The sequence below is a fragment of the Notechis scutatus genome, chromosome 2 (assembly GCF_049901735.1).
Source record: "Notechis scutatus isolate UNSWTSFEM ecotype Mainland chromosome 2, rNotScu1.2, whole genome shotgun sequence".
In the NCBI taxonomy this organism is placed as follows: domain Eukaryota; kingdom Metazoa; phylum Chordata; class Lepidosauria; order Squamata; family Elapidae; genus Notechis; species Notechis scutatus.
This window is the reverse complement of record NC_142010.1, coordinates 25,245,872-25,317,118: the sequence shown is the minus strand read 5'-3', so window position 1 is coordinate 25,317,118 and position 71,247 is coordinate 25,245,872. Positions and strand designations below refer to the sequence as shown.

The 71,247-nt window shown below is 42.0% G+C and overlaps 3 protein-coding genes across 4 annotated transcripts; 1 reads left to right on the top strand and 2 right to left on the bottom strand.

The window, feature by feature from the left end:
* Nucleotides 1-9,861: 9,861 nt before the first annotated feature.
* Nucleotides 9,862-10,449, top strand: LOC148131934 (olfactory receptor 2Z1-like). The gene has a single exon (XM_087954158.1). It carries the CDS (start codon nt 9,862-9,864, stop codon nt 10,447-10,449), a length of 588 nt encoding a protein of 195 aa, XP_087810284.1.
* A 12,115-nt stretch (nt 10,450-22,564) lies between these two features.
* LOC148131933 (L-amino-acid oxidase-like) lies at nt 22,565-33,792 on the bottom strand. 2 transcript variants are annotated; one of them, XM_087954073.1, is made up of 7 exons: nt 33,699-33,792; nt 30,830-31,056; nt 28,811-28,917; nt 26,239-26,440; nt 25,459-25,512; nt 24,063-24,199; nt 22,565-23,498 (listed from the first exon to the last, which is right to left on the bottom strand). In XM_087954073.1, exons 1-7 carry the CDS (start codon nt 33,766-33,768, stop codon nt 22,694-22,696), a joined length of 1,602 nt encoding a protein of 533 aa, XP_087810199.1. In that variant the 5' UTR covers nt 33,769-33,792; the 3' UTR covers nt 22,565-22,693. The 2 variants fall into 2 exon arrangements, with proteins under 2 accessions (XP_087810199.1, XP_087810198.1); XM_087954072.1 differs by having other exon boundaries at nt 23,303-23,498; nt 24,130-24,199.
* An 11,038-nt stretch (nt 33,793-44,830) lies between these two features.
* Nucleotides 44,831-45,403, bottom strand: LOC148131932 (olfactory receptor 2T5-like). Its single transcript, XM_087954157.1, has one exon. It carries the CDS (start codon nt 45,401-45,403, stop codon nt 44,831-44,833), a length of 573 nt encoding a protein of 190 aa, XP_087810283.1.
* Nucleotides 45,404-71,247: the final 25,844 nt, after the last annotated feature.

The following is a 71,247-nucleotide window of genomic DNA, read 5'->3' as shown; positions in this document are numbered from 1 at the left end:
CAAGTCGCTTCTCTCTTTAGTTAGTTCCCAACCAGAGGTGGTATTCAGCAGGTTCTGACCATTTCTGGAAAATCAGTGGCGGAAATTTTGAGTAGTTCAGAGAACCAGCAAATACCACCTCTGACTGGCCCGCCCATCTATTATCTGCCTCCCGAGTCCCAGCTGATCGGCTGACTCTTCTATTGTTGCCCTGCACAGGAGAAAGCAGCTGGAAAGCAGGTTAGTGGGGTGGGGAGAGAATGGAGATTTTGCAGTATCCTTCCCCAGGAGTGGGGAGGGAATGGAGATTTTACAGTATCCTTCCCCTGCCACACCACCAAGCCACACCATGCCCACTAAGCCACACCCACAGAACCGTAGTAAAAAAATTGAATCCCACCAGACTGTTCCCAACCATTGTTTCTTGTTCTGGCCTCTGGTGCTTTGTAGAAAACATCTTTGAAGACATTTCACTTCTCAACCAAGAAGCTTCTTGCCATGCCCCTGTTGGAGTCTGACTCCAAGGGAGAGGAAGAAACAGCCAACAGGAAGTGGAAGTGTGGCTCGAGGTTGTGGAGAGGAAATTGAGGAAGGGCACAGGCCGCTGGGCATTCAGAGGAAGACCCAGGCCCATCCCCTCTTCATCCTAGGGCATGCAGGAGGAGTGGATAAGGGAGAAATGTGAATGGCGTGGTCTACGGGAGAGGAAAGGGGCCTGATCCCCTTCATGGGCTGTAACTGTGAGGACTGTTTAAAGGACAAACTGTGCATGGCCCAGTGGTGGAAGCAAAGCGTGAAATAATTCTAGACTTTCATTTCTTATCTGAGTTCTGGCGTCCTTCCCAGTGTGTATGTTTCTGATATCTGTGGACATCTTCAAGCCCTTATCCTGCCTTGTCTCAGTAATTGCTTCAATGTGGTTTGTGTTGTTTTTTCTATTTATAATTTATATGTATTTTGAGTTTGAGTGGTATTTCTTTCTTTTCACAACTGTTTGTGGGGGAGTTTTTCTCCAGTCAGTGATAATTGGAACTTTGAAGCCAAATTGAAGGAATTAAAGGGACTTCACCTGTTTTTGTGACTTTGTTGATTTTGTATCCCACCCTGGTCATCACACTTCTTCAGCTCTGACTGAAGTGGGAGCTGTGGGGAGCTGAAGTCAGAGCTGAAGAAGCTTCTTGGATGAGAAGTGAAACATAACTGAAACTTTGTAACTAAACAGTAGAACCCTAGGAAGAGAAAGTGAAAAAAAAAAGAGCAAAAAGAAACAGCTTGTATGTATTTAGATTACTTGGCGATCTTTGGATTCTTGGTTATTGCATTTGAATGACTAAAATTAATCGGGTGGTTGTTTAAAAATTTATACAATGGCACTACTTCTGGATGAATTGAAAATGGAACTTAAAAAGTACAAAGAAGATGCACAAGAAGAGAGGGGTTCTTTTGGCTTCGTTTTTCAATTCTTAGAAATGGAGATTTGGAACTATGAGAAACAACAAGAAATGTCTGCAAAACAAGACGACTGGGACAAAGAAGAAGCCATCTTTAATGAACAAGTAATTCTATGTGGGGAAGAAAAAGGAAAGGGGGAAAGAGAATGGAGAATTTAAGACTTAAAAAACAACCAAAGAAAAGAAAAATAATTTGAAAAATAAGTACAATACTGGAAAGCAACAGAAGAGCGGAATACAGAAGAGAGAAATACAGGTAGAGAGACAAGGGGGTAAAAAGGGGAGAGAGATGAAGAGAAGGAAGAAGGAAAGGAAAAGAAGTTACAAAGGATCAAAACAAGATAGCTTTTTCTCTGGTAATATCACACTACTAACCAGAGCATACAAAACATTTGCTAGACCAATACTCGAATACAGTTCATCAGTCTGGAATCCACACTACGTATCTGATATTAGCACAATTGAGAAAGTCCAGAAATATTTCACAAGAAGAGTTCTCCACTCCTCTACTCGCTGTAGAATACCTTATGCCACCAGACTTGAAATTCTAGAACTAGAAAACCTTGAATTACGCCGTCTTCGGTCTGACTTAAGCATGGTATACAAAATCATACATTGCAATGTCCTACCTGTCAATGAATACTTCAGCTTCAACCATAACAACACAAGAGCACACAATAGATACAAACTCAAAGTAAACCGCACCAAACTTGATTGCAGGAAATACGACTTCAGCAATAGAGTGGTCAATGTCTGGAATACTCTACCCGACTCTGTAGTTTCTTCCCCAAACCCCAAAAACTTTAACCTTAGACTGTCTACTATTGACCTCACCCCTTTCCTAAGAGGTCTGTAGGGGCGTGCATAAGCGCACCAACGTGCCTACCGTCCCTGTCCTATTGTTTCTCCTATTCTTTTATTTTTCTTATATGTAACCATTTCATGTATTCACAACTATGTATACATTTATACTTATTATCTTGTAAACAATTGGCAAATCAAATAAATAAATAAATAAATAAATAAATAAATAAATAAATAAATAAGATATAGAGAAACAAGGCCTATTTAGAGATAATGGGTGAAAATTTAACTGAAAAAGGGATTCTGTAAAGGTACATAAGATTGTATTGTTATATTAGTAATAGAAATAACTTTAGAAAATTGGAAACAATGTACGATTAAAATGAGGGATAAAATAGGTAGTGTAATTTAGTGAAATGTTTGTTAATAAAATAAGTGTAATAAAATAAATGAGAAAATTGAATTAGGAAGGGACGGGAACATTTTAATTAGTTAATGTTTTATAAAATATAAATGAAGGAGGGGGGAATAAATTATGGAAAGCTTATAACTGTTCCCATAGAAGTATGATATTTAATTGAAAAGTAATGTTAAAGAAGTTAAGATTTTAATGAATATTAACATTAATGATAGAATTGAATTGGAATGGAATGTGTTGTTTTAATTACATATATTTATAATTTTTCTTTTTTTAAGAATATAGTGTGTATTTTAAGAATGTACCAAACAGAATCCGAATGGAAGTTATGTGTTGTATTGAATGTTATAACTTTAAGGTATATATTGAAGCCTAAATAAGAGTTAAATGGATAAACTTAAAAGATACAAAGGTGTCATACTCCAATCAGCAACTACAGGAGAAACTTTGTTTAATGAGAAAAGATAATAGATAATTGAAACAGGACAGACAAAAAGTATAAATATAATGATTTGAATTGAGATGAGATAGTTAAAATAAAATTGAGAAAATTAAAAGAGGGGAGAAGCTATGTAGAAAATGTAAAACAGTAATAAGATATGGAATAGAACATAAAAATGAGCATGAAATTGAATTTGTGTCTGTATGAAGAAATGTAACCCGGGATTATGCTGCTTTCAAAAAAGATGTTTTATTTGTATTTTTTGTGTGAAAACTCAGATAAAATTTACAAAAAAGAAAAGTAACAGTGGAAACATTAGCCCAGAAGCTTAGAATGAAACCTATGTTTGGGTCTGAGGAACTCCTTAAATATCCAGCTTTGCAGGAGGATCAACAATCCCTTTAAATTTTCCAACTTGGAGGATGTCTTCAAATATTGCATGGGATTCTTTATGATGAATCATGAATTGTTTTTAATGTGAGTTGGGTTTTTCCATCCAACATGTTGAAAGCTAAGGTCTTCATGAGTTTAGAGGTCATGCATTTCATCTTGGAAGAAAAGCTACTCTTTAGTGTTTCAGGCAGCCAGAGTTCTTTATTAGTTTGCCTCCAGTGCACTCCCAGTCAATCCCAAAGGTGCTAACTGCATGGTGGGGAGCTGAAGTCAGAGCTGAAGAAGCTTCTTGGGTGAGAAGCAAAATATCTTCAAAGAAAAACAAGAAAGTCCATTTGCTTCTTGAAAAAACACCTTTGGGACAACCATGACCTGAATGACTGAGAATCTCCATAGACACTCCCAGTCAATCCCAAAGGTGCTTTTTAAAGAGGCAGCTGAACTTCCTTGTTTATAAAATAGAATAGGATAGGATAATAGAATAGAATAGAATCTGGAAGGGACCTTGGAGGTCTTCTAGTCCAGCCCCCTGCTCAAGCAGGAGAACCTATACTATTTCAGACAAGTGACTGTCCAATCCCTTATTAAAAGCGTCCAGTGATGGAGTGCCTACGATTTCTGAAGGCAAATTGTTCTCACGGTTAGGAAGTTTCTCCTTAATTCCAAGTCGCTTCTCTCTTTAGTTAGTTCCCAACCAGAGGTGGTATTCAGCAGGTTCTGACCAGTTCTGGAAAATCAGTGGCGGAAATTTTGAGTAGTTCAGAGAACCAGCAAATACCACCTCTGACTGGCCCGCCCCCATCTATTATCTGCCTCCCGAGTCCCAGCTGATCGGCTGACTCTTCTTTTGTTGCCCTGCACAGGAGAATGGAGCTGGAAAGCAGGTTAGTGTGGTGGGGAGGGAATGGAGATTTTACAGTATCCTTCCCCAGGAGTGGGGAGGGAATGGAGATTTTACAGTATCCTTCCCCTGCCACACCCACCAAGCCACACCATGCCCACTAAGCCACACCCACAGAACCGGTAGTAAAAAAAATTGAATCCCACCACTGTTCCCAACCATTGTTTCTTGTTCTGGCCTCTGGTGCTTTGTAGAAAACATCTTTGAAGACATTTCACTTCTCAACCAAGAAGCTTCTTGCCATGCCCCTGTTGGAGTCTGACTCCAAGGGAGAGAAGAAACAGCCAACAGGAAGTGGAAATGTGGCTCCGGAGGTTGTGGAGGAAATTGAGGAAGGGCATAGGCCAGTTGGGCATTCAGAGGAAGACCCAGGCCCATCCCCTCTTCATCCTAGGGCATGCAGGGAGGAGTGGATAAGGGAGAAATGTGAATGGCGTGGTCTACGGGAGAGGAAAGGGGCCTGATCCCCTTCATGGGCTGTAGCTGTGAGGACTGTTTAAAAGGACAAACTGTGCATGGCCCAGTGCTGGAAGCAAAGCGTGAAATAATTCTAGACTTTCATTTCTTATCTGAGTTCTGGCGTCCTTCCCAGTGTGTATGTTTCGATATCTGTGGACATCTTCAAGCCCTTATCCTGCCTTGTCTCAGTAATTGCTTCAATGTGGTTTGTGTTGTTTTTTCTATTTATAATTTATATGTATTTTGAGTTTGAGTGGTATTTCTTTCTTTTCACAACTGTTTGTGGGGGAGTTTTTTCTCCAGTCAATGATAATTGGAACTTTGAAGCCAAATTGAAGGAATTAAAGGGACTTCACCTGTTTTTGTGACTTTGTTGATTTTGTATCCCACCCTGGGTCATCACACTTCTTCAGCTCTGACTGACATGGGAGCTGTGGGGAGCTGAAGTCAGAGCTGAAGAAGCTTCTTAGATGAGAAGTGAAACATCTTCAAAGAAAAACCAGAAAGTTCATTTGCTTCTTGAAAAAGCACCTTTGGGACAACCATGACCTGGTTCATAGACACTCCCAGTCAATCCCTATATCCAGGCCAAAACAAGCATTCATGTTACTCTCACCAGCTTTGCTACAAAAAAAGAAAAAGCTTGGTGAGATTTATTTATTAAATAACGGGAAACCTCAAAGTATTAAATGGCCAAAAAGATGTAAAAAGCAGCAAGGCAGCGGGAGAGAGAGGAACAGAGCGACATGGACACTGGGCAAGAATGTGCAGTATTTACACATCTCTGTATATCAAAAGGCACAAAATTTTCTAATGCGTCTAGGAATGATACGGAAGGTAATTATAATGAGCCGTTTTTTATAGTTTGGGAAAGGGTTGTTACTCCTGCAAAGCTGTATATTTAGCTCACCAGACAAAACACAGGTTTCATTCCGCTGAATTAATAGTTCTGCTCTTACGTTTTAATGAAACTTGCCCAAAGTTGGCTCAAATCAGGCAACCTCTAAATCCAATAAACAAATTTCTGAAAATTTACTCCCATTCTCATTCCTCGACAGATGGGGATGCAAACAACTTGGTGATTGGGACCAATCCTCACCCTTTAAGATAGGATGTCTAAGGAAAGTGTGAGATAAGACACCCAGCTAAAGCATATCATACATTATATGGTAAAAATAAAAAACCCTGCAAAATAAAACAATGTAATCTTATGCTCTGAACTTCTCACTTTTGAAATTGTATCTTAATTAAAATCTTGGACTGAGAACCAAATTCCCTGAAGTAGAAGTTGCTCAGAACTTCTCTCTGCATATAAGATTGGCTACAGGGAGAATGATAAGAACATCATCTCTAACTTGATTTTTTTTTCATAATAAATAGACAGTTTTTTTCTCCATGCCTCAGTTATTAAGTAAACATTTAATTACATTGGTTATAGATAATATATTAGATACTCTATTTCTTATTTTCTTTGTCTCTCTCTCTCTCTCTCTCAGTGTGTGTGACTCTACTATTAGAGTTTATATTTTAAAAATTAGATCTTTATCTGATCAGAACAAAATGACATCAATGCCTGTGCCCATCTGTATGTCTCTAGCACATTTTTTTCTTCAGGATCTGATTTAAATTTTTTTTAGTCTGTCTCACTCATTTTCAGAATGGAAGTTGCTTGTTTCCTGAAGGGTGTAAGACAATAAATTTTGCATTGTAAAAATACTTACAATATATTTGAATAGAATCACATTGCATGATTTGAGGAAACCATGCAAGAAGCAATGAATTTTTTTTTTTAGCTGAGCGAAGAATCAGAAACTCAAATGGAGCTTTCCGACTTTGAAAGACGCTGTTTGTGAACACCTGCAGGTATGTAATTCTTGATTTCTGAAGAGACAATTGCTCCTGGGAAGCAGATACTTTATAAAAATTCACACTGCAACCATTCAGCTTACAAAACTCTATTTGAAAATAATTTTCAGGCAGACAATTATAATTGCAACATGACAACAATTATAATTGTATTGATATATATACTGATAGTTAATAGATAGATAGATAGATAGATAGATATATCAGTAAAAATAAAATAACAATAATATTATTGTATATAAATAATATTATATATTATAATAATGTAATAGTAACAATAGTATTCTTTCTACTGTATATCCAGGAATTCATAACACAGTAAATGACACTTGGGTTTGCTCTTGTATTCTCTCTCTCTCTCTCTCTCTCTCTCTCTCTCTGTGTGTGTGTGTGTGTAAACTTGAAATCTCATTTTAACAGCATGTCTGACAGTGCAGATCACTATTTGCTTGTGTAGGAACAAACCAAACTGTTTCCTCATCTTGATAAACAAATCCTTATTTTTTCATTGTTCAACAATATTGTCTTCCTTCTTCAGAGATGCAAAATTAAAGCTTCTCATTAATGTTTAATTATTTTGATAGGAGTTGGATAAAAAGAATATTTGTCTCCTGCTTAGAGAAAGGACACCTTTTGTGTGTATATTCTGAGCATTGTAGATTTTTTTATTTGGGACCTATGACTGCTCATACAGGCTCTCTCTTGTACAGCATATTGTAGTAGCATTCCAGAATCTTTTTTGTTGTGCTTACTATTAAGGAAAATATTTTTCTGGCTTTTAAAAACTCAGAACTGGGCAGGGAGATAGATCAGAATGAAAGAATATAGGCAACAAATGCTTTCAAGGTAAGGCCAGAAGATAGAAGAGCAAAGGAAACTGAAGACCCAGATTAGGTTCCTGTTCCCTCCAGGACTTTGAGTGGGTCAATGGCCCTCACTCCACCCACTCACAATATTTTTTGTTGTGGGGAAAATTAACCTTCCTAAACCTAAATTCTAGTCCCATTTTAGGCATAAAGCTAGCTGAATGAACCTTGAGCCGGTCACTTTTTCTCAGTCCTGAGAAGAAGAAAGCAAGGGCAAACCACTGAAATTTACCAAGAAATTATGCCTGGACAAATCCCAAGTGCCTTCAGGCATTTAGGCAGTTGCACGGGGTCAACACCAATTTTTAAAACATATGTTCCAAAGAAATAAACTGTGATAATTAGTTCATTTATTAGATTTTTTCCTGCCTTTATTATTTATAAATAGCCCAAGGCAGCAAACATACGTAATACTCCTCTTATTTTTCACACAAAAACAACCCTGTGAGGTGGGCGGGCCTGAAAGAGAATGACTTTGCCTGGTGTAAGAGCAAATGTACTCTCTCAGCCACTCGTGCGGTGAACCTTCTCACCCAGTGTCAGACCTGACAGAGACAGACAAATATGGAAGCAACATGGAGAAGTTTCTTGATTTTGTTTTTTAGCAGTGCCTGAGGAAAATGAAAGGGAATAAAGCTGGGTGGAAAGAGAAGTGGTCAGACAGACTGGACAGACTGAGAGTATATTCCAGGTTGGACCAATATGTGGAGATGTAAAGAAAGATCCAGATGGCTACGGGGAAGTAAAGTGCCATGTGAGAAAGATCAAACCAGGAATAAATTAGGAAGACATTTGAAGACAATTGAATTCAAAACTTCAATATTTTGGACATTCCTCAAATATACAGATTAACAGATATCTGTATATTTGAGGGGTATCCAAAATATTTTTGTTCATATTTAACTCTATGAATCTATGAATGGATGGGTGGATGGTTGGATGGATGAATGGATGCAGATAGATAGATGATATAGAGCAAGGGTCTTCAAACTTGGCAAGTTTAAGACTTGTGGGCTTCAACTCCCAGAATTCTTGAGCTAACATGGCTGGAGGAGGAATTCTGGGAGTTGAAGTCCACAAGTCTTAAACTTGCCAAGTTTGAAGACTCCTGATATAGAGAGTTTAGTTTAGTTTATTGTCATTATACCTCATACAATGAAATTAAATTTAAATCTAACTTAAATTAAATTAGAGAGATAGATAGACAGACAGATATAGATAGAGTTAGTTGTACATTGCACTTATTTATTTATTTATTAAATGTATTTATAACATATATCAAAATGATATTTTTCAATGCTGCCTTACAAAATTTATAAAAAATTGTAATTTGTTAACAAAGTAAAATTGTGCAACACATGGCGCCAACACACCCCTTGGAACATAGTTCCAAAAATAATGCCGGAATTCAACTTTTCAAAGCAACTGTGTTTGCTGGTGGTGGTAGAAATTAAAGATGCTTGGAAGAATTGCAAACAAGTACTGCTTTCCAACTTTTTCCACATTCAAAAGTACCTTTTTAGAACCAAATCTGAAACAAAGAATAGATAATTGCCAATAGAATGAAAATAAATCATGCAATTAAATGTGACTGCCTTCCACAGTCTGACAATTTCCATACTGGGATGCTTCAGAATTCTGGAAACCTGATCTCAACCTAAGTGGAGGGTAGTGAGTTGCACGAGGCTGACATAGTCTAATGAAGACTTGTGCACATTCTTGTGCATTTTCTCATATAGTCTCGTTCTCCTGGACATTAGTAATAATCATATCAGAGGCAGTCCATGATATGCTGTTTTTTCAATTTAAAGGAAAATGGGGAGTGTAAAAAAGAAAAATATCTATCAATAAATATAGATTTCAACAGATTTATGACAAAAGCTCTCCCAAATTATTTTTGTATCTTTAGATAAAAGCTTGGCAATGAAGGAGGAATGAGAGAGGAAAACATAACTTCATGGAGAGAATTTCTTCTGGTTGGTCTTCTGCATCAATGGTCACCCACCTTGTTCCTTTGGGGGCTTCTCTTCATGTTTCTGATTGCTCTGATGGGAAACAGCCTCCTTATTTTCTTGATTAAAACAGACTCTGGACTTCAGACTCCCATGTACTTCTTTCTTAGTCAGTTGGCTTTCATGGACCTCTGCCAAGTTCTCTCCATTGTCCCACAAGTATTGGTCAGTTTTATAACCAACAGGTATACCATTTCACTCTATGGGTGTGTTGTTCAGATTTCTGTAATTTTGGTTTTGGCAGGAGCAGAATGCCTCATCCTGGCAACCATGTCTTATGATAGATACGTAGCCATCTGCAAACCTTTGCAATACCCCATCATCATGAGGAGAAATGTCTGTTATATGATGTCAATGGCGGCCTGGTTTTGGTCCACTGTCCAAGCTCTCACTTGCTCACTTTATGTATTGCCCCTTCCCTACTGCAAGTCCAATGTGATTAACCATTACATGTGTGATTATCCAGCTCTTATCCAGTTGTCTTGCTCAGATAATTCTGATTTTGAAAGAACAACATATTTTGGAAATTTCATGGTACTACTCATCCCCCTCTCACTTATCCTCACTTCCTACATTGCCATCCTTCTCCAAGTTGTGAGGGTGCAATCTTCTCAAAGGAGCCACAAAGCCTTAGGAACATGCATGTCTCACTTGTGTGTAGTTGGGATCTATTATGTAACTGCTATTGTAACATACATGAAACCTGCATCCTCTTATTCGCCACAGGAAGCCATGATTAATACACTGTTCTTTACTGCTCTGCCTGCCATGACAAATCCCTTTATATATAGCCTGAGGAATCAGGATGTCTTGGAAGCTCTGAGAAAAATCTTCCGAAAACACAGCTCGCATGACTGACTAGCTAATAAAAACCTACTGCTAACATTGAATATTTTCTGTTTGAAATCTGGGCATCTGCTCCAGTTGAAATACAGTTATTGGTATTCGATAGCATTTGATATCTCTTTTTAATTGCTGTTATTTTACTGATGGAAAAGTGAACTACAATCCTAAGTCTGCATAATGGAGTTTGAGTCTAAAATATTAAATCCTCTAATCTACTTAAATTATTAGCATACCTAGGGAAAGTGACATTTACTTTAAGCATCTGTGCATGGTGATGTACAGATATTGTACAGAATTATTATTTAAGGGTTGTTGTTTTTTATGAAAAACGTTCCTTTCATGGTGCAGAATGGAGAATGAATTTCTTAGAGTTTAAATTTTAATATCTACTTTGATGCCATTATGTATATACATTAAAAGTGTCCCGCATGGAATAACTAAAGGCCATTGTGTTTAGGATTACCCTTGTAATCACCTTCCTTATCATTTCCAGAACCTCTGGAAAGTTCCAAGCAAGAACAAGAGTCCTAAAATTAACTGGGCTTTGTGGAAAGAGTTCAACACCATATTGGTTCTCTTTGTTGCAAACCTTTCCTCATTTGAAGCCAGGAGCATCTCAACATTTAGACCTTCTGGCTCATTTCTGAAACAAATAAGTCTCCATCTTCGCTTTAATGCCTCTTTGCACTACAAAAAAAGAACAACTGTAAACTATGGGTCACCCAAGCCAGAAAGTCCTGTTTTGGGAAATTGGAAGGATTTGTTTCTTGAAAAGGAGGGGGACTAGCCCAAAAGGACTTGTTCATAATATGTGCCTTTTGATAAATAGAAATGTAAATACTGTACTTTCTTGCCCAGTGTCCATGTCTGTCTGTCCCTCTCTCTCACTCTCCCTCCCGATACTTTGCCTGCTTTTACTCTTTTTTGGCCACTTAATAATTTCGAGGTTTCGTCATGTTTAATAAATGAAAGACAAAAGAAATTGACCAGCCCAAGGTTCTCAAAAGTAGCTTTGGGCCTAAATTGGGACTAGAATTCAGGGTGACCCATTTTCTAGCCTCTTGCCTTAATCAATATCCCCAACTAGCTCTCTAGCATATATAAATATATACATACACATGTGTTATGTTTGGAGAATAATGGAGACCAGACATCTGACCAGTGACTTCAACTCTTTAATAACAGTATATAGAACAGAACAGAGCAAGGCTATGGGCAGCAGTAGCCCTTTTATAGGGTTGGCTGTTACCCTATTAACCAATACTAAGTGCATCAAGTTCAAACTAATAACCAATAAGAAGTGTTCTAAGCTTGGCCAATCAGAGGCTTGTTATGAACCAATCCTTGTTCATTGTTTAAGGACCAATCAAATGTGCAGGCTTCCAAAACCTGGTTTGCATTTAGGTTTATTACTTTTTATTCATTCACAACAATATGTATACATATGTCTAGGATTATTGTTTTTAAAACCAAACAATCCAATCCGTTGCCTTATCTGCAAATTGGTGCAAGATTTATTGTCCTACAACTTTCATGAAACAAGTAATTTCCTTTATGAAAATTAGTGAGGCAAGCTGAAAGTTTTAAAAATCAAATCAGGGAGAAAAATCTATAGTACCGATTTACAGATCAGTAACAATATCAATCAGAGTTTGGTCTGATCAGGTACAAATCTGATTTGTAAAAATCTAACGTTTAATTCCAGACTCATTTACACAGAGACACAGAAAGGGAAGCGGGGAAAGGTGGGAAAGAATAAGAAATCTATTTTTCCAATGCTAATTATCTGTAACCAACAAAATTAAACGTTTACTTAATAATGGAGGAAGAGAGAAAAAAACGATGTATTCATTTTGAAAAACTCGTTATGGCCAATCTCCTTTTCATTCTCTCTGCAGCCAAGGAAATCTTTCATATATCCAGGGAGAGGTTATGAGAGACTTCTACTTTAGAGAATTTGATTTTCAGTTCAAGATTTTAATCAAGATGTACTTTTAAAAGTGAAAAGTTTCTAGTATCAGATTGTACCATTTTATTACTGCAGGGTTTTTTTTCTTCCATTTTCTGGTTTCCTTAAGAGAACTTCCTAGGCATTTAGTGGATTACAAAGTGACATTGTGCTAAGCATGTTATTCCAAAGACAAACAGTTCTACAATAACCATAGTAAGGATAGATTTGCATCCTATAATTTAATTGGGTTTACTTAACCACTCCCTAGTCAGAATTACAGAATAACAGAGTTGGAAGGGACCTTGGAGGTCTTCTAGTCCAACCCTCTGCTCTGGCAGGAAACCCTATACCATTTCAGACAAATGGTTGTCCAATATCTCCTTTAAAACTTCCAGTGTAGGAGCATTCACAGCTCATTCATCTGGGTTTAGTCCTTATCCATCTGGGACTCTGACTTGCTTATCACTGCTTATTTGTCCAGCAAATGTCCCACTACGTTCTGATACTATGACTTGTTGTTTGAGCCTAAGATTAGATTAAAATTTCAAGCCTCTCTCTTTAGATATGTCAGAACTGATGGTGTTTTTTCCCCCAAGCCTTCCCAGCAAGGTTCTCGTTGCGAAGAAAACCAACCTCTGCCAGAATAACGTATATCTCATTTCCTAAGGCCAATACCTCCTTCAGTTCAAGGAGTCCACTCATGGTCTCTGCATGAGTGCCTTCCATAGATTTTTTTTAGCAATAAGACGGATGTTGTTGCTTTGCCTTCTTCTCCAGCAGGAGCATCCAACCAACTGGAGCGATTCCAGAAGCTAAGCAGATCAAGATACATCCACCTGAATGCCATCCTCAAACAGCTCATCAAACAAACCAGCCCAAGTTCTCACCTGAGGGCCAAATAACCAGGTTTAAATTATCCTATTTAGACACCTTATGCCAGTGGTGTATTAACCATTAAGCAGACTAAGCACGTGCTTAGGGCACCAGGCCCAAAGGAGGCACCACAAAACTTTTATGTAGCTTGGCTTCGTTTGTCCAATATGTACAAAGGAGGGAGGGGGGCACCAAGATTTGTCAGTGCTTAGGGCACCAGTGAGCCTTAATCTGCCACTGCCTTATGCAAACACCTGGTTCTAATGCCAAGAAAGGTAAAAGGAAAGAGAAGAAAAGGATGGCTGGCAGCAAAATGGATGGACTCAGTTACAATGGTTGCGCACCATTGGAAGATCTGATATATCAGTCAGGGACAGATTGTCATGAAGAATATCTATCAACATATATATGATCACCCAGACATAGCCCTGGCTTGATGACACATAATCAGTCAAAATTAGAATAGAATTTTAACAATTTGAACTATTACAATTACTAGTTACATTTGGTGAGTTGTATTGTGTTGCACATGAACTTTATTACTCATTCTGATCTTAAATCCAATAGTAATTCTTAGCCCCTCAATGTGATATATATCATATATCTAATCATTCATAGCCCATTAATGATATTTCAGAAAACTATAACTGTTATGAACTAATAAAAACTATTTAATAAAAACTTGTCAACCTTATGAGAAAAGCAGGCTCGTAATCCTGCACCTTTGATTGGCCCATGGATAGCGAGCAGGGATTGGTCCTTACGGAGCAGCCTGATTGGCTATTAGTTGAACATCTCTCATTGGGTACAATTTAAACGTTGGAACGCAAATCATTGGTTAACGGGTCAGCAGCCAGCTCTATAAAAGAGCTGCTGCTGCCCAGGGTTTTTGCTGTGTTCTTATTCGTTAAATAAAGAGTTGAAGTTCACTAGCTCTCTGCCTCGTCTCCGTTCCTTGCGCCCATGCTCAGAATATAACACTGGCGACGAAGGTGGGATGCGGAGACAACAGAGCTGACTGAACACTACAGAGCGCCAAACAGAGCACGTGGCTGAAGGCGCACCAACAACGGCAATATGGCCAGCGGTGCTATACCACCCGCTCCATTTGACCCGGCAAACGAAGACTGGGACTCGTATATGGATCAGTTCCAGATGTTTCTGGAGACCAATAACTTAAAGGACGCTACGACCGGCAAGAAGCGAGCAATATTCCTGACCCATTGCGGGCCTGCCGTATTTAAGATGGCGAAATCACTTGCAAAACCGGCTGAGATGAAATCGATGGATTGGGACACCCTCGCGCCCCTTCTACGGGCCCACTATGCACCCGCAGTGCCAACACTTGTCCGTAGGCATGAGTTTTACCAGAGGGACCAACGGAAAGCGAAAGTCTTGCAGACTTCATCGCTGACCTCCGGAACTTGGGTGGCCTCTGTGGGTTTTCCAACCTCGAAGAAGCCTTGCAAGACCGCATAGTTCTGGGATTAGATGACCAGACGGTGCAAAGCAAGATCATGGCCAAAGGGGACATCGATCTTGCCGATGCCATTGCAGACGCTACCGCAGCAGAAGCAACCAGGAAGTCGGCCGCTCGAATGCGCCGCACCAACGCACCACTCTGTCAACTCGCGAATGATACCTCGCCTCGCCCGAGAGGCACTCAACAACGGCGCACCATGAGGACCTAGAATCCCCATCAGAAAGTGATGAGGAAGAGGTCAACCGACTCGGTCCGAACGAGACCAACAAAACCAATGATTCCCGCGACAATGCGCGGGTTGTGGGGCAAACCACTCACGATCCGATTACAAATTCCTCGACGCGCTCTGCCGCTTCCTGTGGGAAAAGAGGCCACATCGCAAAGGTCTGTAGAAGCAAGCAAGGATCCAGCCCAAAGCGCAGGGAGAATAACTGCAGCCAGTCTTCAGGATATCCTCCTGCGAATCGAAATCGCCAGAACCACCAATGGAACAACCACTCCTACAGAAACAAAGAACCTGCCACTTCAACGAGACGAGAAGAGGCACACCAAACCATTACCATCGGCCACGCTACATCCTTAGATGCAAGAAAGATCCAAGTGAAGGTCGCCATCGAGAACCAACCTTGCGTGATGGAAGTCGACTCGGGTCGCTCTCTCGATGGTTTCCTGGAAGACCCTCAAACAACTAATCCCGCCATCCGTCATCAGGACCTCAGCCCCAAAGAATCATACTCAAGGATTACCAGGGCAACAGAATCCCGGTCGTCGGTTCCAGCCAAGTCCAAGTCTCCTTCAAAAATCGTATCGCATCACTACCGCTGACCGTCAGCCGACCGTGACCGGCCTAGCTTATTAGGCCTACAATGGTTCGCCCGCTTGGAATCGAGGTAGCCGGTGTCCACCGAGCCGAGAGCAACGACTGGGAGGAGTCTCTGTCCAAGAATTCCAGGACGTTTTTTCAGAAGAGCTAGGCAAGTACAAGGGGATCCCAATATCGTTAACCTTAATCCTGAAGTAGCTCCCATCCGCCTTAAGCCTCGTGGGTGCCTTTTGCACTAAAACCAAAGATTGACGAGCAGCTCGATAAATTAATAGCCCAGGGTGTTTTAGAACCAACCGACCACGCCCGTTGGGAAACCCCAATTGTAACACCCATTAAACCAGATGGATCGTTAAGAATTTGTGGGGATTATCGGGCCACCTTGAACCACGCACTTCAATAGAGTGCTTACCCGGTGCCGGTGGTTCAACACCTTCTCCACTCCCTGGGTGGTGGGAAGATATTCGCTAAATTAGACTTAGCACAAGCGTACCAACAGTTGCCCGTAGATGCGGAAACTGCGGAAGCACAAACTATCGCTTACGCATAGAGGCGCTTTTAAGTGCAATAGACTCCAATCGGAGTGAGTGTAGCTCCGGAATTTTTCAAAGTTTGATGGAGAGACTTTTACAAGGCATAAAAGGGGTTGATGATGTTTTAATCGCCGCCCTAATAGAGACATCTTAGAAAAGCATCTCAGAATGGTTCTACGAAAATTTAAAGACGCCGGCCTGAAGGTTAAAAAAAATAAATGTCAACTGTGTACTGAGAGGGTGGAGTTCCTTGGATACCTTCTCGATAGTCAAGGAATTCATCCCACTGATAACAAGCTAAAAGCAATTAAAAACGCCCAACGCCTAAAAATAGAACAGACCTCCAAGCCTTCCTGGGGCTCATTAACTTCTACAACATTTTCTTGCCCCAGAAGGCGACCGTAGCGGAGCCCCTACACAGACTTCTCGATAAAAGAGCAACCTGGGTCTGGGAACATCGAGAGGAACGCGCCTTCCAACAAGTGAAAGACTTACTAACCTCCGACGCTGTATTGATGCAGTACAATGAGACTTTACCCTTAACTATTACATGCAACGCTTCACCGTTTGGAGTGGTAGCAATCTTAAGCCATGTACTACCAAACAGAAATGAAGTACCTATTATGCTTTTCTCACGAACATTATCAAGGGCTGAAAGGAACTATAGCCAACTCGATAAAGAGGCCCTTGCTGTTGTATCTGCTGTGAAGCGCTTTTCACGAATACGTGTATGGACGAGCGCCTTTACGATAATCACGGATCACAAACCATTGCTTGGTATTATAGCGGAGACAAGCCAACCCCTATATACTATCGCCAAGAATGACTCGTTGGTCTGAGTTCCTAGCTGCCTACAATTATCTGTTGCAACATCGCCCGGGAAAGCCATTCCCCACGCTGACGCTTTAAGCCGCTCCCCACTTCCGAAACCGTCAATGACCCAGCTCCAACCCTCACGACGCTCCAAATCGAAACGCTGCACTTGCCGCCACTAACAGCGAGAGACATCGCCATCGAGACAAAACGGGATCCTGTCCTGGCACGAGTTCTCAGCTGGGTCAAACGAGGATGGCCAGCCGACCAACTCCACGACGATTTCGCGCCATTCAAGAATCGGCAGACAGAACTTTTCTCCCAGAGAGGCTGCGTTCTCTGGGGGTAGAGTCGTCGTCCCAGAGAGGCTACAACAGACTGTTCTAAAAAGTATTACACGATGGACATCCGGCATCGTGGCGCATGAAGGCGCTCGCACGAAGCTACGCGTGGTGGCCGGGCATCGATAAGCAGATCGCAGCCTGGGTAACCACTTGCCGGAAGTGCCAAGACGTTAGCAATGCCCCACCTAAAGCGACGCCAACCGAGTGGGAAACCCTCGGTCTGTGGTCCCGCATCCACGTTGATTTTGCGGGACCCACCAAAGGACACACGTTTTATTAACAGTTGACGCCTATTCAAACTGGCTAGAAATCCAGAAGATGAACACAACCACAACGGAGTCAGTCATTAACAAACTGAATAAATTATTCGCAACGCATGGGTTACCAGACATTTTAGTTTCTGATAATGGGCCCCAGTTCACTGCCCTGGCATTTGAACAGTACCTAGCGGACCGGGCATCCACCATGCGCTAACCTCGCCAGCGCACTCTGCGGCCAACGGAAGGGCGGAGCGAATGGTACAATTCACAAAAAAACCCTACATAAAATGGACTATGGGGACATCGACGACAAGCTCAACCGAATACTCCTGCTTCAACACATCACCACACACAGCATCACTAATAAGACGCCTGCCGAACTGCTAATGGGGCGGAGACTTCGCTCCCACCTTGACCGTCTACATCCTTCTTATTCACCAGAAAAACCTTTCGGATCTAGCGGAAAGTGCCGTGAATTCAAGGTAGGCAACTTGGTGTTTGCTAAAAACTTTTCTGGCACCCATTATGGGTCCCTGCAACCATTACCCAACCCACCGGCCCCAGATCCTACCGCCTACAGACTAATGACGGAGAGCATGGAAACGCCATATAGATCAGCTTCGATCCAGACTGCTACCCACCTCCCGTGACTCCCCTAATTCGCAAACTAAAGGGGAGGGGATATCGAGGAGGCCAAAAATGAAATAGATGACGACGTAATCAAGGGGACCCAGCAACCCAACCAAAGAAACGCGCAACCTGAAGAAGAATCAGGAAGCGGGGTGGCATCACCGCAGGGAAATAGCACAAGGGAGGCAAGCCCACGGGACCCGGAAGTAAGCCTAGGAGACTGGGATAACAACAACGATAGCCGCGCCGAGCCCTCCTGCACAGAAACTGAACTAGCCATATCAGAAAACCTTGAAAGCGCTCCACCGAACCGGACTGCAGACAAAAACCGGTGGAGCAGCGAAAATCAAACAGGGAGGTAAAACGACCTGCATATCTACGAGTATGTTACCGCACTCCTCAAACAGAACCTGGGGGAGGGGTGTTATGAACTAATAAAAACTATTTAATAAAAACTTGTCAACCTTACGAGAAAAGCAGGCTCGTAATCCTGCACCTTGATTGGCCCATGGATAGCGAGCAGGGATTGGTCCTTACGGAGCAGCCTGATTGGCTATTAGTTGAACATCTCTCATTGGGTACAATTTAAACGTTGGAACACAAATCATTGGTTAACGGGTCAGCAGCCAGCTCTATAAAAGAGCTGCTGCTGCCCAGGGTTTTTGCTCTGTTCTTATTCGTTAAATAAAGAGTTGAAGTTCACTAGCTCTCTGTCTCGTCTCTGTTCCTTGCGCCCATGCTCAGAATATAACAATAACCTTCAGGAAGAACAAGTTAAAGAAACGATGATTGCTTGGGGGAAGAATTTTGGATATGGGATTGATTTGGAGAAATGGCAAAAACTGTGGTCTCAAAATTATAAAATGACAATGTCAACAGCATATAAAGAAAATTTGTATAAGATGTTTTACAGGTGGCATTTCCCCCCGACAAGAATAGCAAGAATGTTCAAGAATAAATCCAAAAAGTGCTGGAAATGTCATCAGATACCTGGCTCATATTACCATATGTGGTGGATTTGTGAGGATGCTAGAAAATATTGGACTAGAATTCGCATATGGTTGGAAAAAATGACAAAGAAACATATAGATTTGAAACCAGAGATTTTTTTTATTGGGAATCTTACCTGATACATATAATAAAAATTTGAAGTATTTGATTGTAAATGTATTAACAGCGGCTAGGATTGTATTTGCTAAAAATTGGAAGAGCGAGAAAATACTATCAGAGGAAGAAATTATTAAGAAAATATTGGAATGTGCTGAAATGAGTAGATTGACATTTGAAATTAGAGAACAAGAAGATAAACAATTCTATGAAATTTGGGACCTTTTTTTATCAATGGCTAGACAATAAAATATAATAATAGAATATTTAGAAACTTAGGAAATAATGAATATATATTTCTTTTTTTTTTTCTTTGATACTATCTTTATAAAATTTTATTAAGAATAGACTTGGTATGACTTTATGACTTGTTATAAAATAAATTAAGTAAATTATCTCGTTAAAGTATTATCTCGTTAAAGTATGAATTAACAAAATTATAGTCAAATGATTGTTTAATAATGATATTAGGCTATATAATTGTTGATTGATAATATGAGCTATTAGGTAATATAACTACAATGGAGACTATGAAATGGATGCACAAAAGAAAAGTGGTAAACCAACCGATACACTGTTTGTAAATTCATGAAGGAGGAGGATGTTTTTATGTTTAATGTTTTATGTTCTATGTGTTTTTGTTTGTTGTTAAAATCAATAAAACTTTTTTTCAAAAAAAAGAAAAGAAAAGAAAACTATAACCTTCAAGACATTTTTAAATCCCCATTTTATTTATATGTTTTATATTTTTGTAAAGCTTCTTTTCCCCCCCTATTATGCTACTCAACTGCCACAACTTCTAAGAGGGAAAAACAGGAACCAATTATTATTTTTAAGAAGACAGTGATATAATCCTCAGATTACAACCATTCAGTAATTGTTCAAAGTTATAATGGCCCTGAACAAATTGTATTTATGATGGGTCTTCATAGTCCCAGCTGTCACAGCATCCTATGATCATATGTCTGAAATCCAGATCCTTGGTGCCCAGCCTGCAATGACAATGCTGCCTTTCATGTGACCATGATTTTTCAACATTTTCTGCCAGCTTCCCACAAGCACAGTCAATGGGGAAGTCAGAAGTTGAAAATTGTGGTAATGTGAGGTCCTCACTTAACAATCCACATAGTCCCTTTTTAACAAAGGCAACTGGGACTGCCAGAATTGCCATTACTATGAGGTACAGTCAAGTGATGTCACACTTTATGACTGTGTTATTTAGCAATGACAATTCTGGTACCTATTGCCATTATGAGCCAAGGACTACCTGTAGTATTTTATCAATTTTGAGAAATCTCCTCACTCCATATTGCTCACAAATACGTATGTATTCTACACTTCAGCATCTAGTCCAGGGGTGTCAAACTGGATTTCTTCGAGGGCCGAATCAGCATTGTATTTCTCCTCCGCCGGCCAGTGGTGGGGAGGCGAGAGGAGCAGGCGGCGGGATGGATGCCCCCTGCAGCACCTTGCAGGCCAAAATGGGATGCAGCGGTCTGCTCTCAGCCCCCCTGTGCCTCATTTTTGCCCTCCATGGCCTCCTGCAGCACAAAATGGGCCTCACGGCCCATTTTCCAGCCCATTTTTTACCTGGATTTTGGCCCATATTTGGCTGGCAGAGTACTGTAGGAGGCCACGGAGGGTGAAAATGAGGACACACGGCCTATTTTAACTGCCAGAGGCACCATGGGCTAGTTCTTTGATTTTTCCAGACTGGCCCCATGGGCCAGATTTAATCACCTCGTGGGCCAGATTTGGCCTGCGGTCCTTGAGTTTGACACCCCTGTTCTAGTCTCTTCTAGGAGGGATGTTGAAGACATGCAAGAGACTTAAGTACTCACATGAGGGCACTGGAAAACTAGAGCAAATTTTCTGTGATTGTCTTTTATTTTGATATTCTTTGTTGAACCAAGCCAAACCTTTTGCTGGAATTGGTTCTGATGCTGTGTCTTTGTCTGCATTTGTCATTTAGTAAGAACTTTTAGCATACAAGCTTGGACTGAATGTGCACATTTGGATTATCTTGTGTGCTTCCAGCCAAGAACAATTTTTTTTTTGACTAAGGTATGTAAAGTTCAGTAGGTCAGAACAGGTACTTCATTATATACTCTCTATACAATAGTGTGGAACTCTCTAGTCTATTTTGGTTGATTATTGCATTCTGTTCTGAGCACTGAATTTTTGGAACGATATCAACAAACTGGAGTGCACCCAGAAGAGAACAATCAAAATCTCCAAGATGTTCAGCAGAACAAAAACCTATAAGCAAATATTGTAAGCAATGAATATACAGTATTTAGTCTGGAAGAGAGAAGACTGGGAGACATGATAGCTATCTTCATATAGTGTCGTTAGGAAGATAGGGCAGAAATGCTTATAGTTCTTGCAAAAGTCATAACAAGAAACTCCAAGATCTCCAAGATGCCTTCCAGCTTTTTACATTCTGTGAATTTGTATGTGAAGAATCATGGCTTTCTCTCCAGAGACTTGTTTGGTGTTATGTACTTGCATTCTCATAGTGCATTCAGTCTTCCCAGCCTTATTCTCATTTTACAGCTGCAGCTAAAAAGGTTTATTTCTGGGGTTAAAAAATCATGTGTTCAAAAGGAAAAAATATGCACAAATAATAAATAAATGAAAAATACACCTATGGAACATGGTTTTGATTTTCTCCAAATTCGTAGTGAATATTTGCAGAGTTGTCTATTTTTAAGTACATATTTTGATCAAAGCTTAACTAGTCTTCACCAACTTTACTTTGTGGTGATAATCAGGAGGAGGCCATTGCATATACTAAAATGTATAGTTTTTCTACAAAATATTCTGAAAATGAATGAAATATTCAGCACAACCTTACACAGTGGAAGATTCTGTATTTCTTATACTTCTGAGTTTAGTAGATAAATGAAGGCTTTTATATAATCCATGCCCATAAGTTTACAGATCTAGTCCAAGCTTAGAAAAAGGGCAGTGTTTTTCAATCTTAGCCATTTTAAGATGTGTGGACTTCAATTCCCAGAATACCCCGGTCAGCGATGGGAGTTGAAGTCCATATATCTTAAAATAGGTTGAGTAACAATGGAATAAGGCACTAAGGAAATTGTCAAATGATATTCAGGTGCCCATCATATGATATAGCTTCACACAGATCTAGCACTTTTTACATCATTATTCCAATGGTCTATTCTTCATTCTGCATTAAGTAAACATGAAAAGTTTTTAAAGTAAGCATTTGCATTTATTTATGTTCATGTTTGATAATACTATGAATTATCAGCATTATTATTCTAGCAATCAGGATCATGAAATAATCTTCTCTTTCCTCTTTAAAAATCTATCGCCTTATCTCTTAAGAATCGGCTATTAATGATCACAAACGGATCACCACTCAACAGCAAGAAGCATAAAGTAAACTTTCCCTCATCTGAAAGAAGCTGAATCACGAGGCTGATTCCTTCAGCTCCTGAGATATAGGTTTATGAGCATTAAGATGAATGTTACTTGCCGCTCTTATAGCAGATTTCATTGCACTGTCAATCCAAGCAAAAGGGTAAGTTGTATGCTCTCCTGCAAAGTACACCCTACCTTCATTCTGAAACAAAGCCTTGACAAAAAAGCTATACTGGTATGGGGTAGGAAAAGAAAAGGCCCCCATGGAGAACTTGTCCAGGGCCCATTTCTGAATGACGTGCCTGTTGCACACACTTTCAAGATAATTCTTGGAGATGTTGTGGATTTTTGAAAGGTCATCCATAACTACATCAAGACATTCATCATCACTAAGAGGAACAAAGAAGTCAGCATCATCATACAGGGTGTATGAGACCAGGAGCACCCCAAGGCCACCAGGGAAGTCATGACTGGGATAGGAGACTAACCGTGTTGGATGATCAGTCATGGATATCCCACCTCGGATTCCTTCCCTCTCCCAAAATTTGTCTGTGCAAACCAAGGCAATTTTAGTAGCACTTGCATAATGCAATGAGTGCAGAGCATAAGCCTTTAAATGGGAAAGAGGGGGCTGGAATTTGATGAGTCGTGTGGCTTTTGCGGTTGCTGTGACAAGAACATAGTCAACAATCAACAATGATGAGTCATCTTCATCCTCCTTGTGGAAAAACACCCTCACTTTCTTGCCGGAGTGAATTATCTTTTCCACTCTGCTGTTTAAATGGATTATCCTGGACATTTCATGGTAGAAGTTGTTTGGCAGCTGGTCAAATCCACCTGTGATTTCCTCAAAACTAAAGAGGTTGAGGAAGAAGGAATAGGAATAAAGAAAGAAGTAAAAGAATAATCAGAATAGTCAAGCAAAGTCAATGGGAAAACCAGATTCTCTGAACCACTATGTTACAAAGTTAACAACTGCTGTGAATCACTTTATAATTGTGGCAAAAAAGGTTGTAAAATGGGGTACTTAACAACTGCCTTGCTTTGCAATTGAAATTTTGGGTTCAGTTGTGGTCATAAGTTGAGGACTACCTATATTTAGGAAGCTATCTGAAAGCCATTAATTCTTGAAACAATTCTCAACAATACTGTTCCATCTTCTACCTAACACCTGTTCAGATATTTGAAGAAAGCTATCATGTCTCTTCACAGTTCTTTCTTCTCAAGGCCAAACATGTGCAACACCCCCCAGCCATTCCTCATAAGGTTCCTGTCAAGGAATCATATTTGTTCCTCCGGACAGTCTGCTGTTTGTCAATGTACTTTCAAAATTGCAATGGTTTGGTTGAGAACTGATCATAAATCAATCTATGCGTGAACACTGTTTCATAACGATCAAAATAATGCCAAAATCCTACCCATTCTCATCTGAGTAGGTTATGTAATTCAAGACAGAAGTAAAAAATGACACATAGTATCCGGCACCTTGATTCAAAAGATCTCCAATCATCGCTACTGCCCCACTGCTTAGATTTCCTTCCTTAATTAAATATTCCTGTTAAAGAAAAAATGGAATTGGTGAGGGGAAAAAATACAAATACTTCCCTTTTGAATTACAACTAATTTTGTAGGAGAAGGGCAGGCAGAGCTGAGGGATGGAGTTAAGTATGTCATTGGTTTAGAGTCATTGTGTTGCTACAACCAATTTAGTGTTGAACATCAGTTGACCAGATTAATGTCAGGTGCAAAGAATCAGGTGCATTCATAAGGATGCAGCATAGAAGATTTATTCAAGCCTATGCACAAGAATCTGGTCAATTAAAATTTAACACTAATTTGGCACCAGATAAGTCAGCAGAATTCAGGAGGAGTTGGACTTGGCGAGTTTGTGGGAACACAACTCTTCTAAGCTGATAACACCTTAACTCTACCTTCCAGCTCTGCCTGCTCTTCTCTTACAAATTTATTTTTAATTTCACTTTCATCCAACTCAAAGCAAATACAAGGCTTGATCCAGAATCTTCCTTCAACATATAAGATTTGCCATCTCCACTTCTCTAAAGAGACTATCATTAAACTCCCAAAGGTGCTTTTTCAAGAGGCAACTGGATTTTTTTCTTCTTCTTTGAAGACATTTCACTTGTTATCCAAGAAGCTTCTTCAATTTGAACTGAACTGAAGGAGCTTCTTGGATGAGAAGCAAAATGTCTTCAAGGAAAAGGTCCAGTTGCCTCTTGAAAAAAACACCTTTGGGACAACCATGACCTGGATGATTGAGAATCTCCATAGACATCATTAAACTCAGTTGATAATTTCTGATTTATCTTCAACTTCCGTTTTGTGGGAATATGTAAGGAGCCATTAAAACATTCAGAAGCCATTACAAAAGTAGACAATATAGAAGCATACCTTGAGGACTGGGAAAGGAGAAAATATTAAGAAAAAACTTGGGCTGGCTTTTCTCTGACTCCCTGGGGGAAATGAGGATGGGAAGGGAAAAGATTTGCTTAACTTAACCTAGCCCAGAGGTGGTATTCAGCTGGAGAACTGGTAGTGGAAATTTTGAATAGTTTGGAGAACCGGCAAATCCCACCTCAGACTGGAGATTTTACAGTATCCTTCCCCTGCCACGCCCACCAAGCCACGCCCACAGAACCAGTGGTAATAAAAATTGAATCCCATCACTGACCTAACCCAATAAACCCATTACCCTAATCTTTTTCTAGTTGCCTTAGTTATCTCTCATTTGGATTACTGCAATGCATTCTAAACCAGGTTGCCCTTAAGACCACTCTTACCATGTAATTCTCTTACCTTGCTGGAATATGAGTCATATTTCATTTTCAGCCTCGTGCAATTTTTTGTTGTCTGACAAGAGTCATAAACAAAGGAAGCAGATAAACAAAAAATATATAAAATTATCCCAGCCACGTTTTGCATGCTCTCTACTCTAAGTACTCTAGATGTTTTCCAGTCATACAATACATACAATGGATGTTTTACAATCATACAGTCATACAAGGGTTCTCAACTTACAACAGTTGATTTAGTGTCTGCTCAAAGTTACTGAAAAGGCACTGAAAAAAGTGACTTATGACCATTTTTCACACTTTATGATCATTGCAGTATCCTCATGGTCATGTGATCAACATTTGGATGCTTGGCTACTGGTTCATATTCATGACTGTTGCAGTGTCCTTGGGTCATGCAATCCCCTTTTGTGACAAGCGAAGTAAATGGGGAAGCCAGGTTTACTTAACAACCATGTTACTAACCTAACAACTGCAATGATTCACTTAACAACTGTGGCAAGAAAGAGTCTAAATTGGGGCAAAGTTCACTTAATAACTGTCTCACTTAGGAACAGAAATGCTGGGCTCAATTGTGATCGTAAATCAAGGATTACCTGTATTATAGCAAATAATGCAACTGAGATGTTAAAACTTATAAATTTAAGGCATACTTTGTGTCTCTATCTATGTATAGACAATCATAACAGAATATGATTATTATCTCACCATTTGGAGAAAGAGGAGTCAGTATCTGAACTGAGAGCAGAGTAGCATCTTGTCAATGCTATAAAGTCATACCTACCCTGTCCAATGTACTCTTGTAGAGCTCTTCAGCAGATTTTCCCAACTCAGTGCTACGCATTGGATATCCAAACACATTTGGATTTTCATTCACAGCTGACACCCTTTCTCTTCTATTTCTGAACAAGTACCAGGCATTTTTATTGGACATAACAAAGGGGTTTAATGACAGATTGAACTTCTTAATATATTCACGACAAATTCTGGTGAAAAAAAATGCAAAAAAAAAATGTGAGTCACTGCAGGTTAATTACTGCACCATTGAAAAGAGTAGGAAAAAAGGTGGGAATATATTTCTCTGCATCTGGCTTTGTATCTCTCTTAGGTGCTCCTTGCAGATGTTCTTCAAAAGAAAGCACAAACTTTTCAGTTTTTGATTTGAGTGGAGATAATGGAGGATCACTTCTAGGAAAATATGAAAAAGTATTTAAAAGAGAGGAACAAAGTATTGTTAAGCAAGGCAGTAACTTGAAGCGAAGGAGTCACTAAGTGAAACCACCAGTGTGCTTATGATCTTACTCAAAGGTGGGATTCAATATTTTTAACAACCGGTTCTGTGGGCGTGGCTTAGTTGGTGGACATGGCTTGGTGGTCATGTGACTGGCTTGGCGCGGTCAACTCAACATCACTCACATCGAGGTACGCATCTCCTCGCCTGGCCTCTCATGACTGTGGGGATCCTGCAACAGTCGTAAGTGTGAAAAACAGTCATAAGTCACTTTTTTCAGTGCCATTGTAACTTTGAATGGTTACTCCACACAAGCAAAGAATGTTTCCTTCCTGCCTTCCTTACAGGATTAGGGCAGTAATTTCTTCTAACAACCGGTTCTCTGAACTGCTTAGAATGTTAACAGCCGGTTCTAGCGAATAGGTGCGAACTGGTAGAATCCCACCCCTGATCTTACTTCAGCTTTCCTTCGCTTTACAGACCTGCAAAGGATGTAAAAGCAAGGGTTGGTCATAAACTTACTTTTTCATCAATGTCATAATTGTGAATGGTCATTAAACAAGATAGTCACTAAATGAGGATTAACTGTACTATATATCGTACTTTACTAGCAATTGGATTAAATGTTGATTGAAGTAGCACAAGCTTAATGTGCTGCCTGAAGTTCAATCAGATTTTGCCAGTCACTAGTTGGAGTCTTCCCCTCTAGCTGGATTTGAGCTTGTGGGGAGACTTAAAATCTCTGTTCTGTGAGATAACGTCCAATGAGTTACAATTCAATGTTTAGTTGAAATCTTACAGTAGTTCTAAACCAGGGGTTTAGAAAGCCAGGGGGCCAGATCCAGGCCTCGGGGTGCTTAGATCTGGTCCACAGGGTTGCCTTGGAAACAGTGAAGGGCTGGCCCGTGGTGCCTCTGCCAATAAAAATGGAGCTCGGGAGCTCTGGAAGCCTGAGCTCTGTTTTCATTGGCAGAGGGCTGCAGGAGGCCGTCACAGCCAAAAACAGAGCTCATGAAGGCCACGGGAGGCACTCCCAGCTCCATTTTCTTTAGCAGAACACTTGGGCCCTCACAGTCGTCCTCGACACGAGTGACATCGAGCTGGCCATGCCCATCCTGGCCCCCCAAGGTCAAACAACCCTGATACCCATGTTCTAAACAGAGAAATAGCGATGAGGACAGAATGGCAGGAGTCGGCTTTGTGCTCATCCTTGTGTATAGAGTACAGGAATTGAAAACTCAATGTGTTGTGTTCACAGACTGACAAGTTCTCTCTCTGGTCCGCCGCCTGCGCGGGAGCACCGACCGCTCCCATTGGCTGATGCCGTTTCACAGCTGGCTATAAAAGGAGCTGTCAAACGGCATCAGCCGTCGCCGCCAGCTGACTGCCAGTTAGCCTCGGCAGCCGCGGCGACCCTTTATTTGCTAGAATAAAGCCTGTTAACTTTCGAGCCTGCGTCCATCTCTATCTTTACCGCCGCTCTACAACACAATGTTTCCAGATAGTTTACAATAATGCCACCCTGTGATCAAAGCCCAATATCCTTTTTACTTGCATCACACATATGCTGCATTTTAAAAAGAGATGCGCTTTCCATTACATAGTTACCAGTGCCATGGTTTTTTGAGAACCCTTGTGGATGCCCCTACAATGTGAAGATTGGAAAAAATCTAAAACTGTGAGAACCTCTTAGGGAGAGAGCTGGTATTCAGCAGGTTCTGACCATCTCTGGAGAACCAGTAGTGGAAATTTTGAGTAGTTCGGAGAACCAGCAAATACCACCTCTGACTAGAGATTTTACAGTATCCTTCCCCTGCCACGCCCACCAAGCCACGCCCACAGATCCAGTAGTAAAAATTTTTGAATCCCACCATTGTTAAAGGCCCTAAGAGCTGGACCACCAAGAGTCAGAAAGCTGCTTGGGCCAGTTGGACAACTGAATATCAACAAGCCTGAGAAGAGGACCTGGGTAAAATTGCTGAAAAGATCCAAAAAGATCAGGGGGAAAGGAAGAGACTTTTAGGAAGAGAGGAACAAGTGATAAGAGAAACTCTGAAAGCCATTACTGAAGCCAGAATACTAGAAGTGGGGGGGGGGGTTATTGGTTTCATAGCTTCTTTGTTACCTGTGGGCCTTAGGTAGGCGCATCGCTCCCAATTCCACATACCAATCTTTCTCTCGATGAGTCTTTATCCGGCCACCAATACGGTTGCTAGCCTCTAAGATATGAACCTAGGAACAAATACAGTATATTAATACAGCTTTTCTTGCTTCCTCCTACCTCTTTCTCTTTGGCAAATTGCTATTTCCCCAAACATAACAAACTTCAGATTTTTCTGGACAAGCAATGCTATTAATTGATAAAAGAATTCATATTCAAACGTCTGTGGGAAGCATACAAGCAGCACTTTTAACAGTTAGTTTAATCTAACAGAATGTTTCCAATTGAATAAGAAACAAGGGGACATCCACAAATAAATCTCTTAATCTGTTGAGATCTACAGTCCTATCAAATACCAAATAACATAGAATGTAGTTTAATTTTTGTAATTTTCAAATACCACAAATACAAAATTTGATGCTAGTTATCAAAAATTTGATTTTTTTTTGATAGAGAGAATGCATTAGGAAGGGTCAGTATAATAATACTCAAGCTCATGTGTTTGTCAAAGTGTGTGAAACGTTGGTAGTTTTGATTTAGTTCTTTGCTTTGCCATCTCCTTCTATATAAAGCAGTGGTTCCTAAACTTGGGGGTAATTTAGGCATAACCTAGAGGGTAATAAAGGACATGGTGGCCCAGTGATTAAGATACCAAGTTTTAGACCATTAAAAGTCTGTAGATCAGCAGTTCGAGACCTGAGTACTGTGAGACAAAGTGAGCTCCCATCACTTGTCCCAGCTCCTGCCAGCTTAGCAGTGTGAAAGCAAGTAAATGCAAATAGATGGATAGGTACTGCATCCGAGCATGTGGGAAGGTAACTGTATCGTGTTTTGCCATACAGTCTATGCTGCAGTGTGATGTCATGCTGGCCACATGACCACAGCAATGTCTCCAAACAGCAGTGGCTCTTTGGCTTAAGAAATGAAGATGAACGTTGTCTCCTAAAGTCAGTCCCAACTAACAAATGCCTTAACAAATTGACAGAGTTGGGAGGGATCTTGTAGGTCATTTACTCCAACTCCCTGCCCAAGCAGGAGACCCTATACCATTTCTGACTGATGGCAGTCTAGTCTCTTCTTGAAAGCTTCTAGTGATGAAGCTCCCACAACTTCTGAAGGCAAGCTATTCCATTGGTTGATTGCTCTGTCAAAAAATTTCTCCTTATTTCCAGGTTGAATCTCTCCTTGATCAGTTTCCATCCATTATTCATTGTCTGGCCTTCAGGTGCCTTGAAAAATAGCTTCACCCCTTCCTCTCTGTGGCAGCCCCTCAAATATTGGAAGACTGCTATCCTGTCTCCCCTGGTCCTTCTCTTCACTAGACTAGCCATGCCCAGTTCCTGTAACTGTTCTTCATATGTTTTAGTCTCCAGTCCCCTAATCATCCTGGTTGCTCTTCTCTACACTCTTTCTAGAGTCTCAACATCTTTTTTATAGTGTGGAGACCAAAACTGGATGCAGTATTCCAGGTGTGGTCTTACTAAGGCTTTATAGAGTGGTATTAGTACCACATTTGGTCTTGATTGTATCCCATTGTTAATGCGACTTAGGATTGCATTGGCTTTTTTGGCTGCTGTACACTGTTGACTAGCAAAGTAAAGCTCCCTACTACAACATTCTGGAGGATAATGGAGGAATTTGTAATTGCTTGTTTGTGAGTCGAAAGTCCAATTTGGGATCACTGCTGCAAGGTGCTTCTTGTAAAATAGCACAGTCTGGTTTCGGTTTGTTTGTTTTGTTTTTGTGAGGATAATGGCTTTAGTGGAAACTGGGACAAGTGATAATTGGGTCAAACAAACAGCTTAAGAACCACTGATGTAAAGTTTGAATTATACTGACCTATCTTTTAATGATGGGGTCATGTTGAGATATTACAATGGAGCACAACATTTTTAATACCTCCCCCACCACTGACCACAGGTATCTCTCCATATTATTGAGGGTTGAGATTGAAGATTGGCCTTTTCCCATCAACACCATTACCTGATGTCCAGCATCTTTCAGTAATTTGGCAGCAGTGAGTCCACTTATTCCTGCCCCAACAATCACAATTTTTTTTGGCTTTGAAGTCTTCTCCAGCCCATTTCTGGCAATATTTAACAGCTCCTCGTAGTTAGGGTCCTCAAAACATTTCATCCAATCTTCCTGTTCATTGGCATGGTTTTCAGAGACCCAGATGGTCATAAGAATTGGTACGAGTGACAAAATTGCTAGAAAAAAAAAGCCAAGCTTTGATTGAAAAATGAAGGAAGGGAGACATCAAATGAAAATATATTTTGACCAGCTTTCCTGAGTCAGGCATTTATTTTATTTATTTATTTATTTATTTATTTGATTTGCCAATTGTTTACAAGATAATAAGTATAAGTGTATACATAGTTGTGAATACATGAAATGGGTACATATAAGAAAAATAAAAGAAGAATAAGAGAAACAATAGGACAGGGACGGTAGGCACGTTGGTGCGCTTATGCACGCCCCCTACAGACCTCTTAGGAAAGGGGTGAGGTCAATAGTAGACAGTCTAATTTAATTCTAATTTAATTTTGAAGCCATGGATCTTTTCTGGAGAAATCTTCATTCAAATAAGTATTTGGTGTTAGCTCACCGGTTGGGACAGCTGGTCAGTTGGGTGGGCATACAGCATGAGAAATCTCATTTCAAGTAGCTGAAACAACCAGTTAGTAAAATGGCTAAGGAAGAACATCAAAATCCTTTTTACACTCATAATTACTAATAGCTGAATGAACAATGATCTAACTTGTGACAATTTTAACCAATCTATAAATTTATGCAAAAATATATGTGGTAATCATCTGGGAACATTCTTTTTTTTTTTCTTATCTGTACAACCATTCTATCATCCTACTGTTTCATGAAGATGAAAGGGATCTTGATTAGTAGGGATGTAGAAAAATCAACTTACAAAGATCAGAATCATGTAAGCCATGATATTTCCTATGACTTTCTATGGAAGTTAAAACTGGACTTTAAAGAAGCAGGATAGGAAGAGATTATTGGTGCCTTTGAACTTTGGTGTTGGACAAGACTCCTGAGAGTACCATGGACAGCCAGAAAAACAACCAATGGATCATCAAACAAATCAACACAGAATCCAATTATACTGCTTTGGACACATGATGAAAATACATAGCTATCTGAAGAAGGCTTGGATGCTGGGAAAGATGGAAGAAAAGAGAAGAAAAGGACAACCAGGCACAAGATGGACACAGTTACAGTGGGAGTGACTGCACCATTGGGAGTCTTGAAAGACTAAGTTAGGCATGGTTAGGTTAGATATTAACGGAGAATATGCTACAAAATGACTTGATAGCAGTCACAATCAAACAATCAAAGGACTGCTTAATTAACTATAATCTTGCCCTCGAATGCAATATTTCATTTTGTTTTTTCCTAAAATGCACCATAGTGGGATATTAGTTTGGACCATGAACCTGGAATGAGGAGTAAGATGGCTTTAATCTTTTACTCCTTACTATAGAAAGGATAAAGATGTAGTTTGGTGTAGTGGTTAAGACATTAGGCTAGAAACTGCAAGTCTGAGCTTTAGTCCTGCTTTGGGCACAAAGACGGCTGAGCCAATCACTTTCTCTCAGCCCTAGAAAAGAGGCAATGGCAAACTACTTCTGAAAAAACCTGCCATGAAAACTGCATATTCTTGTGTAGGAAGTCTTCAAGAATTGTACATGGCTGAAACATAAGGGAGGGGGAAGCAAAAAGGCAGCGACATCTGGGCAGCTACAATGTAGAGGACCAATAGAAGGCAGCAAATGGGTATACATCTTTATTTCCATCTAATGATCCTCTGGTTATTTGCAGTTCTAATATGCTAACCTAGGCTACAGAGAGAGGAACAAGCTGTGGTTTTCAAGAGCAGCAAACTTTGGTAATTAAGATGTTACGTTAGGACTTTTGCCCTAGGTCAATCATTCTCTGCCAACCTCACAGAATGGCACAGATATAATGAAAGGAGGTTTTGATGGAAGTTCCTTTGAGCTCTTGCACGAAAGGTGGACTAGCAGTCTAAAACTAAACAAACGATTTAAAATGCTTCACTTAATTCAGTGTGATTTTTTTTTCCTCATGCAAGTTGCTGAATTAGAAAAATCAAATCATATTTGGAGGGGGATGTTGGGGAAGAAGTGGACGTAGTTACACGCTATCTTTCCCCAGTTCTGTCTGTGAAGAAAAAAATGTCAAGAAGAAGAAGAAGAATGTAGAAATAAATTTTATGAATTATGGAGAACCCACTAAATCGAGTCTTTTTGTCAAGTCATGGGCATTAAGTGCAGCCCATTTTTGATCAAACCTAACAGGCTTTTCAGTATGTTTTGGGCAAATTATTTTTTTCACTAGGAAATTAACAAGTAGAAATGACTTGTAGTAACCTTTAACTTTGGATTCCCAAAAAGAAGATGCTTGACATGATTTGGAGCACGTCAAGATATGCTCATAGCTCTGTCAGCAATTCTTTAACCCAAACAATTTAAGGCATTTAATATTAAGATATTCTCCAGGTTTTCAAGAAGAGACTGGACAGCCACTTGTCCAGAATGATATGGTGTCTCCTGCTTGAGCCAAGGGTTGAACTAGAAGCTCTCCAAGATCCCTTCCAGCCCTATTATTCTAAGTTCTATTACTATTATTGCAGAAAGTAACCGCATGATCCAGAAGATAAACCTACCTAAGTAGCTGCTAACAGAAGCACTGCAAAGTAACTTCTTCCTTTTGATTCCAAAGGAAATTCATCACATGCAAAGCTAAAATTCATCATACCCCAAAGTACATAAGGCTTCTAAAATAATGTCAATGCAAAAAATGAAATACTTACAGGACTTGACCATGTTCAATGAGCAGGGTAAGGATGCGAATCTGTGCTCTTGTTTGTACTCGGGAGGCATCTGGCTGAGGGGAATGGATCCAACTCATTGCAGCCAGGTGGGCGTGTCTCAGTGGGCGTGGCCACCTGAGTGTCATCAGGTGGGCATGCCCAGGTCAAAGGATTAGGTGCAGCCAGCTCAACACGGATGACTGGGTGAGCGCGGTCAGGTGGATGCAACCACTTGGGTGTGGCCGGATGGTGGGCACCAGGTGGGCGTAGCCAGGTGGGTGCAGAACAAGTTGCCCCAGGCAACTGAACATGGAGCCAACTCAGTACCGTGCCAGAACAAAAATCACCTGGAGACATGCTGGCAAACAGGAAGCAGGTAAGCTGGCAAAATTTGAAAGGCAAAGGGTGGATTCCCACCCCCAACCCCAATTTGGACAAATGCTCCTTTTTTCCTTCTGCTTCCCAGGAAAGATTTATCTGGTATGTTTCACAAGGAAGGGAGGAGCTGGGTGGATTCCCTCCCCTATTTGAATAAACGCTCCTTTTTTCTTTCTGTTTGCCAGGTAGCTTTCTCTGCTAAGTTTGACAGGGAAGGGAGGGGCTGGGTGGATTCTGCCAAACTTAGCAGAGAAAGCTACCCTGGCAAGCAGAAAGAAAAAAAGAAGCATTTCTCCAACTGGGGGAATCCATCCAGTGGTGGGATTCGAATAATTTAACAACCAGTTCTCTGCCTTAATGACCGGCTGGGTAGGCATGGCTGGGTAGGCATGTGACTGGGTGGGCCTGAGCAACTCAATGTCACTCACGTCAAGGGCCAGCTTGCCATGCCCAGGCCCCCCTCGCCCCCCCCCCCCTCACAGTCACTCCTTGTCACGCCCAGCCACCAGAGCGAGTAGTTTTCAAATAAATAACAAACATCTTGACTTCAGGTTGACTTTGCAAAGTACTGCTGCTCATTCTAGTCTCCATTCCTACTAATAGGTTCATCTCAGATTGTAATTTGCTACAACCTCTCTCAGTCTTTTGCATCATTCTATGGGAGATTAGTTTGAAATGTTATCTGTGATGTTTCCAGATTTACGAGTTTGTTTCCTCCAACCCAGTTTTCACATGCAATTCTTACAAGTTATTTTGACATTCCTTCCTCCTTTTTAAACAAAATAGTGGTTAAAGTGCTGGCCTAGAAAACAAGAAACTCTGAGTTCTAGTCCCATTTTAGGCTTGAATTTTTAACATCTCCCTGCCAGTGTTCCATCATGTCTGAAAGCAGCCACTATCATTCCAGTCCCGAAGAAAACAACAATAAACAGCCTGAATGACTATAGACCCATTGCACCAACATCTGTAGTGATGAAGTGCTTCGAGAGGCTGGTTCTTCCACACCTTAGGTCATGCCTTCCATCAAACTTCGACCAATATCAGTTCACCTACAGAGGAAACAGGTCGACAGGCAATGCCAGTGCTACTGCCCTACATTCTGTAGTGAGTCATCTGTCAGGATTCCAGCAATCACCCTAATTAAATAAATGTTTTATCAGTCGACATCATCTAGAGCAGGGGTCGCCAACCTTTTGGACCTCGGGACCACCAAACTCATAATTTTAAATCCCAGAGACCACTAACTGGTTCTGTGGGTGTGGCCTAATTTGTGGGTGTGGCTTGGTGGTAATGTGACTGGCTGGGCATGGCTTGTGTATAAATATTATAAATATTTATATAAATATTGATTTTTTTATAAAAAAAGAGCAACTTTTACCCAAAATCAGGCAAAACAGGCAGGCAGATTGAGTTGCTCACAGAATTACAAATTCATTCAAGCAGTGAGTTGGATTAAGAAGACCTCTAAGGTCCCTTCCAAGTCTATTATTCTATGTTCTCTATGTTCTAAAAGAGTTCAGCAAAGCACTGCTTGCATTTAAGCATAAAAGTCAACCAAGATATCTGATGCAACTGAACTCCTGCCTTGTAATTTCATTATTATTATTATTATTATTATTATTATTATTATTATTATTATTATTATTATTATTATTATTATTATTATTGTTGTTGTTGTTATACATTTTATTGAATATAAACATTAAAAATAGTGAACGTGGTGTCTCTTCTTTGACGTACATTTCTGCCCAATCACTCTACAGTTAGAAAAAACAACAAAAACAAAAACAAAAGAACATTTATACATTTGTATACATATATAACTTTTTATGCAACATATTTACCATTTTTCTTTTGTTCATTTTTGTCACCTTCTCTACTTAAGTTCTATGAACTTCCTTTCATATCCCTCCAATTGTAAAATTTGTTCCATACTTTGTAATATTCTAGTTCATCTTGCCCTTTCAATTCTACTGTTAGCCTATCCATTTAATTTAATTTAAGCATGAAGCATCTTGTTCTCAAAGGCTGTTTTGAAACTGTTATATATTTGCATACTTACCTATGATGGGTTGGTCCGTGGCGGCGGGAGATTTGAAGAGCCGTCATTGGCCACGAGCCGCGAGCAGCCGGCTATAAAAAAGGCTGCTGCGGTTTCTCCGCGTTCAGATCCTAGAAGAAAATAAAAAGAGAAAAAAGTCAACTGGGTCTTGAGTTTCTTTTCCCACAATGCAACACTGGCGACGAGGATGGGATACTGAGACAAAGGAGCCCAGTTGAGCACGTGGCAACGAGGACCGAGCGAGACGAAATGGCCGGGAACCACTCGCCACCCGCACCATTCAACCCAACAACTGAAGACTGGGAATCCTACATCGACCAATTCCTCATGTTCCTAGAAGGGAGCGACCTCCAAGGAGTATCTGAAAATAGAAAGAGAGAAGTTTTCCTCACCCATTGCGGTCCCGCAGTATTCAAAATGGCAAAGGCATTAGCGGCACCCACCGATGTAAAGACGATGGCGTGGACAGACCTAGAGAAATTACTGCGAGCCCACTACGCACCAACCGTTTCATGCCTCATAAAAAGACACAAATTTTATCGGTGTGATCAAAAGGAAGACGAGAGCATCAGAGATTTTGTTGCAGCACTAAGAGACATCGGTGGAGCATGCGAATTTCTAAACATGGATGAAGCCATGAGGGACCGCATGGTCCTCAGATTAAAGAACCGTACACTACAGGGTCAACTACTAACAAGACCTAAGATAACACTGAAGGAGGCAATAGAAGAAGCCACCGCAGCGGAAGCCACACAGAAATCAGCAGCCACCATGTGACAAATGAATAAATTACCAAAGGAAACCCAAAAAGACACTAGTCAAACACACAATAAGACACCAGAGGAAACAAAAAAAACCACCACCACAATATACCACGAGGACATCGAATCCCTATCAGAAGACGAAGAGGAAGAAGAAGAGGTAAATCAACTCCGGTCGGAAAAAGGTAGATGGGAGCGAAATGAAAGAAGGTCAGAATTCCGTTGTGCCAGGTGTGGAGGAAACCATCCACATTCCAAATGCCATTTCTTCGATGCTATTTGCAGATATTGTGAACGGCGGGGACACATAGCTAGGGCATGCCGAACAAGAAATAACTATGGCCCTAGACAAAGATGGAACACCACCCCCAGGGAGAGGGAAAAGCAAATAGGGAGCCATTGGAGTCAAGAGAACAGAAACAAGTGATGGAAAGAGGCAAACAGAAAAGAGGAAACACATCAAACAATAACCATTGGGCACTCAAACTCAACCAATGCAAAAAAGGTACATGTACAAGTCACCATAGAAGGCCAGCCATGCGAGATGGAGGTGGACTCAGGCTCGTATTTATCAATGGTATCGTGGAATACCCTGAAAGGACTAATACCTGATATAAACAAGGGAAAGCTCGAAATACAAAAGCTCACACTAAAGGACTACCAGGGAAACAGAATTCCTGTAGTAGGTACTGGACACTTCAAAGTTAAATTCAAAAAACACACTAAAGTCCTCCCATTAACAATAGTCAACCGGGATCGACCCAGCCTATTGGGACTTGAATGACTTGAACCATTAGGAATCGAAGTAACTGGAATAAACAGCATTACTGAGACACACTGGGAAGAGGACCTGATGAAAGAATTCCAGGACGTCTTCAACGGAGAACTGGGCAAGTACCGGGGGGCCCCTATCTCATTTAATTTAAATCCAAATATAGCTCCTATAAGACTAAAGGTGAGGTGAGTCCCTTTCACGTTAAAGCCAAAAATTGATGAACAATTAGAACAATTAGAAAAATTGATGAACAATTATCACACAGGGGGTATTAGAACCAATAGACCACGCAAGGTGGGAAACCCCAATTGTTACCCCATTAAACCAGATGGGTCAGTATGTATCTGCGGGGACTACAAAACAACTCTTAACCATGTGCTACAGCAAAGCGCATACCCAGTTCCGGTGGTATAGCACCTATTACATTCTTTAGGGGGAAGTAAAATCTTTGCGAAATTGGACCTTGCACAAGTGTACCAACAATTACCAGTTGACCCAGAAACAGCGGAAGCACAAACAATTGTGACACACAGGGGGGCATTCAAATGCAACAGACTGTAATTCGGAGTTAGCGTGGCACCAGGGGTATTCCGGAGTTTAATGGAATGCCTATTGCAAAGAATAAAGAGGGTGGTACCATACTTTGACGATGTATTAGTATCAGCCAAGGACAAAGAACAACTGAAAGACCACCTAAGGGAGGTCTTTAAAAAGTTTAAAGAGGCGGGACTTAAAGGAAAAAAGAGAAGTGCCAATTAGCCACCAACAAAGTCGAATTCCTGGGATACCTTATAGACAAAGAAGGGATCCACCCTATGAAAACAAAATCAGAGCAATAAAGGAAGCTCCCAGACCCAAAAATAAAACAGACTTGCAAGCCTTCTTGGGACTTATTAATTTTTACAATGTATTCTTGCCACAGAAAGCAACGATAGCAGAACCACTGCACAGGTTCCTTGATAAGAAAGCTACCTGGACCTGGGGGCGATGAGAAGAAACAGCATTCCAGGAAATAAAAAACTTACTTACATCAGACTGTGTGCTAATACAATACAGCGAGACCTTTCCAATAACACTAACATGCGATGCATCACCATTCGGCATTGGTGCCATACTCAGCCACGTATTACCCAATGGAAGAGAAGCACCTATCGCATTCTATTCAAAAACTCTATCTAAACCGGAGCGGAATTACAGCCAACTAGACAGAGAGGCATTGGCCGCAATAACAGGAATAAAGCGTTTCCACGAGTATATCTATGGCAGACCTTTTTCACTTGTCACACACCATAAACCTCTTCTAGGAATCCTCACAGGAAACAAAGCTACACCTAACATACTGTCACCACGGATGACGAGGTGGTCTGAATTCCTAGCTGCCGATAACTACAACTTGATCTACCAACCAGGAAAGAACATAACACATGCTGACGCCCTAAGCCGTTCCCCCCTACCCAACTTAGACGATGATCCTGCACCAATCACATCAACCCTTCAAATCGACAAACCTACCCATAACAGCTACAGACATTGCTATGGAAACCGCGAGGGACAAAAACCTGCCATGGATTTTAAATTGGGTAGGTAAAGGGTGGCTAGAGACTGCAAGCGACGAGACTGTTAAACCATTTCGGAATAGACAAACGGAACTATCAATCTTAAAGGGATGTATACTACGGGGGGATAGGGTGGTCAGACCGAACATATTAAGGAAAGGAATACTTGAATTATTGCATGAGGGTCACCTGGGTATTGTCAGAATGAAGTCCCTGGCTAGGAGTTATGTATGGTGGCCAGGGATGGATAAAGAGAATGGGTAGCAACGTGCAAACGATGCCAAGAATCTAGACCTACAACCCCTTCTGCACCTATACACAAATGGGAAACACCTAGGGGACCATGGTCTAGAATACACATTGATTTTGCAGGACCAACTAAAGGACACACATTCTTAATAGTCGTAGATGCTTACTCAAATTGGCTGGAGGTAAGCATCATGCACTCAACCACAACAGAAGCTGTTATTAGACAACTAAGGAAACTTTTTACTACACATGGATTGCCGGATTTAGTTGTATCCAACAATGGACCACAATTCACGGCAATAACATTCGAGGGGTTCCTGGCAGAACAAGGGATAAGGCATGCACTAACAGCGCCGGGACGTCTGGCTACGAATGTACAGGCGGAACGCATAGTCCATTACACAAAGGAAGCACTACACAAATTGGGACCTGGAGATATACAAGAAAAAATAGACAAACTACTAAGTATACAACACATTACACCCAACACCACAAAAAATAAAAGCCCAGCAGAATTATTAATGGGAAGGAAACTAAGATCAAACCTAGACAGACTACACCCCACATATAGCCCAGAAAAGACAGCAGACTCCTCCAGTAAGTGCCACACATTCAAAACAGGGGACCTAGTATATGCAAAGAACCTCACGGGGGAACCATTGTGGATACCGGCAAAAATAACCCAAATAACAAGGCCCCGGTCATACAGGGTAGACACAGAGGACGGGAGGAGCTGGAGGAGACACATAGACCAAATCAGATCGAGGACCACACTGAGAAACACTAACAATCAGGAAGAAGAAGAGGGAGACCCTCCGCCAACCTCTAACAAAAACAACCCAACCAGAGAGGGGGGAGAACCTCCGCAAATAAAAGAATTGCCGCAAACATTAAGCAAAAATAACAAAACCAGAGAGGGGGGAGACCCCTCAAACACAAACAAAAGGGGAGGGGGAGACCCTCCACAAGTAAAAGAATTGACAAAACAAACCCTAACAATGACACAATAACCAATACTAACATTAGCCCCGATCGGAAATCTCAAACACATACCTGAAACCATAGAAGAAGAAAACCATTTGGGAACACTGGAGCAGGCTTCAAAGAACCATCAGGAAGCCTCTCCTGGCAGGAGCGGCCGAGCCAACTCAACCAGCCAGGAAAGGCCTGGTGGGAGCGACATGGCTGACTCTACCTTCCAGGAGGCCCCACGGAAAAGGACGGGAGAAACAGCAACCCCGTCCGAACAGGTCAGAGGCGAACTCACAACTGTGTTGCGCAGGTCCAGTCAGAACCATAAGAGCCCTGCCTACCTATGTGACTACGTAGTATAGGCGGGGCCCGGATTGGTTAGACTGGACCACATGGGGAGGGGTATTATATATTTGCATAGTTACCTATGATGGGTTGGTCCATGGCGGTGGGAGATTTGAAGAGCCGTCATTGGCCACGAGCCGCGAGCAGCCGGCTATAAAAAAAGGCTGCCGCGGTTTCTCTGCGTTCAGATCCTAGAAAAAAATAAAAAGAGAAAAAAGTCAACTGGGTCTCGAGTCTCTTTTCCCACAATGCAACAGAAACTGAAATAGTTTAAAATAGAAACAGACCATTAAAAAAACTTGGCAGAAACTATTGATTTTTTTCTTTGAAAACAGTTTTTCTCTCTATAGACTACAAGGCAGCAAATATCAGAAGGTCTTTAAATGTGTGAAAATCTGTGTGGAGTTTCCCAAAGATTTTGTTCTACAAAAGTCCCTTCTATTTCAGTACATACCTCTCATGATTCTGTGTAGATAATAGCTACTATTCTGAAATCAGAATTCAAAATGATTTTGATAGGTTAGAGATATAATCTAAAAAATACTGAATCCACCTAACAGTGGCTTATACAAACCAAATGCAGCATGGGGGAAAGCATACTGAATTTTAATAATATGATGTGATTGTTAAGAAAATAAAAGTAGGTTTAGGCTGAAACCATACAAGTTTGCAAAAACATGTCAAAACTAAGTTGACTATTATGGACTTCTGATCAAAGCTGGGTCTCCACATAAAGGTAAAGGTTTCCCATGTCCAGTCGTGTTTGACTCTAGGGGGCAGTGCTCATCTCCATTTCTTTGCTGAGGAAGCCAACCTTGTCCAAAAACATTTCTGTGGTCATGTGACCCATGTTTCTGCGGTCACATGAGCCATTTCTGTGGTCATGTGACCCAGGTGCATGTGGAACACTGTTAATTTTCCCATGAAAGTGGTACCTATTTATCTATTCACATTTCCATGCTTTTGAACTGCTAGGTGGGCAGGAGCTAGGTAAGTAACAGGAGTTCACTCAGTCAAGCAGTGGTCAGGGCCCAAACATGGGCTGAAAAATACCAATTAGTCCAACAATCCAACTTTTCTTACTTTTTCTTTTATTCTAGTTCAACTTTCACTTTCTGGGGTACTTGTTTTGTTGTTTCAATATTTCCTTTTCATTGTATCATCAGATTCATAGAGAAACAGGAACCTTTTCTTTTTATTTTTCAGTTTACATTTTTGTCCACAAGATGGCACTCTCTGTTACACAACGTCCTCGCCTTTCTCCCCTCCCAAACCCCCGTTTTATTGTTCAGGGCTTTCCGAGCCTCAATATTCCAAAGCAATCAAGTCTCCAATTTGTATATTTCCCCCCTCTTTTTAATACTCTTAAGTCCAGCTTTAATTTATGCCTGTTTGTTGCCAATGTATTTTAATTCAATTTATTTAAGTTTCTTGTTCCGGTTCTTCCTTTCCTGGTTCAAAGCCCCATTCAGCTGTCAAAATTATTTTCTCTTTTTTTTCCTTCCCTTTATAATTCTGCCGCTTTCTTTTTCTTTCTTAAAGATTCTTAAAACATCAATCCCGGGGTACCTTTTATTTAGTTGTTGCACCAAATTGTCCCAATTCTTATGTTGTCCACCTCTTTTTTCACTCCTGCACAAATCTTAATCCAGCTAAGTCCTCCTCTTCAGGGTGGCCATTTTAGACCACCGCTCAGTCATCTTCGGGGGGGGAAATTGCCAAGCCCAGGGGGGGAAGATGTGGCTCCCCTCCACCTGGTTGGTGGCTTCCCCTTACTCCACCATCTTCAGGTGGTTGAGGCAGCTTCAGACCCTAATCACGATGATTGGGGCTCTCCAATGAAAGAGCACCGATCGAAGCCACGGACAGTTGTGGTCCCCGGTCCATTGGCGAGGAGGGCTTAACCCGGAAGTCATCACCCTACTTTTCTATCATAGTGTATGCCCGTGATGGCGATCCTATGGCACGCATGCCACAGATGGCACGCCAAGCCATTTGTGCTGGCATGCAAGCTGCAGGCAAACTTACCTCACTGCCCATACATGTGCTTCACAGCTGATTTTCGATTGGTTTGAGGCCTTTTTCGGCCTCCCAGAGGCTTGAAAAAAGCCTCTGCAGGCCAACTAGGCCCATTTTGTCACTTCCTGTAATACTGGAAGTGATGAAACGGGCCTATTCTGCCTAGAGGCTTTTTTTCAAGCCTCTAGGAGGCCGAAAAAGGCCTCAAACCAATCAAAACTCAGCTGTGAGGTGCAGTGCAGGTAAGGGGGAGGCAGCGAGGGGGCAGCGGGGTGTGGGGGATTGTGCATGCATGCACAGGTGTGGGGGGCACACATCCTTTCTGGGTGCTGGCATGTAAGTGCGCACACACCAGCGAGCAGACAATTTTTGGCACAGGAGCCCAAAAAGGTTAGCCACCACTGGTGCATGCAATAAAATCTCTGCCAAGCTCAACTTCATGGGTTTGTATTATCATCATTCCTGGATCCATTTAAAATTTGCCTGCCTAACTACATACTGCAGATATTAGGACTACAGAGCACTTCAAATTTGCAGGGGGAAATAACAGAATAACAGTGTTGGTAGGAAACTTGAAGGTCTCCTATTTCAACTCCCTACTCAAGTAGGAGACCCTATCCAATTTCAGACAAATCATGGTCCAGTCTCTGCTTAAAAACCTCCAGTGATTGAACACTCACAGCCGGGGGTGCGATTCTACAGGTTTGCACCTATTCGCTAAAACCGGTTGTTAACATTCTAAGCAGTTCAGAGAACCGGTTGTTAGAAGAAATTACTGGCCTAATCCTGTAAGGAAGGCAGGAAGGAAACATTCTGGTGTTGCTTACAAAAACTGCCTCTCCATTAACCCTTATTACATTCTTGGCAGGACTAGACTGCCTGTCTCCGGAACTTCTCTGGAGTTTTTTTTCCACTCCTTTGCTGGTACTTTGCTTGTGTAGAGTGACCATTCAAAGTTACAATGGCACTGAAAAAAGTGACTTATGACCCTTTTCCCCACTTACGACTGTTGCAGCATTCCCACAGTCCAGGGGTGGGATTCAAATTTTTTAACAACCGGTTCTGTGGGTGTGGCTTAGGTGGTGGGCATGGCTTGGTGGTCATGTGTCTGGGTGGACATGGCTTGGTGGTCATGTTATTGGCTGGGTGTGGCCAACTCAATATCACTCACATCGAGGCACGCATCTCCTCGCCTGGCCTCTCATGACTGTGGGGATGCTGCAACAGTCTGACAAAGCAGTTTTATTATTTATTTTTATTTATTAATTTTTATGCCATTCATATCCTCTATAAAATGACTCTGGATGGGGAAGTTATTAATTGTTTGGACCTCCTAATTTTGTACCCACAATTTGCATACAATTGGATAAATAACCCAATGCTTAAGCATTCTCCTTGTAATTTACTTTTTTTTTAATGTCAATTTGACTCTTTATCTCTCAGTACAATCTACCTCTCTGCATGAATTTTGGGAGTGGGATGGAATATTACATCTGAAAAAATGAGTCACTGGTATCCAATTTAGAGTTCCACTATGCACAAATGCACACACATAATAAAAGTTTTTTTTAAATTCTTTATCCAAGATCATAATCAGTTAAGACAAGATTTTTCCATTACTAGACAATTAAATATTGGGCCTTTGAGAATGCAGACATTGGCAATATAGTCATATCAAGCTTCTCAGGCAAGGGCCTGGACTGGAACAGTTAATTGCAAGAATCATTTATCAAGATATTGATTAGTCAGAGTTATTAAGGAAGTAGCTATGCAGGAACTATGGCAATTGTTCTATTTTCAATAAGCAACCTGTAAAACATTACAGTGATATTGTTAAAAATAAATTAGCAACCATAGACATCACAATAATAATATTCACCTTTTTTTAACCTTGTTAATGATTTAATCATGAAGTGGATATTTTATTTTTCCTCTTGCAACGTATACACATAAGAATACAAGCTCCCAGTGGGATATAATTCCAATAGATAAATAAATTATGGTTTACCGGGGATCTATTTTGCAATGACCTTTCTGACTGCAGCTAAAACATCCTGGTTCCTCAGGCTATATATGAAAGGGTTAATCATGGGAGGGAAAATAGTTGTAAACACTGAGTTAATAACAGCTTTTTCTGCTGAATAGGAGGAAATGGGTGTCATGTAGGTAAAAATGGCCGCTCCATAGAAGAACCCCACTACACACAAGTGGGACAAGCAGGTGCTCAAGGCTTTGTAGCTCCTTTCTATGGATGTCATCCTCAAGACTTGCAAGAGGATGGCAAGATAAGATGCAAAGATGACTGAAATAGGGATGAGAAAAAGCAGGAGACATCCAAGATATACTGCCTTTTCAAAGGCAGAATTATCTGAACAAGACAATTGTAAGAGGGCTGGATACTCACAGAGATTTTGAATAATAACATTAGTCCTGCAGTAGGGAAGAGGCAGGACATAGAGAGAGCAAACCAATGCTTGGACACAAGACCAAAACCAGGTACATAATGACATAATACAGCATATTTTACCACTCAGAAGGATTGGATATTGCAGAGGCCTACAGATTGCCACATATCTGTCATAGGCCATGGTAGCCAGGATGAGGCATTCAGCTCCTCCCAATGCCAGGGTGACAAAAATTTGGAGAGCACACCCATAGAGAGAAATGGTGTAGCTATTGGTTGCAAAATTCACAGTCATCATGGGAACAATTGCAAGAACTTGGCAGAGGTCCATGATAGATAATTGACTCAGGAAAAAGTACATTGGGATGTGAAGCCGAGAATCCACTTTAATAAGGAAAAGAAAAAGACTGTTTCCTATCAGAGCAATCACAAACATGGAATTAATCACCCCAACAAAAACAATGGGTGATTTTAGATGGAGAAGTCCAGCTAGCACAAATTCTGTCCACAGTGTTATATTCTCTTCTCCCATCCCTCCGTCATTGCTCGAATTTAACCTAATTTTTAAAAAGAGAGTTTATGGGAATGGAAGTTATCTATTATATCTACTTTAGCTATGTATTGTAATTGTCTACTTTATAGCATTTAAATAAGCAGTCAAGAAATAAAACAGAAGAAAAGGTTTTCAAAAGCAAAACCTAACCAGAAAAGAGATTTACAAGCATTAGAAGATTTCAAAAAGTTAGAGTAATATTTGTTTGTTTGTTTATATTCCACCTTTATTATTTTCAAAAATAACTCCAGGCAGTGAACATATCCACCTTCCTCTCCCTATTTTCCCTGCAACAACAACCTTAGTTATGGATATTAAAATGTCTTGTATCAGTTTAGAATTTTAGACCCTTATTGAAACTTCCAAGATGGAGACAATGGAGATAGCATTATTACATTGTAGGGAGAAAAGTTGTTATTAAACTAAGATAAAACAGTAGGAGGAGAGATGGAGATAAGTCATAGAAAAAGAAAAAAGGCTGAAGAAAGGAAAAGAAGAAAGATAGGAGAAATTAGGAGGAAAATGCCACCACGGGCAATGGCCTACAGCGAACTTTGCCTGCTGAGAGAAGCCCAGCTGCACCCAAGAGGCCTACCCAAGAGACTGGAGGCCCATTGAAGTGAGGTGAATAGAGAAGCAAACTGACTGCAGGCAACAAAATGAACTGGCAGAGAACAAAGAGGCGAGCTGGTGAGCAAGGGGGGCCAGCTACAGAGCAGAGAGGACAATCAGCTACGGGGCAGAGAGGTGAGCCAACTTAAGGCACAACAACTGGCAAAGAACAAAGAGGTGAGCCAGTGAGATAGTGGAGCAGGGAGGAGGAAAGCCGGTTGTGAAGAAAAGAGGCAAGCTTACTGTGGACCATCTAGGCCAGAGGTAGTCAACCTTTTTATACCTATCACCCACTTTTGTATCTCTGTTAGTCGTAAAATTTTCTCTAACCACCCACCGGTTCCACAGTAATGGTGATTTATAAAGTAGGGGACAAAACCCCTACCGCCCACCATGAAAGCTGGAACGCCCATTAGTGGGCGGTAGGGACCAAGTTGACTACCACTGATCTAGGTGGTCCTGTTTGCTGGTGGAAGCAGCATACTGGTGCAACAGACCAGCAAACAGGAGCCATGTGGCTGAGGAGTAAAGAGCAGTGGCAGTGCAGCAGGGAGGAGAGCCAGCAGAAAGGGGCAGTAGAACAAACTGGAGCCTGAGAACAGCACAGACAGTGGTGGGATTCAAATTTTTTTACTACCGGTTCTGTGGGCGTGGCTTGGTGGGCGTGGCAGGGGAAGGATACTGCAAAATCTCCAGTCAGAGGTGGTATTTGCCGGTTCTCCGAACTACTCAAAATCTCTGCTACCCGTTCTCCAGAACTGGTCAGAACCTGCTGAATACCACCTCTGAGCACAGAGGTGGAGCAACAGTGGAATTGGAGGCTGTCATTGGTGGTGAAGCATTGTAGCACAGCAGACCAGTGGACTGGTGACTGCGAACAGCAACGGAACAGCATGGCAGACCAACGATATGAACTGAGAAAAGCAGGGAAAGCTGAATATCCGGTAGTGGCAGGTGAAAAGCAAATAGGAAGAGAGGATTTAAAAAAAAAAAAAAAAACTACAGAATACAAGGCAAAAAAATCAAAGCCAAGTAGACAAAAGCAAGTACAGAAGGTATAAAGATAGAGTAGAAAGGGATCAATAAAGTTTACAAGAAAGCAAGGAGGAAAGGGATAATTATAAAACATTCCATTACAGGATAAGAACGAACCTTGCATTTAAGCCCCACTCAACACTGAAAAATTTTAAATTTGACATTTTAAATGAACTGCTAAATTTTTAAAGTAGACATTTCCCCCTAATTTTTGCAATTTTTAAATGATCTGTTAAAATATCACATTTCTGAATTGGACATTTTTCCCTCTTAAAAATCCACAGTTTCACAAAAAAATTTAATCCACTCATGGAAAAAGAAACTGGTACTATTGTGATCTGCAAAACATGTTCCATGTACATGCTTATGCCCATAGGAGACCTAAACTATATATGTACAAAATGTAAACTAATTGAGTTAGTAGAAGAAAAAGTAAAAGGTCTTCAGGAAACTCTAACTACTCTGAAACTCAACCTACAAAATGAAAAACCCCAAACCTCGCAAGAAAAATATGCCCAAATTGAACATAATAATGACCAAACAACTAAAAGAATTGACCCTTAAAGGAAGAAAACAACAGACGGAAACATGTCACTCATAGAAAAAAAACACAAACCTAACACAAAATCTTGTCGGAAATGGTGTAGGGTCTCCTGCTTGGGTGGGGGTTGGACTAGATGATCTATAAGGTCCCTTCCAACTCTGTTAATCTGTTATCTGTATAGTTCCTCTTTATAAAGCAACTCTAATTCTAATCTGCATCACATAGCGTCATAGACGATACTTAACTATAGCCCAGCAACACCACCAGCCAACCAAACAGTCCAAAATCAGACCGTGACTCAAAAATATCAGAACAGCAGTCAGACTAATTTACATTTCATAAAGATATTTAAAAACCTGTGTTCTGATAGATGAGCACAACTCAAATGCACTGATGGTGTCTCCTCGAAGGATGATGAAACGTTTGCAACCCAATTGCCAAGCTCAGAGCTCAAACCAAACAGCCTAATTATCAACCTGGGCTACTAATATTCAAACACATTTCAATCAATTTAGTGTGTTTTGTTGGAATATGGAGTTTGGTAATATATAATAGTAAAAAGATTGGATGGGAAAACAATTCAGCTTTTAGAATTTGTTTCCGTCTATTGTAGATAATCTTCCAGAATTGTTAGGCTTTACAGCATTATTACCAATTATGAAACAATGATCTAGCCTAATTATTGAATTTCCAACTATTTTGAAAGAATAATTATCAATTTTAGCAATCAGTCCTGGAATAATACATCACTGATAAAACATCTTGTACCAGCTTTCTCCAATGTGGTATTTGCTGCCAATGTAATATTTATCATCCACTAGTCTTTACTGTGACCCTTTTTTCAATTCCTTTAGGACTATACTGTTTTTCTGAAACTAGTGGGGTGATTCTGAAAAAGAATCTCAATATTTCAAAAAGGTCACCTTATTAAAAACTTGGAGTACTTTTTGAAGTTGCTTAGCAAAAGAACATGGATATCCATAGGGACAGATGTCACAATTGCAGCCCTAGGGTCAGTGTCACAACTGCAGCCCTATCCCTTTAGTATGCATGGGCAAAATGCTTCTATTGCAACATACACCTACCATCATGCATATTTTGATGCATCCACTTGAATGTTGCTGCAAAGAGGAGAAAGGTCAGATAGAAATCCTCACTCTCTAATAAATGCATCCAACAATTAAACTAGCCAGCAAAACTATCTCAAAAGTTCAGCCTAATATTTCAGGTAAAAGCCATTTGAAACGAAGTTTCATGTCACCCCTAATCCTTCTTGCAGGGTCATAAAAATCTTGTCAACAGACAAATAGCAAAGCAAACAATACAAAACAATGGCACCACATCACATGGTGTGAGAGTGAAATATCATGAAAGGCTGAAATATTATGTGTGAGTGGCCCAGGAAAAAGTCTAGAGAAAATGGATAGACTCCTGCAACCAGATCTGATCCATTCTTACTTCAGAGATTGGCAGATGTTTTTCCAAAGGGGGTAAATACTGGAAACATAGTCATCTAGCAACATACTCATCTAGAAGAGAAACAATGGATTCTGGATAGGACTGGTAGTGGACTGGCAAATCACCTCCCATTTTTCTATTGACCCAGAATGGGTGTCAATCATTTCAACTCAGCACCTGGGAAAGGCTCTTTGTTGCAGCCCAGCTGCTGGATAATAAGACCTACATGCATAACATTTGTTTGTCAACAGCTCAATAATCATAACTCAGTCTAAACTTCATAGGAAGTATTTCTTTATTTTACTGCTGCTGAGATTTTATTCAGTTTGATTGTTTTATGAAAAGATTCTTTGCTACAAAAATGTATTTCCATGCCTAAAGACAAATAAGAGGCTGGACTCCAAACACAGTGTGATCTATATATTATAGAAATGGCAGGGATGATTCCATATTGACTAGAAATATGATGCCTTTGTATTCTGTGAGTGATCCTAAAATGTTTGCTGATCCACATTACATTTCAAAATGCCCCCAGAATAAAACACAGAATAAGATACATCCTTATCTTCAAAGGGACTAGTATCTCTTTGTTTACCATTCAGTTATTCTTTTCATTCTGTGATTCAATTAACAGTAGAGAAATTAAATTTCAGAAAAACACAAGAAGGCAAGGCTTTAAAAAAGAAATACCTGACTCTTTTCCTTGATGCTTCTTTGCCCTTTAACAGGTCTTTTGTTCAGGATTACAGATTTCCGGTCAAAGTAATCCAAACTTTGGAGAAGTTTGTATTTTGAAGCAAAAAAATCAAGAATTTATCTGCTAAAAAGGAAAGCAGCTTCTTCCCAAAGCAATGGCCATTCTACTGAATATGTGTATATGCAAGCACAAGTGAATGCATTAACTTAGAGAGAAGTATTTTCATTACTGCAAGGAATATACTTCTCACCTTGGGGAATTTTCTTTCAAGACTTTAATTAAGATGCATATTTTGTACCGTTAAAAATTCAGATCCTTTCTTTAGAAAGTTTTCAAGCAATTTCTATCTCATGTAGTAGATAAATAGATGGATGGATGGATGGAGGGAGGGAGGGAGGGATGGATAGATAGATAGATGATAGATAGATAGATAGATAGATAGATAGATAGATAGATAGATAGATAGATAGATAGAATTATTTATTGGCCAAGTTGGACACACAAGGAATATGGCTTGGTGTAAATGCTCTCAGTTTAAATAAAAGAAAAGATACAATGTGCCTCAGGGCATATTGCATTACAAGTAGTCCTCGACTTGCAACAGTTCATTTAGTGACCAAAGTTACATCGGCACTGAAAAAAAGACATTTATGACCATTACAGCATCCCCATGGCCACATGAGTAAAATTCAGACGCTTGACAGCTGACTCATATTTATGATGGTTGCAGTGTCCCCAAGGTCATGGGAATCTCCTTTTATGAGCCTCTGACAAACAAAGTCAATGGGGAAGCCAGAGTCATTTAACAACCATGTTACTAACTTAACAACTGTAGTGATTCAACATATAACAATTATGCTGAGAAATGGGGGGAAACTCACTCAACAAATGTCTCACTTAGCCACGGAAATTCTGTGCTCAGTTGTGGTCGTAAGTTGAAGACTATTCAAATGTCTTCTCACATAGTTTTCTAAGGTTCCTCTTCATGGTGGTCTCAGAATCAGATAAATTCATCCTTTGATAGGGAAGTCCATTCCTATGTTGTCATCACTCTCAGCTGCTCTTTGGGTCAACTGTGCCAAAGAGATGATAAACACCAAGCACTTCCGTCAAGCTGGCAAAATGGTATTTATTCTTTTGCAGTCAGTGACAACAAGAAACAATAAAGATACACTTTCAGAGTCAGCTCTGAGCCTTCACCAGTTCAGAGTTGTATTTATCCCATATGCATAATTACCCTCCTTCAATATCCAGAGCTCTCCCAACAAGCCAACTTCTGTAGCTGTCATTAAACCCCTTGTATTACCAATTTAGTACTATATTATTAACAACCCATCACCGTTATCCCTATGCAACATCACCCATGACCTGGAATACTTGTCACCACCCCTCCACCAGTGTAAGTGTCCCATGCTGTTAGTTGCCTGGCAGTCCGAATCCCATCTATCCAGCTCCAGCGTTCTATCCGGCTCCGGCGTTTGCATTATCATGGCTCCCCACACTGACTCATGTCATCACAGCAGTGCTGCATCAAACAAACCCTAACCAAGCACCGTTAATGTCCTTTAGCAGCACTGTCCAGATCGGAGCTTCTGCTGGCTACGTTTTGTCTAAAGTTGGTAATCCTTCGCATGATCCGGAATGGTATGATGGCTAGGTGTTGCATGGGATGGGAGTGCGACAGGCAGTCCCCTCTACCAAGAGTCACCCTGAAAGACAATAACAGATTAGAACACCATTCATTCCTCCCCCTTGGGTTTCTCAGGATATTGCATATGAAAACATCTTTTTAATCTATCTGCACACATCTCTGTGTTTTTCACCCAAGATGCCTCAGATTCAGGATAGTCCTTCCAACAGACCAAATATTGAAGTGTTTTCCTTCTAACACGTGAATCAAGTATTTTATCTATTTCATATTGATCTGTTCTCATAGGTGCCCAAGAAATCATAGATAGGGGTTCGTAGGCAGGATCAAGAGGTTTCAACAAACTCACACGGAAAATGGGATGTATTTGACCTAATATCGCAGGCAGTTTTAACTGTACTGCAACTGGATTGATAACTTTTGTTATTCTGAATGAACCAATATATTTAGGTCCTAATTTCTGACTATTTAACTTTAATTTTATATATTTAGTTGATAGATAAACTTGGTCACCAACTATAAATGGCCTATGATTATGCCTCTTTTTATTTGTTCGTCTTTTGTATTCTTGTGACATCTTTTCCAAAGCTTTCTTCATGTTTGTCCAACATTCTTTTACCGTGCGAGTCCATGTTTTCAAACCAACAGGTTCGTCCGTTCCACATTGTAACTCGGGGATAGGAACAAATTCAATTCCATTGACTACTTGGAATGGGCTGTAGCCTGAACTTTCATGTACTGTGTTATTATAGGCTACTTCTGCAAACGGCAGTAAATCAGCCCAATTTTGTTGTTGATATAAAATATAAGGCCTTAAATATTGTTCAATCATTGCATTGGTTCTTTCAGCAGCCCCATTAGTGCTGGGGTGGTAAGCTGAACTAAGGCCCTGAGACATCCCCAAAAGGTGGACAAATGCCCACCAAAACCATACGGTAAATTGAACCCCTCTATCTGATATTATGCGCCACGGTATACCATGCTGTCGATAAATATGTTGAACAAATAAACATGCTAATTTTCGGGCCAAAGGCAATCCTGAACATGAAACAAAATGGGCCTGTTTCTAAAATAGGTCTATTATAGTCCAAATTACTGTGTACCCTTTACTGTTTGGGAGTTTCACAATAAAATCCATGGCAATATCCTGCCATAGATGACAAGGTTCATATACAGTCTGCAACAACCCTAACAGCTTTCCCAAGTATTTCTAGTTGTTGGTTCTTGTATGCTCAACTCCCCATACTTCAAGCATAGCAACTCCAAAGTACAAGCTCCCAAACTAGCAGTGGAGGTACTCTATTCATCGTCTTCAGTTATCCAGCATTCCCTTCATTTATCAAACTGTGTAGAAGGCAAGGGTAAAAATGTAGGAGGCTTCTTTTGTGTAACCTTCATGCCTACTTCATCATGCAACTCAAGTTCAGTCCTTCTCCTTTTCCAGACCTTTGGTCTCACAACCAATTGTGAATCCACCACAGCCTCTTCACGTCCTACCTTCGAAACTTTGGATCCCACCAATGATTGGACATCATTACCTGGTTGGTTTGTGCTGATCTCACCTATTCTATCATTGTCTGGACCAACCTTAACCCCCTCCTTCACTGGATCCAACAGTCTTGCCACTATATCAGTCCCTTCAGCCATCTTCTCATAACCAACAAATAAAAACAGAGATAGGGTAGGAGGTGACTTTCATCAAGCTGGCAAAATTGTATTTATTCTTTTGCAGTCAGTGACAACAAGAAACAACGAAGACACACTTTCAAAGTCAGCTCTGAGCCTTCACCAGCTCAGAGCTGTATTTATCCCATATGCATAATTACCCCTTTTCAACATCCAGAGCTCTCCCAACAAGCCAACATCCGTAGCTGTCATTAAACCCCTTGTATTACCAATTTAGTATTATATTATTAACAACCCATCACCGTTATCCCTATGCAACATCACCCATGACCTGGAATACTTGTCACCACCCCTCCACCAGTGTGAGTGTCCCATGCCATTAGTTGCCTGGCAGTCTGAGCCCTGTCTATTCAACTCCAGCGTTCTATCCAGCTCCGGAGTTTGCATTATCATGGCTCCCCACACCGACTGACATCATCACAGCAGCACCGCATCAAACAAACCCTAAACAAGCACCGTTAATGTCCTTTAGCAGCACTGTCCAGATTGGAGTTTCTTCTGGCTACGTTTTGTCTAAAGTTAGTAATCCTTTGCACGATCTGGAAAGCTATGATGGCTAGGTGTTGCACGGGATGGGAGTGCAACAATCACTTTGCTGAGTACTGCTTTAGAGGATGAAGACTACCAATAAATGATAACATAGTACAGGCCCATGGTGGTGAACCTATGGCATGTGTGCCACAGGTAGCACGCAGAGCCCTCTCTGTGGGCACATGCACCATTGCCCCAGCTCAGCTCCACCATACATGTGCGTGCGCCTCCCACTGGCCAGCAGGCCTTTGGGTATCTGCGGTGCATACATGGGGGGTGGGCTGCATGTGCAGGGGACAGGTGTGCATGCAAGGGGTATATGCGCATGCATGGGGGCTGTGCATATGTGGGGAGTGCCTTGCATTTTGAGTATGCATGCACATACCTGCGTGCACCCTTTGGGCACCCGGAGCCCAAAAGGTTCACCATCACTGCCCTAAGAACGTATCAATTTAGACTAATGCAGTTTGGTCTGCAAGGAGCTCCGGAGGTGTTTATGCAATTAATTAAGGAGGTCTTGCATCAGCATTTATATAAAGGAGTATTCATATATCTGGGTGACATCCAGGAGAAGGAAAACGAAAGCAGAAGGAGAATGGAAAAAGGGGAAGATCTGAAAATATTTGCAGCCCTACAAAATGATCAGAAGTACCCTGACTATCAGATCTAGGATTAGTGGTAAAGGTGACTTCAATGCAGGGATGAGGGATGCCAGAAAAAGAACTGCCAGCATTGTTTTCAATGCAGGGAAGGAGGACATTTCAAGAGGAAATGTAGGGAATCTTCTTCCCTGAGATCCATAATCACCATGGTCCACCGAAACCCCATTCCCTGGGTTTTATAGGGAGCCACTAGAATTAGACAAGATATTGCAGAGACCAGAGGAAAAATTGATTTAAAAACTATACAACTATTTATTGAGATTCAAAATGGAAGAAGAGACAGTAAAGGAAAGGAAAGGCAAAAAAAAAATTCGGCTACTCTAATAGAACTAGAAAATTGGGGAAAATTGTGTGTGTGTGAGGGGGGGGATTACAAATTAACAATGTCAGCAGCGTACAGAGAAAATATATATAAAATGTTTTACAGATGGGATCTACCCAAAGTGAGACTAGCAAAAATGTTTTCAAATAGATCACCAGAATGCTGGAAATGTAAACAGACTCAAGGAACATCTTATCATATTTGGTGAACATGCCCAGTAGTAAAAAAAATATTGGATAAGGATAAGAAAGTGGATAGAGGAAATAACCAAACAACAAGTAGAGCTAAAACCATAGATATTCTTACTAGGCATGATAACAGGAAAATATGACAAAAAAAAAACCACAATATCTAATGCTACACTTAATAACAGCAGCCAGAATCATTTCTGAGCAAAATTGGAGAAATGGCACTATACTGTCTGAGAAAAGTGTGATAAAGAAAGTATTAGAGTGTGCCGAGATGGATAGACTGACAATGGAAATAAAAGATAGAGAAGAAACTGAATACTATTTGATTTGGAATGCAATTGGTTAAATAGTAGATATAAAGATAAATAAAGAATATGAAATATTACAGTAGGATAATAAAATGTAAAATATGCATTATAAAATGTAAAAGGGAAAAATATTTGGAGTAAGAAATACATATTGTACATATTTTAGTGAAATAACATATATAAAGGAATATAAAGGGCAGCCAGGCCTGTTCAAATACAGAGGAGCCCAGCAGAGCTGCCTCAAGCTATCACAGACAGGACTTCCAGTTAGTCTTCCTCGGTGATAGACCGAATCCACGACCATCCGCAGTTTTGGTTTGTGCTTGCCACTGGAGGGCCCCGATCTATCTGATTTGGGGCCGAAGCCACCCTGTAGAGGTGGCGGAGAAAGAGGAGAATGCCAGCTGAGTTGAGGGGAGCCACATTCCCCCTCCTTGGCGAGGCATAAAACTCCTCTCCGAAGGCAGATGCAGCAATGGCCAAGATCCCAAAGAGGAAGATCTTACTGGACTAGATTGTACAGGAGCTGAAGAAGAGGACAGCTTGGGTGACCGGGCTAAGCAGGATTAACATCTGAATACAAGGTACCCTGGAGCTAAAATACTTAAGAACTCTTAGGAAAATATTTTTAAAGCTGCGGCAAAGAAGAGGGGTGGGGGGGAAAGATCTGAAAAAAGGGGGTGGAACTTGTACATACTAAAGAGTGCCACCTGATGCTAAAAGAAATTAATGTGAACTTTTAAAAGACTTTTAAAGAATAACAAAGGAAATGAAATGTTGCTACCATCAAATAAAACCCCTGGAAAGTGAAAGTGAAGTTTGGAACTTTGTAATAAAGAAAGAAGCAAGAAGAAACTGTTCTAGAATTGTTCGATGATTTTGGAAACTTTGGACATTGGATTATTAGTGGATATAATTGAAATTAATTCTGGGAAGCAGTCTTATAGAATTTGGTTGTCTAAAAGTACTGGGAAGTGCTGAAAGATGGCAGAACTTTATTTGGAACTGAAAATGAAACTAAAAAATATGAAGGAACAATTGCAAGTGAAAGGAGAATTGTTTGGCTTTGTTCTGTAGTCTCTGGCAATGGCGGTCTTGGATTATGAGGATCCGCAAAAAGCTTCAGAGGAAGAAGAAGACTTGAATAAAGAAGAGGCCATCTTTAATTTAAAAAAATTGGGACAACGAGGTTTGAAACTCAAAAAGAGGAAAAAGGGACTTAAAGCTGGAGATTAGAGGAGATAATCAGAAAAAGGAACAGTGTGAGAAATAAACAAAATATAAGGAAAGAGCAGAAGGATTGCAGAAGGAAGCATTAAAGAGGGAGAGGGACAAAAATTGGAGTGAGAAAAACAGGGAAAATAAAGGGAAAAAGAAGTTACAAAAAACAGAATCAGGAAATAAAGAAATATGGAAAACAAACAAGAATTAAAGGGAATAGTTTGACTGATAGTCAAGAGATAATGGCTGAAATTACAACTAAAATAGAGGATTCTGCATGGTGATAAGGGATTGTACAAATATTTTAGAAATAAGAAATTATGTAGAAAATAGGAAAATATATGTAATTAAAATGGAAGATGAAATGGGGATTGTTACTTAATGGAATGTATGATAACAGCTAGATCAAATAAAAAATGAAAATATGTAAACTACAATTGAATTATATTAATGTATATTAAGGATTTATAAAATGTGATTGAAATGAATTACGAGAAGGATTGTAAGGGAATTAATACCAGTTTTTTCTTTAGGATGAATTTGAATTGATTAATTATTTTCTTCCGTTTTATTTTATTTTTTAAATTTCTTTTAAACTTAAAATTGTTTAGAGGTAATTTTAAGGGGAAGTACCATGCGGAATCTGACTAAAAAGGGATTTTTGTTATAATATAATTATTAGGTAATGGAAATTATAATTGTTTAATGGGATAATTTAGAAGTAGAATATTTAATGGGATGTGAAAGGGAATCAACTCTAAGATATGAAGGTGACACACTTTAATTGCAACTGTAGGGGAAACCTTTTTTTGTAATGTTTGAAATGTGGATATGGATTGAAATTGTACACAGGACAGATAAAAGTATAATTATTTTGAAAATATGAAAATCTTGAAAAGGATATGTAAGAGATTTAGAAATGAGAGAGTTATAAAATAAGCCTGAGGGAAGTATTTGAGGGGGGAAATTAATAAAGAATACTTAAAGTAGTGATGAGATATGAAATTGAATATGAAAGATGAATATGTAACTGAGATTATATCTATATGGACATTTGAAAACCTGGAACCAAACTGTTCACTAAAAAAAGATGTTTTATTTTTCTGTGTTTTGTGAAAACCAAAATAAAATTGTTTTTTTTTTTTTAAAAGCTATGACAAACAGGAATAATGAAGAGTGAACCAGGCCGACCACAAGGTCATGAGCAAAGCAACAAATTGCAATAGCTGACAGGTTAACATTACTTCTTGTAGATAAGCATTCCAGGCTGGGTCTGACAAGGGAGGAAACAACAAGAGTTAAACCTCCATCAACTAACATGACTGAAGCAAAAACAACAGTTAATTACAGATGGGAGGCGGTTGGAAGGGCCTATTATGCATGCAAGGGCTAAATTGATTAATGATATATAAAGGCATAGATCTCTGTAATGGTAGCTTAATACTCTGACGATGTCAGCAGAGGCTGACGAAAGCTTAGTAAGTATAATAAATATTATTTTAGTTTCAGAGATTGCAAGATGTCTGTTTCTTCTTTTATAAAGGAATATATCTATATCTATATATCTATATCTATATGTTTTCTGAGGTTTGCATGGGTATTTGTATGTGGATCTTTCTTTATGAACTCAATGAACTGGAATGAGTTTCTTACATGTGAGTTGATGGATTCTGCATAGGACTGTAGTTGTTTGGCGAGAAATTTGACTAGGTTTGTAGAGGTGAGCCTATGGAGCTGACTATTGGTCTAAGTGGGGTTCCTTCTTTGTGTATCTTGGGGAGACCATAAAGCTTAGGGCATCTGGATGATGAACACATCTGACTACCAAACCAAGTTAACCAACCTACTCCAAGACCCCACATACAAACCCCTAAACACAGACCCCACCACCTACCTAGAAAAAACCACCAGATCCAAAATAAAAGCCTCCCCCATCAGCGAAGAAATCCAGCAAAGAATCATACCCAGAGAGAAATCATCCAGATGCCCTAAGCTTTATGGTCTCCCCAAGATACACAAAGAAGGAACCCCACTTAGACCAATAGTCAGCTCCATAGGCTCACCTCTACAAAACCTAGCCAAATTTCTCGCCAAACAACTACAGCCCTATGTAGAATCCATCAACTCACACATAAGAAACTCATTCCAGTTCATTGAGATCATAAAGAAACAAAACTTACAGCCCAGCGACCTACTAGTGAGCTTCGATGTCATATCCCTCTTCACCCAAGTGCCTATAAAAGAAGCCTTGACAGCCATCCAAAACAAATACAACCCCCCCAAGCACATCCTAGATCTGACCAACCACTGCCTATCCAATACATACTTCACCTACAACGGACAAAAATACAAACAAATAGAAGGAGCACCCACAGGATCACCCCTCTCACCTGTCATCGCAAACCTTTACATGGAACACTTTGAAACACAAGCTCTAGAAAAATATGATCACAAACCCAAACTCTGGCTCAGATACGTAGATGACACCTTCATAATCTGGCCACACGGGAAAGAAAAACTGAACAACTTCCTCACACACCTCAACAGCCTACGCCCCAAAATACAATTCACCATGGAAACAGAAGCTAACAATCAACTTCCCTTCCTAGATGTCTTAGTATACAAAAAATCCAATGGCTCCCTAGGACATACCATCTACCAGAAGAAAACACATACAAACCACTATCTACACGCACTCTCACACCGCCACCCAGCACAGATCAATTCTGTAGCCGAGACACTCATCTCCAGAACAAAATGCTTAGCTGACAAACAACACCTAAAAACCAAACTACAAACTCTCACTAACGTACTAACAGCCAATGGATTCCAAAGAAAGAAGATTACCCACCTAATCCAAAAAGAAACCCCAACCAAAATCCAAGACAGAGGACAAGAGAACGGCAAAGCCCTCCTCCCATATATAAAGGCACTACAGACAAAATCAGCAAGATCCTCCAAAAACACAACATTAAGACAGCATTCTGCACAAACAGAAAAATATCCACCATCCTAAGAAACCCTAAAGACAGAATCGAGTTAGAAAACCAAGGAGTATACAAAATCCCATGCACCGCCTGTCCCACCACATACATCGGACAAACCAACAGAAGAATAAGTGCACGCATTGAAGAACACAAGAATTCAATCAAAAAAGAAGAACCGACCTCTTCCCTGGTCCAACACCTCAAAGCCACAGGACATGAGATTGACTTTAAAAATACCAGAACTATCGCCAAAACTGAACACTTCAGCAACAGAATAATCAGAGGAGCCATAGAGATAGAAAAATGCCTACACAGCATGAATAAATGAGATGAAACCTCCCGCCTACCAGCCATTTGGAAACCCGCCCTCATTAACAAACGAGTACCTAACATGAGGAATGACACCAGACCCACACCCACAAGGGCCACACAAGATGCTACCACTACACTTCCACGTAGAAAGCAGACTCACACCCACACAGATTATGAGACACGACCACGGACCAGAAGCCCTACCGCAGCTACATCACTACCCACTTCAAACCCCTCCGACCCATACATGAAATGAATGGACGCCCACCATGAAGATGTGGCATGACCACGAACGTGAAGCCAAACAACAGGATCACAGCTCACCAGCTCAAATCCCCCAGCAACTAAGACTAACCTGAGCACAACCAAGCCCCCACCTGAACAGGAAACACCCCCACCCAATCAGAACACAGCCAAGCCCCCACCCAATCAAGTCACACCCCCACTAGCAGTTAAAAGGAAGAAGCAGCTGCAAGCTCACATTACTCCGAGAAGCACAAAGCCGAAGACACAAGCCTGAAGATGACGAATGAGATTTTGTCGAAACATCGCCAAGATACTTCCAATTTTATGCGGAAAAAAACCCGAATAACCAAAGATCCATATATATATATATGATAATGCCTCAGGTTTCATCAGACAACCGAGAGGAACAGCCTGAGATTAATCAGGAGGAAGGCATATCGGAGCAGCCCCTGACAGGGAGTCAAGAGGAAGAATGTTGGCTTGATCCTAAGCAGTGTCGTAGGAAGAAACGTGAGCAGCAATGTAGGAGGCATGGGAGAGTGAGAGAGTGAGCTGAGTCATTGAGCCACACCCCACAGGGGATAAAAGTGGGTGTGTTGTTGGCTGGAACTTTGTACGGGACAAAGTTTAAGCTTACTTCAGGTTTTCTTTGTGAATGATTTTTGTGGTCTGCCTTGTAATTGTCTGTAAGCAGCTTTTTACTTGTTATCAGTTCAGACTTGGCAGGCAGAGCGTGTTGGAATGCCAAGGACGTTATCAGTTCCAAAGAATTAACTCTGTGAAATCCGAGCCAGCCTGCCTGATTCCCTAGAGGTTCCTCCACCCTACCAAGAGCCCAGAAAGCCTGTTACATCCAATTTGAAGAGAATTTTGAACCTGTGACTAAGCTCAGAATCCAGCAAGTCCAGCACAGCTTTTAACAGGCTCACAATCCTTTAAAGGAACAGCCCTGAGTGCAAGCCCCTTCTGATCCTCACAATAGGAGAAAAGACTTACAAATGACTGGTCAATACAAGGACAACTTCCTCCCTGATTACACATCCTCCATTCAGAAGATCCATGGTACCATTATTGGGGTGGGAGGAAAGATCATACCAGTAGAAGTCACCAACAAAATGAAGGTGGAAATAGGACCACTCCTCTACCATTTGCCCCCAATCTCCACTATCTCTAATGGATAGGGATCTCCTGTGTAAACTTGGAGCCATTATAAAGTGTTCACCTGACAGACTCTCATTAGACATCCAACAAGTACTACCTGACCACCCTTTTCTCCTCTGAGAAAAGCACACTCCACCCAGACTTAAAAGACCTACTGTCAGGGCTCCAACATGCACCCCCACTCAAATCATAAGTCTCTAGCCACATCTTTCAGAGTAAAAAAGATTGATTTATTAGGAGTTAACATGTCAGTGTTACCTGATTCTGACACATCATTCATTTCACCCTTGACCCTGGTCTTCCCCCCACCCCATTGCTTATATTCTCCAATGAGACACATCCATAGCCAAGAGTCATCAATCATGCTTTCCAGTAATAATCTTGCATGCCAACAGCCTCAGCTGCCAAAGCGATTATCTCAAACATTTAAGGAATGGACTGCTTTCCCCACTCCCTTTCTGCTGACAACTAAAAAGACCAAAGAAGTATTTTGTTTTTAGTTGACACCTGCCACCTTCCTTATGGGGCTGGGATTCCACTGAAGTGGGGTTTCTGAAAACAACACACTGGTTAAAGTGCAAGTCAAGGTAGGGCCATCCCCCTCCCATGTATATTGCAATATAAAATCCCAGCTGAAGGCATAGAACCCTTAAGGAAACTCATTAGACATATGTGGAACAGGGGGTCCTTCAGAAATGTACCCTTGGACTTCCAGTGGCAGGATAAGGACGTGCAGAGGTGTAGAAGCCCGGCTGCGGTTTCAGTGTACCTCTTCTTGCGCTTGGTGCGATCCCTAGAGGATACCTGAATCCCGGAGAGATTTGTGTCGGTGTGGGGGAATCTCGGGTTGCAGTGTGGGGGAAGGCAACCCCCTGGCAGCGAAGAGAAGACCTCCAGAGCCCAGCGTGAAAGAGCCAGCCGCCTGTCAATGGTGGCTCCAAAGTCCGGACTGCCTCCGATGTGAAAAGCGAGTAAGTGACAGTTTGAAAGATCGGTGGAGAAAGAGGTGGCAGAAAGACTTTAACGGTGGAGAGTGAGATCGGCAAGTGATTTTTTGTGTTAATATCTGTCAGAAGCCCGAGAGAAAAGCGGCTAAAAAAGCGAAAGTTTGACTAGCGTGGGTGGAAAGGCTCGGCAGATGGAAGTGAAAGTGTGGATTATAGCGTTTGAAAGGAGAAGACTGAGAACTTAAGAAAAAATTGTTGGAAAGAATAGGAAAACGGTGGAGAATTTGAGTTCTTGAGTGGATTGTTATATAGAGAGACTTCCTAGGTTTAAACCCGAAGAGGAGATCCCTGATCCATATTTTTGATGTCTGGTATTTTTCTTACGAAGAATGTAAGAGGAGGAGACATTCAAGGAATTACACCTTCCCAGATCCACCTGGATTATTTGTTGGTCATGTCTGGTCCATGTACATCAAACATAAGGTGATGGAAAGCCTTAATGTTGATATTGTTCATTTGGATGGGACAAAATCAAGGGGGGGGGGCAGAGGTGCTATTCAATCAGTTCGCACCTATTCAGGAGAACCAGTAGCGGTGATTTGGCATGGGTCGCAGAACTGGTGGCAACTCCTGGCTGACCGCACCCCCGAACTGGGTCGCCCAGTTGCCCGCTTGTCCCGGTTGCTCTCCTAGCTTTCCGTACCATGTGGTGGCCATGGGGCAGCTCGGGTGGATGTGTGCATGTGCAGCAGTCCTGGGACATCCGCTTGCCTGTCCGCCCTCCCGGAGCACGTTTTCTTCCTTCTCCCAGTAGCGGACGCACCTCTTCCAGCCCAGGCCAGCCTGGCCCTGCCAGCAAGCAGGTGGGTGGGAGGACATCCCAGGGCTTCTCTACCCCCTTGTTGCCAATGCCTGCAGCAGCAGCCCCTCAGCCGGCTTAGCTGGGAGCCACCGTTCCCAGGTTTAGCAGCTGGTCCTGCCCCTCACCTTCCCTTCCCTCACCTGGCCTGAGAAGGTAAGGGCAACGGCAGGGGATAGGGAAGTGGCTGGGTCCCTATCTTCACCTCTCTCTCCCCACTCTCTGTGTCTGTCTGTGTGTGTGCCGGTCGCGAGTGGAGGAGGAGAAGGGTCGCCTGAAGGGACTGGCTAAACAAGGATCGCCAGCTTTGCTGGAAGTGTCTCATCAATTTCCATTTAACATCGCTGGTGCCTCCAGCTCCAGCCGCGCAGAGGCAGACACGTGTGTGTGCTTGTCATTCCCACCTACCCACCCCTGTCCGGGTGTGGCAACCCTACCCCCCCCCCCCAATGAGGGAGAAGACTGCGTTTTTACTTCAGCTCGCCCCCACTGCTGGATTTCACTGCCACCGCCTCCTTGGCGGCAGCCGCTTGTGGTACCTCTATCTCCTCAAGCGCCAGCCTCAGTGTTACTCTCTGAAAGTGGGGGGGGAAAAACACACACAGAGAGCTGAACCAGCGGCAGTCTCAGTAGTAGTCCTGGTAGGAGCGGTGGCAGTGGTTTCACCCTGCCCCCAGCCATCAGCCACCCCTAGCTAAAGAAGCTGGATGCATCGGAGGAGTCGACCAGCCGAGCGCGCAAAACAAGGTGCCTCGGACTGCCCGCAGTTCTCCTTCCTCCTCTCTCCCATCCTCTTTCAGGGGCTTCCCACCCACCACTTTGCTTGCTTTGTGCGTGGGTCTGGCCAGCTGCCTCTTTCCTACTCTTCCTTCCCCTCAGCGAATCCATTCAGTGCTCGCCCCCTCTCAGCCCTCCATCCCCCCCCACACCTGCTCAATCCCCCATCCCACCTCAGGTCATGAAACAGATGAGCAAAGGAAAAGGGGGTGGGACTGATGCTGCGAAAGACACCTGGGGCCATAGGCGCCCATGGATAGAGGGGCCAGCCAAGAGCACAACAGCTGAGCCATCATGCTGAAAGCCTGGACCCATGCCCAGGAGACCAGGCCCCAGCAGCTGGGATGTCCCCCTGCCACTGCAGGCATCCTTTGATGGAAATTCTGACCACGTGGCTTTATTCCTCAGCCAGGCCATAAGCCACCAAGACTTCTGTGCATGGTTCTACTCCTCACAGTGGGCAATGGTAGTGGCGGTGACAGTCTTGGATGGTGAGGCCGCTGAGTGGGTAGTGGACTTACACAGTGAGCATGCCATGGAGCTGGTGAATGTAGGCCTTCCTAGACGCACTAAGGGCCCACTTTGAGGACGGGTCCTGGACATAACAGGTGGAAGGGGAGCTTATGTCGTTAAAACAACGAGGCTGGACAGCAAAGGAGTATGGAGCGGGTGATGCCAACAAGCAGAGTGAGACTCAGCTCCTGTTGAGCTCTAGCTTGGACCTTGCCATTAAGCCCGGACCACACCTGCCTGCCAGCTGACGGGAGCCGATGGCCTTTGAGGGCAGCGCAGACCTCCAACCAGTTGATGATTGAGCAGCAGCACTATGGTGGCCTGTTAGGGGTGGCGCAGGCCTCCAGCTGATCAGCAATCAAGTGGCAAAGGCAGAGACACTGGGATGGCTGATGGGAGGTTGCTCTGCAATACTGGTGACCAAATGGTGGCTACAGAAGCTGGAGCAGATATTGGAGACACATGGGGAATAGGGTAGAGGGTATTTTGAGCACTGGGAGGCGGACGCTCCCAGCACTGACTTTATGTGGATTACCTTAGTTATCTTGCTCATTACTTCCTGGGACTTGCTGGTGTAAGAACATGGAATAAAGGAAACTGGTGGAGCAGTTATCAGGTCTGTATGCATTCTTCTTTCTTATTGCCAGACCTGCCCAGGAGTAGCTGAGAAAAAGTCAGCCCTGCCTTCTTTTCTTTTGTTTCCTTCCCTTTTCTCAATGTAGCTTTGAGGATGGCTGAGGGAAAGGCGCCAGAGGTACACTCAGAGTCAGAGGCAGAAGAAGCATTGGAGGACCTGGAGGTTGGGTCACAGAGGTCAGAGGAGCAGGAGGAGATTCTGCAGGAAGTTCAGCAGCCAGTTGTTAGGACAAAGATAAGGGAAGGAAATTGGGCTCCTTTATGGTGAGACAGGGACAAGGGGAAAAGTGGAGTAGTCCAGAAGCAACTTCCTCAGTGAGGCCCCACCCATCACAGGGACTGGATAGAAAGATGATGAAAGGGAGATGAGGACAGTGAGTGGAGCTATTCCACAATGCCTGGCAAGTAGTACTCTGGACATATTGAGAGAGAGGTTTGGGGAAGCCAGCTTAAGGGATGTGCAGTCACCCATGAAGGAGAGGCCCATGACTTGGCAACCCCAGAGGTTGGAGCCATCAGTGGATCATTGGTTTGACCTGTCCAGCCTGAGCTCACATCCAAGCCAGGAAGCTGGTGGTATCCAGAGGCCAGACCGATTGGGGGCCTGAGCGCACAGGTCACAGGAGTCATCATTGGCAGAGCTGATACCAACAGTGGATTGACACAGCCAAGGTTGGCTTCCTGCAGGCCCTGATGGGTCCAAGGCCAGGGGATGAGAGATCAATGCGCAACCAGCCTCGATACTGGGCTGGGTTCCTGAGCAGCACCCCAGGTTTCAATGTGGGCCATGGGACCTTGGGGCCAGCACATGGGCACCACCCACTTTGCAGGCAACTTTTGATGGAAACCCAGACTGGGTGGCCCTGTTTTTGGTGCAGGTAATTTGTTACCTGGACCTGTATGCAGGATGTTACCCATCGCAATGGCCCATGGTAGTGGCAATAACCATGGTTTTGGATGGTGAGGCTGCTGAATGGGCAGCTGATTTGCATAATGAGTGGGCTAGAGCAGTGATCCCCAACCTTTTTTATGCCGTGGCCCGGTACCGGCATCAGTTGGGCGCCGCGGCCCGGTACCGGCATCAGCTGGGCGCCGCCATCTTTTTTTGATGAAAAAGTGCTTCCGGTGAGCTTTCTACCCGGAAAAGCTCACCGGAAGCACTTTTTCATCAAAAAAAGATGGCGGCGCCCAGCAACCAGCGGCCCGGTAGGACTTGTTCTGCGGACCGGTCCCGGTCCCCGGACCGGTGGTTGGGGACCCCTGGGCTAGAGAATTGGCAGCTGTGTGTCTTTTCCTGAAGGCACTGAGAGCCCATTTTGACAATGGCATGAGAGGACAGCAAGCAGAGGGTGAGTTGCTGGCTTTGAAACAACGTAGCCAAACTGTTAAAGACTATGTTCAGGAGTTTCACAGGGTAGCAGATAAGCTGCAGTCATGGCTGGAACAGATGTTGGTTCACCAGTTCTGGAATGGACTGGATCGGGATATACACCAAGACTGCCTTTACTGGGGACTTCCTCAACAGCTATTGGAGTGGTACCGAGCTGCCATGGAATTGGATGCTGGGTTACGTGAGTTCCTGGATGGGGGGATGGGGGGATGGGGGGCCCAGAGCACGGAGATAGCTGGCTGGGGTATCATCGACAATGGCAACACCACAAGAGGTTGCCAGTACCAAGGTGGGTGCACTGGGGCCCACCACAGTACGGCAGATCCAGCCATTGCTATGTTGTTTTCGGTGCAACTAGTTGGGCCATCGGGCAGTGGAATGCCCAGCCACAGCACCACAACTGCCAACCATGAGGGCTCCACAAGTGCAAAGAGGCAGCAGTCCAGGATGGGTGACAGGGACACACCAGATACCAGAACAATCCCAAGGGCAATATAATCTGTCGGGCTCTGAGCATTCCCATGTGTCCTGGAGCATGACACACATGTGGCGTGGTGTAGTGGTGTCAGATGTCAGTCCCAGAGATGATGCCGTTGCAGACGATTCACATCTTTAGTTTCGTCTGAGAGCCAAAGCGGACGGCATTACAGCTGACTGAAGGGGAGCTAGCTCCAAACTAGTTGCGTGTTGGGACCAGCAGCAAGCACACACGCCATGCCTCGTAGTGTGACCACCCACTGCACTATAGCCAGGTGGAATGAATACACATACATGGAGGATAGTGGGGTGGGATGAATACACATATATGGAGGATAGCATTGACACACACACACAAGGATCTACAGACACAGGCATAGGATCTAGGCACAGGGCGGCAGCGTGGGGAGGATAGTGTCAGGTGGATGGAAGAGGGTTGGGGGAAAGGGTGGAAGAGTGTGTGACAGCTGCATGGGCAGGCGGATACTAACACTATCAGGCAGATGCTAGGCAATTGGAGTGGGGAGAAGGGGGCGTGGCACCATAAATGTATATAATGTGCTGAGAGGCAGCTGCTCTCAGTGCTAACTTTGACTGGAATATCCATTCTTGCTGCACGGAAGTGGAATAAACTGAGCATTACTACAAAGCCTGTTGGTGATGTATCTTTTTGAAGCAACTTTCCAGAGGAGGCTGAGAGAAAGTTAGCACTCAACTTTTACAAGTTAAGGCTTGACTGGAAGTGAGAATGGCAGAGAGAATGGAGCTGGCTGGCTGGTGGCTGCTGAGGCAGAAGTGGCGGAGGAGGTGATCGAGGATGGACAGAGACAGGAGGAGGAAAGGAGGAAGAGAAACAGGCCTCCAATGCTCCCCAACCGGTTGTCAAGCCAAAGACACCCAGGGTGAGAAAGGAAGTGAGTCTGAGTGAGCCGTTTGGACAGGGACTGATGTGGAGACTTGGGGATTGCATCAGCATGAACAAACCCAGGATTGGAAGGTGAGAAGATGGCCAGGGCAAAGGTAGTGGGTGGATGGTACCTGGCAGTGATACGCTGAATGTATTGAGAATGGAGTTTGGGGAAATGACATTAAGAGAACCAACCATTGTGCCTCCTAAGGACTGGTTAGACTGAAGGCAAAATACTGTATCAGCTTGAGATCCATTGACTAGTTCCAGTCCAGTTGGATCCCAGGATATGGATGTTAGACGAGGATTGGAGTGACACGATCTACAAGCCAGATGATCAAATACAACATTGGGTACAGCCTGTTCTGATGGCTGGAAGAGGGGGGAGCCTGAGCTGGCAGGGACGCATGATTGGTCTCTGGGTGGCTCTATCAGAGACAGGGGTCAGACTGCAGGTAGCCTGTGGCCTTCGGGCCAGGGTTTCACAGGTCCCATGGCTCCATGGGGCTTACTGCACCAAGGGAGATGGGGACCCCCTCCTTTAAATGCTTCCTTTGATGGTAATGCAAACAAGGTAGTGGCGTTTTTAGGTCAAGTTATTAATCATCTGGATTCTTACGGACGATATTATCCATCCCATTGAGTGATGGTGGTGGCGGTTATGGGAGTGTTGGATGGAGAGGCTGGCGAATGGGCGGCTGATCTGCACCATGAACGCTCTAAGGAACTGAGTGATATTGGTCTTTTCCTGGTGGCATTATGTGCTCGATTCGAGGATGTGTCCTTAGGGCAGCAGGCAGAGGACAATCTGTAAACGCTAAAACAAAAAGGCCGACCAGCCAGCCAGAGAGTTCTGACAAGTCACTGGCAAACTCCTATCCGAGCTGGAGAAAATAATGATTCATCTATTTAAAGAGGGATTAGATTGTAAACTAAGCCAGGCTTGTTTTTACCAAGGACTACCCAAAACTTTGCAAGAATGCTACCAAATAGAGACAAAGCTGAATGCAAGGTTACAACGGTTGAGACCAAGGAGCTAAGCTGGTCCAGGTATTCAGAGGGGGTCAGGATTCCTCAGTCAGCCTGGAGTAAAGAGCCCCCAACACCCCAAAACCAGGGAAGAAGGGGTTTGTTTAGATGCTTTCGATGCAATCAGCCAGGGCATAGAGCTGTGGAGTGTTTGATACCACTGCTTTCTGTCCAACGACCACCACAAGCGACACTGGCCATTGGTAGTGGTAGGTTGGGGCCTCATCCATGGCAGACCCCAGAGAAGTCCAGAGGGGTGGTCCAGGTGAATGCCAGCATGGAAGTGGAAAGGGCAACACAGGGGGTAGTGCCTAAAAAGCCAAATGAGTATGAAATTGAGGAGGTCGGTGTTGAGGATCCCAGGGTAAATAATCCCATCTGTCCGTTTGTTATACCAGTTACACTATGGAATCTTCTCACAAATCAAGGGAGTGGGTTTGGAGCATTGATTGATTCAGGGTGTACACGATGTCTGGTGACACAAGCGGTGGTGGACAAACTTGGGCTATGGGTATTACAGTTAACTACTCCAATACGGTTCGAACAAGTTGATGGGTCTTTACTGGGAGGGACACCAGCAAAACACAGAACAAAGCCTGTGAAAATGGAGATGGGGGATCACTGGGAATGGATATATTTTGTGGTGGTGACACATATGACAGAAACCTTAATTTTGGGATTAGCCCAATTGGATAAGTAGGAACCAACTATTTGGTGGGAAGGAGGATTCAGAAAGATTTGTCTAGCAGTGGGTCCTAATCCCTTGAGAAGGGAGGAGATGAATGCCATATCAGTCAATTTCGTGAATAGCATGTTGGAGCTTCCATTAAAACCCCTTTATCCGATTGGGTACAAAGACCTGGCAGAGGTTTTTAATGAGAAGGGGAATGGTTGTCTGCCTCCACATCAGTCTACTGGTTGCACTATTGAGCTGATTCTGAGGGCAAAATTACCCAAACCTCGGATGTACTCCATGACACCTAAGAAAATGGAGGAGATGTGCAAATATATTGATATGAACTTAGCAAGGGGATTTATCAAGCTGGGACGTGCTCATATAGCAGCCCCAGTACTTTTCCATGAGAAAAGGGATGGTGGTTTGCACCTTGTGTGGATTTCAGGGGCCTCAATGCTATATGTGTGGAACCGTTGTATCCATTGCCCCTGATAAAAGATCTTCTAGCCACTTTGGCGAAGGGACGTATTTTCACAAAGCTAGATCTACAGGAGACATACTATTGCATGCACATATGCTCCGGGGATGAATGGAAGACAACGTTTAATTGTCCTCTCGGGAGTTATCAATTTAATGTTATGTCTTTCGGGCTACAAGGAGCTCCAGCTGTCTTCATGCAGCTGATCAACAGGATTCTACATGAATATTTATATCAAGGGGTATTGGTGTACATGAATATTTTAATATATTTGGACACTATGGAAGAACATGTACAGTTAGTGAAACAAGTACTTAGAAAGTTACTGGACACACAATTATATGTGAAGCTCTCTAAGTGCAAGTTTCATTGTACACAATTGGACTATTTAGGTTACCATATTTCAGCAAATGGAGTGGAGATGGATCCAAACAAAGTGCAAACTGTGTTGAAGTGGCAGACCCCTATGACATGTAAACAACTACAGAATTTTCTGGGGTTTGCTAACTTCTACAGGCAGTTCATCCTGCAACTTGCTGCTATTGCACAACCTTTAACCAATCTCCTACAAACTAAACACCTATGTATAGAGAAACCAAAACCGGGCCAGGTGTTATTATGGTCAAATGACTGCCAGGAAGTGTTTGATATGTTGAAATGATTGCTTGCCTGAGAGCCCATGTTAAAGCATCCAGATCCTAATCATCCCTTTATTGTTCAGGTGGATGCAAGTGATGTGGCTGTAGGAGCCATGCTACTCCAACAAAATCAGACCGGGACATTGCAACCATGTGCGTATCCCTCCCAAAAACTAAACCAGACAGAAAGGAACTGGGCTATATGGGAGAAAGAAGCATTTGCAGTGCAGTGGGCCTTGTTGACATGGCACCATTTATTGCAGGATGGTCCACATCCATTCGAGGTGTGGACAGATCATAAGAACCTAGAATCCTTACAATCACCACGAAGATTGTCACCGAAACAGGTCCATTGGGCATTGAATTTTAGACAGTTCAATTTTGTATTGAAATATGTTCCGGGGGGAAGAACTTCATGGCTGATGTGTTGTCAAGGTTACCTCAATTTAACAGTCGCCGAGAGGACATTGTCCAGCCCATCATCCCACAACATGATAACATAAACTCCTTGAGAACTAGCATTCTGA

What these genes read in the sequence shown, in the direction of transcription:
- LOC148131932 (XM_087954157.1), bottom strand. Translation starts at nt 45,403, where the DNA reads ATGGCCTATGACAGATATGTGGCAATCTGTAGGCCTCTGCAATATCCA.
- LOC148131934 (XM_087954158.1), top strand. Translation starts at nt 9,862, where the DNA reads ATGTCTTATGATAGATACGTAGCCATCTGCAAACCTTTGCAATACCCC.
- LOC148131933 (XM_087954073.1), bottom strand. Translation starts at nt 33,768, where the DNA reads ATGCCTCCCGAGTACAAACAAGAGCACAGATTCGCATCCTTACCCTGC. An exon ending in ATTGAACATGGTCAAGTCCT is followed by an intron (nt 31,057 to 33,698) that starts GTAAGTATTTCA and finishes TTTTTTTTCTAG; the next exon opens with CAATTTTGTCACTCGTACCA. An exon ending in CGCCTACCTAAGGCCCACAG is followed by an intron (nt 26,441 to 28,810) that starts GTAACAAAGAAG and finishes TTTTTTCACCAG; the next exon opens with AATTTGTCGTGAATATATTA.